The following is a 69,338-nucleotide window of genomic DNA, read 5'->3' as shown; positions in this document are numbered from 1 at the left end:
GGTGGTCCTGAAATCCAAGGGCCAAAGGCCTTGGTGATGAGGAACAGTGGTCCAGAGTTGGGAGGGCCATGCTGCAGAACCCACCAGCTCCAGGACCATCACCACCAGCACGGGATGGGGGCTGCTCTCCATCCTTTGTGCCCCCTCATGCACCAGGTCCCAGCCTCACGCAGGACAACGTGCCTGCTTTTCAAGCCTCTGCGCCTTTGTTCGTGAAGCCCCCGCCTATCAGTGTCACCTCCTCCACGCGGCACCTGCCCCCCGCCCATCGGCATCATCTCCTCCAAACAACGTGTAAACTTAACCTGCTTCCCTGTAGTCACTGGGGTCTCTCTATCCCTCCCGGACAGGAACGCCCGAGACCTGCCTGTGGCGGGGATTCGGTAGCAATTAGTTGAATGAATGAATGAATGAACAAATGAATGAGTGAACAAAGGCGGTGACTGCCACATCCCTCTACACACTGGCGACTCACCGGATGAGGGACCCCATCATGCACCCTGTGACCACAGGACCCAGGCTACAGGAACTCTGACACACACCGCACCAGGCCCTCACCACCCCCTCGAGCCACGTGGAAAGCTGCTCTCTCTCCTCCGTGCCCCCTCCTCATCCATCCTCCCACCCACGCACACTTTCCCTCTTGCCTGGGGCAGCTGGTGGGAGGGTGGGGGCTGGGGCGGGGCAGGGCCAGAGGGGCCTCGGTGGCGGTGGCGGCAGTGGGGGCAGGGGACTGGGGGAGGCTGGGAAAGTCCAGGCTCTCTCCTGGGGGGTGGTGGGCGGCGTGGCGAGGCGCTCGAAGGGATGAGGGAGGAGGGTCTCGGCCCGGTACAGCTGCGGTCCCCTCCCTAGCAGCCTGCACGGGTGCAGAAAGGCCTCTTTGTTCTCCGCCTTTAAAGGGTAAGAGAAACACTTATGCATGGCAAATTAGCCCAAAAATGTATTTCTCTAAAACACCCAATTGTCTCACCAGGCCTGCAGCTGCAGGGAAGTTCCAGGGAGCCGGGGAGGGGGTGTCTTTGGGGTGACCCTGAGGGACAGGGAGAGGTGGTGGGGAGAGGGGCCATCGCTCCTTCCCGCCTCTGCTCTCAGAATCTCACAGTCGCAGAAGGACACAGCTGGGGAGGGCCTGAGGGTCAGGGAACCCTCCCCCCTTCAGTGGTACAGAGACGGACACTGAGGCCCAGGGAGGTGGCTGGTGGCAGAAGAAAGGGCTGATCCAGGACCCTGGACTCTCACATCTGTACCCACTGCTTATCTGTGCTGGAAGAGAAGGGGCTTCAGGGATGGGACCCCAGGTCCCCAAGATCAACCAAGCCAGCTGCCCTAGGAATGAAAGAGAGAGAAAGAAACTGGTGGCTCTGCTAGTAAGCTGCCCACTTGGGGCTTCAGTGCCCAGGAGGATGGCCAAGGGCACCCACCGAGCCCGCCTGTTCCCCATCCTGGTGCATCTGAAGGCAGCATGTGTGGGGCGACGGGAGATTCAGACAGTGGCGCCAGTCGGGAGTCCTCCAGCAAAGCCTTCCCAGGAGCAGGCAGGAGACCTCGCTTCATTTGAACCAAATGCGCATTCAGAGATGGTTTGGGATCCCGCATTGATATCCCACTCAAGGCACATTCTCCAGGAGTCAGCTCTGTGTGGACCCTGGGAGCATCTGGGCTCCCAAAGGTGAATCAGAGACAGCTCTGTCCCCAAGAAGCTCCTGGCCCCCCGGGGGAGACAGATGAGTAAACAACTAGCATGAAAGAGTCCCGTGGGGAGTGAGGTGCAAACAGAACCCTGTGAACACAGAGGACTGGGATCTTCAGGGCAGTCTCTTTTAAAAAATGGCCCAAGGGCTGGGCCCTGAGAGGTGAGTTTGAGCGTGAGATGGGTGAACATTCCAGGCAGCAGAGACAGCCCAAGGGCACAACTGCAACTCCCAACACCACCGCTTGACCTCGGAGTCATTGATTTAAGAGAATTTATTGAGGACTTCCCTGGTGCTCTAGTGGCTAAGAATCCACCTGCCAGTGCAGGGGACATGGGTTCGATCACTGGTCCAGGAAGATCCCACATGAGCCCACGCATCTTGGAGCCTGTGCTCCTCAACAAGAGAAGCCGCCGTAATGAGAAACTGCACACCACAAAGAGTAGCCCCAGCCTGCCGCAACTGGAGGAAGCCCAGCAGCAACGAAGGTCCTGCACAGCCAATAAACAATTTTTAAAAAAGAGAGAGAGAATTTATTGAGCATCTCCAGAGTTCTAGCCCACGTAAGCAGCATAGAGGAGAGAACATGATTCTGACCCTGGGTTTGGGGATCTTACCAACTAGACAAAGTGAGTTTATGACAGAAGAAAAACCCTGAGCTGGCCATGAAAAGCGCATGAGGGTGCAGAGTTAGGGCTCAGCAGCTCCCGTGAGACTGCCAGCTCCCCAGCTGTTTGTGCATCTGTGGGATGCAGGGATGGTAACCACCCAGGACGACCGCCATGAGGACGTGCGGGAAGAGCTGAACCCAGTGACTGACACCCCAGAGTTTCTCAGAAAACGTTAGATCTGCTGCCCCACCCCACGCCACCCCCGAGGAGTCTGGAAATGAGAAAGATGGGAGCAAGTTGGGGAGGGGAGATTGTGTGTGTGAGAGTGTCGTGCTCACATGCGTGCTCATGTATGAATGAGTGCGTTGGTGTGCAAGTGTGCGAGTGTGTGTGTGACTGTGCACGTGTGCATGTAGGAGTGAGGGCATTGTGAGTATGCATGCACGTGAGAGGGTGAGCTGTGCGTGTGGGGGGGTGCTGTGGTTGTATGCAAGTGCACACATGAGTGAGAGCAGGAACAGGAGCGTGTGTGTGTGTGTGTGTGTGTTTGTGTGTGTGTGTGTACAGACACAGGATCATATCTAGGATGCTTCTTGGGGAAGGGGATGGAGCTAAGACTGAAAGGTCAGACGCCGGAAGTGGCCAAGCAGCTGGAAAACATTCTTTCATGGCGGCTGGAGGAACCAGAAAGGAGACCAGGCCCCTTGGATGAGCAAGAGGCCATGAGGCACCAAGAAGGGAGAGAGCAGCTCTGGGCTGAGGCCTCTTCTCCACCAGGCCTCCCTGGTTCAAGAAGGCACCAGCAATCCTGGGTGGAGCCGTCTTACCTAGGCCCCCCACCATGCTTATGCAAGACTCTCCCTGGCTTCCTCTTCCCTCCAGTAGAAACCCAGGCTCTTCGGAGAGTCGACCACACCCTCCATGGTCTGGTCCCCACCCTGCTCTTCCCACTTTTCAGCCAGGTCAATTCACCTTTCCTGTGCCTCCAGCCACCCTCCCGCCACACTCTGAGCTCTGCCCTCCCCTGGCGATCTGACTGGAGAATCCTAGTCACTCAGCAGCCAAGTGCTGGTCCTCCCCCGAGTCATCCTTCTCCCTGCCTTCCTGCATCCCTATAACTCTGTCCTGTGCTCCCACATACATCTGAGACCATCCTCATGGCATGCCGTAGTTTACAAAACTGTGGTCCCTGGACTCAGAACCATGGGAAAACTCATCCAAGAGTCCTCTCTGTAAAAGGCACCGGGAATTGAAAACAGGGATTCAAATAGGTATATGTACCCCTGTGTCCATAGCAGCATTTTTCACTATAGTCAAAAGATGGGAACAACCGAAGTGTCCATTGACAGATGAATGGATAAACAAATGTGGTCTATACATACAGTGGAGTATCATTCAGTCTTAAAAATGAAGGAAATTCTCAAATACTACAACATGGTGAACCTTGAGGATGGGGGGCTAAGTGAAAATGGAAAGCAGTGTTAGAGTCCACTCATATAAGATACATAGAGTAGTTAAACTCATAGAGATAGAAAATGGAACAGCTGTTATCAGGGGCTGAGGGGTGAGTGGAGAATGGGAAGTTATTTTCTAATGGGCAGAGTTTCTGTTTGGAAGATGAAAAAGTTCTGGAGGTGGGTGGTGGTGGTAACTGTACAACAATACAAACATATATAAACAATAGAAACGTCCTTCATGTACTTAAAGTGTACTTAAATATACTTAAAAATGATTAGTATGGTAAATTTTATGCCATGTATAGTTTACCACGGAGGGGGAAAAGCACCAGGCAAAGAGTTTTTCAAGGAAGTTCTTTTTAGATTTTAAGTAATAGTTTTCTTAAAGGGAACACCCCTACGCTGTTGGTGGAAATGTAAATCGCTGCAGCCACTATGAAGAAGAGTATGGAGGTTTCTTTAAAAAGCAGAAAAAAAAATGTAAAAATAGAATACTGCAATCTGACTCCCGGGTTTATATCTGGAGAAAACCATAAGTTAAAAAGATACATGCACCCCGATGTTCATTGCAGCACTATTTACAGTAGCCAAGACATGGAATCAACCTAGATGTCCCTCGACAGATGAATGGGTAAAGAAGATGTGGTGTGTGTAGACAATGGAACATTACTCAGCCATAAAAAAGAAGGAAATATTGCCATTTGCAGCAACATGAATGGACCCGGAGATTATCATCATTACTAAGATTTCATCATTACTAGATGAAATAAGTCAGACAGAGAAAGACAAATATCATATGATACCACTCATATGTGGACTCTAAAAAAAAGATACAAATAAACTTGTTTACAGAATAGGAATAGGCTCACAGACATAGAAAACAAACTTACGGTTACCAAAGGGAAAGGTGGGAAGGAGGGGTAAAAGAGGAATTAGGGAGCAACAGATACACACTCCTATATGCCAAATAGGTAAATAACAAGGACCTACTGTGCAGTACAGGGAGCTATACACAATATTTTGTAATAACATATATGGGAAAAGAATCTGAAAAATAATACGTATATATGCATATATGTATCTGAATCACTTTGCTGACCTAAAACTAATACAACATTGTAAACCAACTATACTTCAATAAAAAAATAAATATATTTTTTTTAAATAGAAGGAAACAGTTTTCTTTTTGTAATCTGATATGAATAATAGAAAAAGATGAACGGACATCACCCACTCCCTCCAGGCAGACGTGTCTCCTTGGCGTCTCCGGCCCAGCACAGGGCGTAGGTGGCTCCGAGGCACAGCAAACAGTGTTGGTGACCAATGGCTTCTCTGGCTAGGTTCCCTCGACCCTCTGGGGGGACCACTCTGGATGCATCCTTCCCTCCCCACACCCCTCATTTCAGCCCAGGAATCTTCTGAGAGGGGTAGGGCACCCCTGGGAAACACAAAATGACCCAGTGGCATGCAGAAAGGTTAGCATTTCTTTCCATTTATATGTTTACTCTTATTCTTTGGAAACTCCTGCTTTGTGTATATTTCTATAGTAGTTGTTGTATAGTCGCTAAGTTCTCTCCGACTCTTTGGAACCCTGTGGACTATAACCTGCCAGATTCCTCTGCCCGTGGGATCTTCCAGGCAAAAATACTGGAGGGGGATGCCATTTTCTTCTTCAGGGGACCTTCCTGACCCAGGGATTGAACCCAGGTCTCCCGCATTGGCAGGCGGATTCTTTACCACTGAGCCACCACGGAAGCCTTTCTACAGTAGTACACGTGTGTAATTTGTAAACAAATAATCAAACAAATGCCTTTAGATCTGACTCAGGAACTGAACACATTCTGAGAAATTCTTTGTGATGTCTTTCACACCCCAAACTCAGGAACCAATATATTTCAATGTATTTCAAATATATATTTGATATATTTGAATATATTCAAGTATATTTGAACCAATATATTTCAGACCAGTGTATTTCTACAATGTCCTCAGTAATCAAACTTGGCCTCTGATTTTTACCATTCAACTCAGGAGCCAAACAGATTCTGATAGTGAGGAATATTTGTACAAATTTGGGACATTGTGCCCCCACATTCTTACTGAAAAGGATACACAATCAAAAGCATCAGGAACATCCCTGGAGGCCCAGTGGCTAAGACTCCACACCCTCAAAGCAGGGGGCTCAGATTTCCACCCCTGGTCAGGGAACTAGATCCTACGTGCTACAACTGGGGGTTCAAATGCCGTAACTAAAAAAGATCCCACGGGCCACGGCTAAGACCTGGAGCAGCCAAACAAATAAATAATATTTTTAAAATATTTATTTATTTATTTTTAAATCAGAGAGAGAGCTGGTTATTTAAAAAAAATCAGAGAGAACTGCTTGGACCATTGAAGGCGTGAAGTCTTATGGCGCCATTTAAAGGATGGAAGAGGTGAGACTATAATTTTCCCAGGAGACATCGAGCCCAGGAGACAGATGCCATGATGCCCTTTTATAGATAATCAAACTGAGGCTCAGAAAGGCACATTCTTCAAGATTACAAGGCTAGAAAACGTCAGAGTCAAGACTTAACCCACCTGGATCTAGTCCTCAGACTATACTATTCCGGTTGCAGAGTCACAACTGAGCAACTGAACAACATACTGTTCCAGAGTGCCTCCCAGTGAACCAGAGGAGGAGCTTGGCAAATGCAGCCCCGAAGCCAAGTTCCCTCTTTATCAGCAAGTTCTGGGCCACTCCCCCGCAACACACACCCACTGCCTGGCCCATGCCTCCTTATCCACACACCTGAACAGGTTCAAGGCTGCCTTTCCCCAGGTGGGCCCTCCCCTAGCCTGGCCTTCCCGTTGCTGGCTGTAGTCCCCCGAGGTGGCAGTGGGCTCCCTGAGGACCCTCCACTGTGCCCTGGATGCTTGGCCGGGGGGCCTGGCATGTCTGGTACATGATGGGGCTCAGTGAATAGTTGAGTGAAGGGGCAGGAGTGACGCACGCAGGCAGCCTTCTTACTCAGCCACACGTGCGGGTGTGGGACTTGGGTCCCTTCGGACAACGACACTCTACAGTGACCCTGACCCCGAGGAAGGTCAATGTGCAGCTGACCTTCGGATCAGAAAGAAACCCCAGAGGAATGGGGGGAAGTAGAGGGAAAGAGCAGCTAAGAAAAGGAGAAAACAAGAATACGAGGGGGTAGAGACGTCCAGGGGCCACCTTCCGCTTATTCTGCCCATGGACGTTGACAGCAAAACAGAACCAAGAAAACAGGAGGGCAGGGGGAGGGGCAAGCAGAAAACCTTCAAAACCACCCAACCTTCTCAAAAGGCACTGAAGGGACTTCCCTGATGGTCCAGTGGCTGAGACTCTGCACTCCCAATGAAGGGGGCCTGGGTTTGATCCCTGGTCAGCTAACTAGATCCCACACGCCACAACCTGACACAGTCAAATAAATAAATAATTGAAAAGAAAAGACCCTGACGGTAGTGGGCCACATCCATATACCACAGGAAGGCCATCCTGGTTCCTGACAATGGCCTGAGCTCAGCAGGTGCTCCCACTCTGTGCCCACCCCTGTCCTCTCATAGCAGCCCCTCTGCCTGCCTTGGACTGGTCTATTTCACTCAGCAGGTTCCTGTAAATGGAGCCAGTTTTAGGCTATTCCTGGGTGACCTGGGAGCTCTGTGGTCCACAGGGTGATAACCATGACCTGAGAGTCTCACTCCTCCACCATCTCCTGAGGATGTTCTTGGCAAGGTCATGACTGTGTCTGAGAGGGCTGCGCCCAGAGTATCTCCTGCTACCAGGCGGTGGTGGGTCACGGGCTCTCAGCTGATGGCTTGTCAAGGGCTCAGATGCCAGTCATGAGGGATGGCCAGGGCCCTCGGGGCATGCAGAAGTTGGGAGCTGAAAAAAGGGCACCAGCAACTTGGGGACAGGGAGGGTGGAGAGGGTGGAGGACAGTGTCAACCTACTCTTCATGGACGCCACCCACAGCCATATGTGTGTGCTAAGGACTGATGCTGAAGCTGAAACTCCAATACTTTGGCCACCTGATGCGAAGAACTGACTCATTGGAAAAGACCCTGATCCTGGGGAAGATTGAAGGTGAGAGGAGAAGGGGACAACAGAGGATGAGATGGTTGGATGGCATCACCGACTCAATGGACATGAGTTTGAGTAAACTCTGGAAGTTGGTGAAGGACAGGGAGGCCTGGCATGCTGCAGTCTATGGGGTCGCAAAGAGTCGGACACAACTGAGTGACTGAACTGAACTGAAGTCACTTCAGTCATGTCCAGCTTTTTGCGACCCCATGGACTGTAGCCCATCAGGCTCCTCTGTCCATGAGGATGCTCCAGGCAAGAATATAATATTGGAGTGGGTTGCTATGCCTGCCTCCAAGGGATCTTCCTGACCCAGGGATTGAACCTGAGTCTCTTACATCTCCTGCATTGGCAGACAGGTTCTTTACCACTAGCACCACTTGGGAAGCCCCCACAGCCATACTTGTGCACCCAAACACACGTGTGTTGTCACCATCCCACTTTCAGACACAGGTACATCCACACACTCAGGCTTACAGGCACAAGTGTTTCCTCATCAAAGCCTTCCCAGCCCACACTCAGACACACAAGCCTACGCACACATTCACGATTCATCAAGCAAGCAAGAAGGGCCAGATGCCCCTGAAATCATTCTTTCTCTCCTGTTCCACCCTCTTTCATTTCCACCCTACCCTGGCCATTCTTCTCCACGTCAGCCAGGTGTCCCAACCACTATATCACCCCCAAGAATCTGTTGGAAATCCTGAGGGTGGTAGCCTGGTTCTCACACCCCTGGTGAGTCAGGACTTCACCTGCCCAGGCCATCTTGACCCTGACCCTGTATCTGACCCCCAGCCTCCTCTGCTCACATGCACCACACCCTGGGCTGCATGGAGAGATGTGTCTCCCTGCTGGGCTCTCGTGGCACACCCTGGTGCCTCCAGCTCTGGTGATGGCTCCTGGAGATTGGAATTTGCCATGAAAACCTTGGTGAGCCTAGCCATTAGGGAGTAAGATGCAAAAAATGTGTGTACAGGTGACTTCCCTGGTGGACTCGTGGTTAAGACTTCACCCTTCTACTGCAGGGAGTGTGGTTAGATCCCTGGTCAGAGAACTAAGATCCCATAAACTGTGCTGTGCAGCCCCCAAAAAATTAAATTTAAAAAAATGCATATTCCGGAGTTCAGACCCGAAGAATGTCACCCAGTAGTCAAAACACAGCCTCCAACCAAGTCCTGACCCATATCACAGCTGAGCCTTGACCGCAAACCAGCCACAGATGAAGCCTTGACTCCAGTTAGAGACTGTCCATCAAACCTGGCTGATACCCTGAACCTTGACCCTGGTCGTCTGTGCCTATGGCCTGACCCTGACCCTGACCACAACCTCAGGCCAGACCCTAAACCAAAAATGAATGCTAAAAAGCCTTGATCTTGGCCACAGTCTGGATCCTGATCCTGACACCCAACACGAACACTTTCCTAGTTCACAGCCTGAGCCCTGATGGCAGACTGAGCCATGACTCTAACTCTAAAATCATCTATTTCACTGTCTATAAACTGAGCACTGTTCCAAAGCACAATGACCCTGATCTTGACCCCAGTGAACCCTTATCTTGGCCCAAGGTTGAGTCCTGATCTTGACCCCAGACAGAGCCCTTAACCTCTCCCAAAATGAACTCTTACCCCAGTGACAGCCTGAGCCTTGACCCTGGCCCCAGACTGAGTGCTAACCCTGACTGTAGCCTAGCCCTGATCCTGACTGAAGCCCGAGGCCTCGTCCTGAGCCAGTCCTCTCAGAAAACTCTGCCTCTGTTCACAGAAGGACTGGCCCCACCTTCCTTTCCCAAGTTCAGGAAACCTTAGCTGAAGCCTAGGAAGACTTGCAGAACTTTCCACAAGAGCCACAGGACAGCCTTTGCCACGTGGCAGGAGGTGGGGTCTATCCTCATTTCACAGGTGAGGAAACCGATTCGCACGGAGGCTTAACTTGTTCCGCGTGGTTCCAATGAATAGAACAGGAAGTGAAAGGCAGACACTATAGGGAGACATTTCAGAAAGCATTTCCCAAACTTCTGGGCTGGGCAAGGACAGAATGAGCCGCGTGCAGAGGCCTGAGTGCCATGTCACTGGAGGCGTGCCAACAGAGGCGGGGGACTTGTCAGCTGGCAAGAGGCCTACAGGAAGTGGAGGGCCCCCCAGCCCCGAGATGTCAAGGAAGCTTCACGCCTCACTCAACAGCTTCCTCCCAACCCTGATGGCCACACCTGGAAGACCTCTAGGCCACCATCTCAGGAGGGAGAGACCCAGCCCCACCAGGTGGGACCAGAGCTCCACCCTTCCCTGCTCAACTCCTCTGACCAGCCCTTTAAGCTGTCTGGACCAGGCATAGACGGGAGACAAGGCCCACCTCGCCAAGCTGGCCATCGGGCACTGTCACTCCGTCCCAGACAGGCTCTCTGTCCCAGTGTGAGTTCCCGCTCTGCCCCAGGCTCAGAAATACATATCCAGGACTGGCAGGACATCTGCCACCGTTTTCAAAATGCCTGAGCGGCCTCGCCCTCCCCTCATCCTCGTTTTGTTGACTCGGGACACAAAGACCAGAGAGGCTGAGCGGCCTGCCTAGGGTGGCACAGCCAGGCAGGGGCACGTCAGGATGCGGACCCCAGACCCTGGCACCTGCCCCACTCACACGGCCCCACAGCTGCCCCAGTGGGGTTGGAGGATGGTGGGGGGACCTGGTGCCAGGCGGCAGAGGCTGGGATGGGGGGCTGGACGGCCCCTTGTGCCGCCACCCCCCCAGGCATCCCGGCCTGGCTCCATCCACCGGCCGCCCAGCTGCCCGCACATCCGCCCAAGCCCAGACATCAATCCACACCAGGGCCCTCGCTCCCTCTTTCTTTTCTGCCCTCCTCTTCCCTCCCCAACTCACGTCTTTTTTTTTTTTTCCCCTCCTCTCTCTCTTCCAACATGTCATTACAGTAGAAACAAAAAGTGTCGGGACAATGCGGGCATTGACGAAGGCCCCCTCGCAGCCCCCTCCCCCCACGGTGCGTGCCAGCACTCTTTCCACCCGCCCAGGGCTGGAACCACTGCCAAAGGAGCCCTGCTAATAAACAAGAGGAACCAGATAAACCAGGAACACAATAGAGGGATTTGTTGCACTTAGAATGGTGGGAACAATGTCAACGTCGCGCGCAGCTGCTTCTAAGCCCCCACCCCACCAAGTCCTGCCAAGCAGCCCCCTTGTCCTCCATCCCCTCTGATTTATGAAAGGTCAGAGGGCATCATGGCTAAAGGGCCCCTTCCTCGCATCCCTCATTAACCCTTCGGACACAATGATCCCTTCTCTGGGAGGTGGTGAGTGGGGGGCGTGTGTCATGCACAACACTTCCTGGAGCTGCCTGGCCATGGTGCAGGGGGAGGAGGAGCAGGCTCCAAGATGCCTTCAGGCCACGGGCTTCATCTGGAGTCACAGCCTCACTGATGGAGGCCTTCTTCTTAGTGACCCCCAGAGGTGTGACCAGAGCCACAACTGGATCTGATGGCGACGCAGGCTGCTTCCTGAGCCGTGCTTTCAGGGCAAAAGATTTGTTCTCCAACGTCCTAGTGGGTGCTGAGTCCCTCCCTAGATGTTGGGGTGTGAGAATAAGCCAGTTCCTAATTTGGGAAAGCACAGGTTGATGGGTGTGGGGGAGCCCAGGGAAGTGGGGGAGCCCAGGGAAGGAAAATCAGGGGAGAGTTCTGGCAGGAGGTAATGTTTGAGCTGAGGAGGCAGCACCAGCAAGACAGTCCCCAAAAGTGGTCAGGAATTACATATCCTGCTCCACCACTTGACCACAACGTCTTCATCAGCAACTTGGAGACAAGAAAAATATCCACCTCAAAGGATACTTGGAAAGATGAACTGCTACAAATAAGATGCTTAGAAAAGAGCCTGGCATGTAGTTAAATTTCAATAGGTGTGACCATTATTATTACAGTTGATGGTGGTGATGGTATGGTGCTCACAGCCACCCTGAGCTTCATAACATGGTCGTATAGATGGGCAGATGAGGCTGGAACTCCCCTTGGATCATAGCTAGTGCTTACAGACCCAGGATTCCAACCCAAGTTTCCATACTCCAAACCCAGGAATCCTGCTTACTCAACTGGTTTGGGATGGACACTCAAATTAGGAATCTGGGATTATGGGACAAAAAAGTGCTTAATGACCTATTTGGGAGTTAATCTCAAAATGAACTTCAGCCTGTCTTCCCTCAATAAAAAAAAAAAAAAAAGTCGCATGGAATCCTCTTAGTCCCTTCACATTTAAGCCCAAACTGGAAGGAGGAAAATGCATAAGAAAGTCTCCTATTCACCCACCTCTCACCTCTGCTAAGCAGGGGTCTCTTGATAACACTCTGATCATTCCTGCCCCCCACAAACCATCCCCACCATCCCCGCTGGGGCCCCAGGCTCCTTATGTGGGCATTGACTATTCCTCCAGCAGAAGAAAGCCATGTTAATAATAATCACTAAACACCAATCCTTTAGGAAATAAGATTAGCTCTACCTTCAAAACATATTCAGAATGCCCAGTCTCACTTCTATTCTACATTGTACTGGAAGAGCTAGCCAGTGCAATAGAGCAAGAAAATGAAATAAAAAGCATATAGGTTGGAAGAAGCAACACTATCTTTATTCATAGGCAACAGAATCATCTCTATAGAAAATCCTAAATAATCTACAGAAAAAGCCTACTATAAAAAGTTAGTGAGTTTAGCAAGGTTGCAAAATACATCAATATACAAAACAAACCAACTATATTTTTATATACTCGTAAAACAGTAGAAGTTTTAAGATTTTCCATGTCATTTAAAATAAAAGTATAAAATGTGAAATAGGGATAAATTCATATTATAAATTCATGATATAATAACGCTTAAGAAGTAGAGAAGACCTGACCTAGGGAACTTCATACAATGGTGTTTTTACTAGACACTGTAAAGCAAGAGACAAAAGCAACTGTTTACAAATACTATATATTAGTTGGTGAATTTATTTTTTACAAGGCATGGGTTAGCAATTCTAAGACTGTTTTATATGTTCACTGTTTGAACAAATAGGTAAATATGCTATAGATAATAAGAGCTCTATTTCTGTGTGTTAGAGAAACAAATTACAAATAAGTAATAGGAAAAGCCTAGAATAAGCCCTGTTGTGCTCGAAAGTGAAAGTGAAAGTCGCTCAGTCGTGTCCGATTCTTTGCAACCCCATAGACTATACAGTCCCTGGAATTCTCCAGGCCAGAATACTGGAGTGGGTAGCCTTTCCCTTCTCCAGAGGAAGAAGGGATCTCCAACCCGGGGATCGACCCCAGGTCTCCTGTCCAGGTCGTGCTGGAAGTAGAGCTTAATTTCCATCTCCTCAGCTGTCAGCCAGACTTGGTGACTCACTTCTAACAGATAGAGTAAGAAAATGGAAAACAGTATCCCTATAATGGAAGAGCCTGGCAAACACAACCTTAACCAAGGAGTCAAAGTTGACATTACCATTAACAAGCCATATCAATATCATGTTATTCCTAATGCAAGGGGCTTTCCAGATGGCGCTAGTGGGAAAGAAACTACCTGCCAGTGCAAGAGATATGAGACAAGGCTTTGATCACTGGCTCAGGAAGATCTTCTGGAGAAGGACATGGAAACCCACTCCAGTGTTCTTGCCTGGAGAATTCCATGGACAGAGGAGTCTGGGGGGCTACAGTCCGTAGGGTCACAAAGAGTCAGACACAACAGAAATGACTTAGCATGCACATACGCCTAATACGATGTGATGAGAAGGGGACCTCCCCATGTAGTGTTTTTCTCCAAAATTCATACTTTCAGATTAATAACGAGAAAATATCAGAAATAGCCAAATTGAGGGACATTCTACAGAATGTCTGACCAGTATTCTTCAAAAATGTTGAGGTCATGAAAGATTCCTGAGAAATTGTCACAGATGGGACAAGACTAAGGAGACACGACAATTAAATGCAATGTGGGATCCTGACTTGGATCTTGAGAAAAAAAACAGGCATTAGAGGAAACTGGATGAAGGATATACAGGGGCTTTTTGTACTGTCTTTACAACTGTTCTGTAAGTTTAAAATTATTTCAAACTAAAAAGTTTTTTAATCATATCATTTAATATAGCATAAAATACAAAATGCTTAGGGATAAATTGGACAAAATGTGAAATCTATAAAACATTGTTGAGAGACATTAGAGAAGACATAAATGGAGAAATATAACACATTCATGGATTAAAAGTCTCAATATTATTATAACATCAGTTCCCCCCCAAAATTGCTCTATAGATTTATTTAAATCCTAACAAAAATCCCAACAAGCTATTTTGGAGAAATTAACAAAATGATTCTAAAATTTATATGGAAATTCAAAAAGAACAAAGTCAGAAGAATTTTACAGCCTAATCTCAAGACTTATTATAAGGCTACAGTAGTCAAGACAGTATGGTATTAGCATAAAGAAAAACATGAACGGGAAAAATAGAAAGCTCAAGAACAGACCCAAACATATGGTCAACTGGTTTTCAACAAAGTGCAAAAGACGAGTCATCAGGGAAGGGAGAGTCTTTTCCACAAATGGTACTCAAACAATTGAATAGCCGTTTGCAGAAGAAAAACAAAAGCCTCAATACCTCCGAACAGATCACTGTAAAACTTCTAGAAGAAAATATAGGAGAAAATCTTGAGGACCCTAGTCAGGCAAAGATTTCCTAGATACAGCGTTAAATACACAACCCATAAGAAAAAAATGGTAAATTGGATTTCTTCAAAATTTAAAAATGTTGCCCTTCTAAAGATACCTTTACAGGCCAAAAACTTGGAGAAAAATATTTGCAAGTTGTATAACTAACAAAGAACTGTAATTAGAATAAATGAAGAGCACTCCAAACTCAATAAAAAGAAAATAAACCCCATTTTTTAAATGGGCAAAAGATTTGAAGAGACACTTCACCAAAGAAGATATACAGATGGCAAATAAGTACAAGAAAAGAAGTTCATGATTCATCACTAGGGAAATGCAAATTAAAGTCACTACACATTTATTAGATGGCTAAAATTATCATTTGAAAAACTGACCAGGGGGACTTCCCTCCTTGGTGGTCTAGTAGCTAAGACTCCCATGCTCCCAGTGCAGGGAGCCCAGGTTCAATTCTTGGTCAAGGAACTAGATCTGAAATGCCTCAACTAAGACCTGGCGTGGCCAATAAATAATTTTTTCAAAAAACTGACCAGGGACTTCCCTGGTGGTCCAGTGGTTAAGAATCTGCCTTCCAAGGCAGGGGACACAGGTTTGATCTAATGCAGAGGACGCAAGTCAGGAAACTAAGATCCCACGTGCCTCAGGGCAACTAAGCTTCATGCCACTGCTATGGAGCCCAGGCACGCTAGAGCCTGTGGTCTGCAACTAGAGAAACCCCACGTGCATTGCAATGAAGACCCAGAGCAGCCAACTTTAAAAATTTTTTTAATTAAAAAAAAAAGACTGACTATACCAAGTCTGCGGAGGAAGTCGAACTCTCATACTCTTGCCAGGGAGAATGTAAAACGGTACAACCACCTTGGAAAATGGTTTGATGGTTTCTTAAAAAGTTAAATATACACCTTGCACACAACCCAGACATTCCACTCCTAGTATTTACCTACTAGAAATGGAAACACATGTACACAAGGACTTTACATGAATGTTCACAGTAGCTTTATTTGTAATAGACAAAATCTGGAAACAGCTCAAACGTCCATCAACAGGTGAACGGATAAACAAACTGTGGTCTATCTATACAATGGAATATTCTTCAGTAATAAAAGGATAAGCTGTCGATACACACAGTGACATGGATAAACTCAAAACAATTAAGTTGAGTGAATGAAGCCAAGCCAAAAAAAAAAAAAAAGAGCATATGACTCCATTTACATACAACTCTAAAAATACAAATTAATCTACAGGGACAGAAGCAGATCATGGTTGCCTGGAGATAGGGTGGAAATGGAGGAAAGGATGACCAAGGGACAGAAAGAAAGTTTTGTGGGTGATGAATATATTATTTTCTTTCTTTAAAGGACCAGGACAAAATTTTATTTTGCTACATCAGGTCTTCACGGCACGAGGGCTCATCCCTGCAGCACTCGGCTTAGTTACCGGGCAGAAGGAGTAGGGCACAGGCCCTAAGGTGGGGACAGCGCCTGAGCACTGGAGGGACAGGAGCAGCGAGTGAGGAGGTCTGAGACCGGCCTGAGGGGCCAGGCAGAAGCAGGGGGCCGGTGAGGAAGCCGCTGACGGAAGCCAGAGGACAGGAGGTGGACCCAGTGAGGCTGACCAGGGACAGGACCTAGGCCCGCTGTGTTGGAAGGCGAGTCCCCAGGTACGCTATTTTCTTGACCGTGGTGATGGTTTCACACGTGTATACGGATGTGTCAAAACTCACCAACGTGCACATTTTAAACACGTGCAGTTTATTGTATGTTAGCGTTAGTCGCTCAGTCGTGTCCAACTCTTTGCAATCCCATAGACTGCAGCCCACCAGGCTCCTCTGACCATGAGATTCTCCAGGCAAGAATACCAGAGTGGGTTGCCATGCCCTCCTCCAGGGGATCTTCCCAACCCAGGGATCAAACCCAGGTCTTTCACATTACAGGTGGATTCTTTACCCTCTGAGCCTGGGAAGCCCATTGTATGTTAGCTACACCTCAATAAAGATGTTAAAACACAGTGATTTTTAAAAAGGGAAAACAAACACAGCCAGGAATCTGCCTGTCCTCTGATTTACCTGTGCCCTGACTGCTCCTTCTGTCTGAAATGTTCTTTCCGGAGACCCCTATGTTCAACTACCCTGGAAACCTCAGGCCTTCACTCAGTGAGGCCCGCCTTAATGGCCCTGCTTAAAGCTATGGGCCACCCTTCCCCCTACTTGTGACACCCCTTTCGCCTTATCAAACTATATAGAAGTCACTTATTTGGGGCTTTGTTTGTTTCCCTCAACTGGAGTTTGTGCTTTTGGTATAGTTCCCTGATTTAATCTGAGGATCCCAAGTAGGTGTTCCATAGATGTTTGTTAAAGGAATGTTTATTACATTCCAGGAGTTCTAAGTGCTTTTCATAGATCATAGTGACCTCCAGAAGTGGTGCTATAATTCTCCCCACTTTATAGATGGGAAAACTGAGGCACAGGGAGGTGAAGCATGCCCAGAGTTACTCCAGAGCTTTGCTATTAAGCCAGTGCTCTGTCATCTCCTCCCCAGTGGCCGGCTCACCAGGTCATAGCTTCTGGTCACACCTGACAGCTACAACCTGATTCCTCCCAACCACGCCAGCGGCCCCGCCCCCACCCCAATTCCAGAGGTTGAACCAGATCTTACAACCACAACAACAACAATCAGAACCCTTCCTGGTTTCCTCTTGGTGTTCTCTCTGCCTTGGTCCAAGAGGAACGTGAGGGAGAGTAGAAGGGTCCAGAAAAATAAATGGCTTGGGACTTCCCTGGTGGTCTAGGAGGTAAGACTGTGCTTCTACTGCAGTGGGCGGGAGTTCGATCCCTGGTCGGGGAACGAAGATCCTGTATGCCTTGTGGTATGGCAAATAAATGAGCAAATAAATAACTGCAAGCTCTTCATAAGATTAAAAAAAAACAAAACAAATGTCTTCATTAGAAAGGGGGCAGGGCCCTGCAGGTAAGTGGAGTGCACACAGGCCACCCTCTGAGTGGGGCTCAATCCTGCCCACAGGTCACGGGGAGCCGACAGGGCTGTAATTCTCAAAGTCCTCAGGACAGAAATTGGCCTCGGCTAGAACTAGTCTCCCTCTGCCCCTCATTCAGGCAGTCGTGAGTTCACTATTCAGCAAGTATTTACAGGCCCTGTGTGCACGGTCTCTGGAAGGCGCAGAGGGCCTTGGGCCCACCTTCTTGGGAACCAGAGGACCCATGGCAGCAGCTCTGCCCTTTGCCCCAGGACCCCCGGGAGGCATCACCCCCACCCTCCTCTTGCGGTTGTGGAAGCAGGGTTGGGAGGCACCGGGGCTGCCCCACAGTTTGAGCTGGGTCTGACCCCGCCTCCCCACTCTGACCACCGGGTTCTCCGGCTTCCTCCTTCTCTGCTACCCTGGCTCCTGCACCTCTCCCACCTCGTCTGAGCCCCGGGCCTTCCTCTTTCCTGCTCATCTTCATGAGTCAGTACTCCAGTCCCTGCAGCTGGGTGCCCCTCCTGCCCGGCAGCCACCCTGCCCACTCTTCAGGGCCTGACCTGTCCCGCGCCTGCTCCCCTCCACCTGCCACCCCCTCAGGAGGTGCCCCCCACCCAGGTGCAGTCCAGCACAGGTGCTGTCAGGGGACCCTGTGAGGAAGGGGTCGGGGGGGGGGCACCTACCGAAGACACAGTCCCTGCTGTGATATTGCTCCAGGTCCCGGGGTGCCTGGTGCTGGGTGCTGGACCTCAAGTCAGGATTCAGGTTCAAGGACCCAAGCTGCTGCTTCCCACTGGTGACCTCAGACGTATCCTTGGCCCTCTCCGAACCGCTCTGTTTAATTCACTGAAAAATGGAGCACTTGTGACTGGTAAAATCCAAGTTCCTTCCAGATTTTTCGAGCCCTCGGTCTTCCCCGAAGACTTTTAGGCTGCCTGTCTCCATCCTCTGCGCTCCAGCAGCCCTTCCCCTGGCCACTCCTGTAGAAACCGGGTGCCCCACCTGGCACTGTGATCAGTTCTGCATGCGAATATGCTCGTGCCCCATGGGCCCTGGAAGTGGCTGCTTAGGAATTCCCGGACTGCCCTCAGCACAAGGCCCTGAGCCTGTGGGTGCCCACTCACAACAATCTTTTATTTTTAATGCCAGACTTTTCTCCTTCAGTCACAACAACCCTGTGTAGTTGTTATGAGTCTCTTTCATAAAAAATGAAGGTTTGGGGACATCCCTGGTGGTCCAGTGGCTAAGGCTGTGCATTCTCAGTGCAGGTGGCCGGGTTCAATCCCTGGTCTGGGATCTAGATCCTGCATGCTGCAACTAAGACCCAGCTCAGCCAGGTAAGTAAATTACTTTAAAAAAAATTTTTTAATGAAGATTTAGGAACTTCCCTGATAGTCCAGTGGTTAAGTATCTGCCTTCCAATGCAGGAGACACAGGTTCGATCCCTGGGCAGGGAGCTAAGATCCTACATGCCGAGGTGCAGCTAAACCTGCCCACCACAACTAGAGAGAAGCCCACGCTCTGCAGCTACTGAGCCCGTGCACTACAGTGAAAGATCTTGAGTGATGCAACTATGAGTCAATGCAGTCAAATAAGTAAATTATTTTTTTTAATTTTAAATGAAGATTTGAAATTTTAAGGGACTCAGTGGTCACACATCCAACAAGTGTCAGAATCAGGATTCCAACTCAGTTCTATTGGCCTCTGGAGTTCAAACGTTTAAATATCTATAGTGTATATTTGTTTGCTGATGGTGAAGGCATACCAAGAAAACACAGATGACCAAGGTTTGCAACCTTATGATCTGACAAAGTTAAATTTAGGTCAAAGACCATTAAAAATGATGAGAAAGTAGACTTTACAAAGCTAACACTAAACACAATAAAGATATAAAAATATAAATATTTATGTACCAAATAACATAGTGTCAACATCTGTAAAATGGAAACTATAGAAGATGCAAAGAGAAATTGAAGTATGCTAAGAATAAGGGGGACTTCCCTGGCAGGTCCAATTAAGACTCCACACTTCCATCACAATGGGCAGAGGTTTGACCCCTGGTAGGACGAAGCAGCCTGGTAGGCTGCTGTCCAGGAGGTCACTAAGAGTCGGGCACAACTGAGCGACTTCACTTTCACTTTTCACTTTCATGCATTGGAGAAGGAAATGGCAACCCACTCCAGTATTCTTGCCTGGAGAATCCCAGGGACAGAGGAGCCTAGTGGGCTGCTGTCTATGGGGTCGCACAGAGTTGGACACGACTGAAGCGACTTAGCAGCAGCAGCAGCAGGGGAATTAAAATCCCAAGTGCCATGCAGCCAAAAAATAATTTATAAATTAAATTTAAAAATAAAGTGAAAGGGTAAATGTATATAAAAAAAAAAAAAAACAAAGTATAGGGAACTTGATCCAGCTTCTCTCAGTCTCTGACAGATGCAGTGAGCAAAAAGTTGTTTTTCTAGAACAGCTTGCTGTCCGTGAAGTTGATGGAAACCCAAACACTCAGAGCCTCGTGGTACAGAGCTTAACCCCAAACATCAACCTTGTCCTCCACCTAGAGACGAGCCCATCTACTGTGCACTGAACTGCTCAGGCAGACAGACACACAGGAACATTCAGATGTACACTTAGTCGCACACATTTATACCAAACTGTTACCACTCTCTGAAGGATGGAATTAAGAGTGAGTTTTACTTTCTTATTTTTGCTTCTCTATATTTTCTAGTTTGTCTGTATATCATTTACATGTGGGCTTTTTTTTTTCCTTTTTGACATTTTTTAAAATTCAGGGCACATAGGACTATGGTTAGTTGAAGGATCACACAATGCAGATTTCCGTTAAGAGAAGCCCGCCTCCTCTCATGGGGATTCAGCCAGGAGATACACCATGAAAATGTCAGACCCACAGAAGTCTGGGAGACTAGCAGGTGCTGGTATAACACCTGTTTCTAGCATCTTTCATTCCAATCACTGCCTGATTACTTCTCAAATCTCTCCTCCTCTTCTCTCCCCATCTTGACCCTGCCCAGCAAAGTCCTCATCTTTCACCAGGATTAACACCTCAGCCTTCCAACTGGCCTTCCTGCCTCTATTCTCTTCTAGCACCTCCATCTCCTCCACACAGCATGCATCTTTCATGATGCTTTGAGAGTGAACTTTAAAAAACACTCTAGGGACTTCTCTGATGGTCCAGTGATTAAGAATCTGCCTGCCAATGTAGGGGACATGGGTTTGATCCCTGGTCCAGGAACTGAGATCCCATATGCTGCAGGGCAACTAAGCCCATGGGCCACAACTATTTAGCCCAAGCACTGCCACTACTGAGCCTGCGTCTGCCAACTACTGAAGCCCATGTGCCCTGGAGCCCGTGCTCTGTAACAGGAGAAGGCACCGCAGTCAGCAGCCCACGCACCATAACTAGAGAAGGCCTGTGCACGGCAACAAAGACCCAACACAGCCAAAAAAAAGAAGTCTGACCACGTCACCACCCCTCCTCCTTCCTAAACACTCTCCTTGGCTCCCATTGTCCTCCAGATAAAGTGTCCTGCCAACCTTCCTAGTGCCACTCTGGACCTCCGCTTGTCCACCGTACCCTAAAACCAAAACATCTCGGTCTTCTCCCAAATTCTTCACATGCTTTCCTTTGCACCTTTGCTCATGCAGCCCCTTCAGTAACCATTAGGCTGCTTTTCCCTCTGTTCAACCCCTCCTCTCTCTTTCAAATATCAATACTCCCACTGAGAAGTCCTCCTTGATTGCCCCAGACAGTCAGACAGCTCCCTTTGCTGAGCACCCTCAAGGGCACATGGGCTTCAGTAGTTGGCATATGCAGGCTCATTAGTGGCAGTGCTTGGGCTAAATAGTCGTGGCCCATGGGCTTAGTTGCCCTGCAGCATATGGGATCTCAGTTCCTGGACCAGGGATCAAACCCATGTCCCCTACATTGGCAGGCAGATTCTTAATCACTGGACCATCAGAGAAGTCCCCAGAGTGTTTTTTAAAGTTCACTCTCAATTCCTGGTGTGTAGAATCATTTCATCAGACCCTCGTCGGTACCAGACTGATCCCACAGCATAATCAAACACATTAAAATGTATTCATGTTACATACTAAATATAATCATTTGGCTTTAAACAAGTTTTTAAAGGATGTTTGTAATTCTTCATTTGAAATTTTGATTAATTTCCCCATTTTTTTTGGTTCTTTACACAATTTGAAGCTGGTGATTTTTTTCTTTAGCTCTCAAACATTTTATGGGTTGATAAAAAGCCTTCCGGGTCCTTCCCTGGCCATCCAGTGGTTAAGACTCCACACTGCCAATGCAGGGGGCGTGGGTTTGAGCCCTGGTCAGGGAACTAGGATGCCAATGCTGCAGAGTGCAGCAAAAAAAAAAAAAAACTAGAAAGAAAAAAAGCCTTTCCTCCCAATAGTTAAGATGATTCCCCGCCCAGTGCTACCCATGTATCGGGTGCAGTGAATTAGGTGTTCATCTACCTATGTCCTTCTCAGGACCATGAAGCTCAGTGTCAACACAGTGCCTAATTTCTCTCTGTAAGGCCAGCAGCCAGAAGTACAGAGCAGGCACTCAGGCACTGTCCACAGAATGGGTAAATTTATGAACTCCCCTAAAAATCTATCTTTCATCTCTATGAATCTAAGACAACGCAACCTGCATTTACTTCTGTACCTGTCAACTATATTTTTATAACATATTTCTGTAATTTATATCCATTCTCTCCAAAGACCTCTGTTCACATCACACCGTGTGAGTGTCCAGCATGCATGCCCTTGAGAGCCTGCACATGTTACCTCTCTGGGTCCTCAGGACGACTCTGTGACATAGATCCTATTATCCCCATTTGACAGATAAAGAAACTGAGGCTCAGAGCAGGGAGCTGGTTTGCAAGTAGGAGCTTGCAGAGTGAGGCCATGAACTCAGGACTGTCTGACTCACTGTCCTCAACATCCCTCCCCACCCCTCGCTCGCTGGCCACAGGGCCCACCATCGCTCCTTACTCACTCCACGTCCATCACTGTGCCTCCAGGCAAGCTGCAGACCTTGCCTCCAGCTATACACTTCATCCCGCCACTGGAGAGGTTGTCTCAACCATCACCCACTTCAATCCCATAGACCTTTCCTGAGTACATGAGCTGAGCACCAGGCTGAGAACTAGAACTAAAATAATGAATGCCATTAGTACTCAGCACCATGCCTAATACTCAGGAAAGGTCTATGGGATTGAATGAGTGATGGTCAAGGAGCTGTGAGCTCCTCACAGAGACTGAGCCCAGAGCAGAGACAGTGGGACGTCATCTGCCTGCCCTTCCCTTTGAGGATGTTGGAGAATGTCACCTTCAAACACCGGGCCCACCTCCCAGGCTGGGCAGGGAACTCCTGGGTTGCCCCACCTGCCCTACCAGTCGAGTCTGTCCCTCTGGGAGGGGCCTCAGTGCAGCAGCCCCTGGACCCTAGACCACTACACAGGGTTTTCAGAAGAGCACAGGGACAGGCCTGGCCACTTGCTGCCCTCCTCCCTGGACCTCTAGGCCAGCGGGGCCCCAAGAGGCCCTCCTGAGAACCTCCCAAATATGGAGCACTTCACAGTTTGCAAAAGGCACCCCCTCCTTTCCTTCAGTTGACCCTCTCTCCATCCCAGCTAGGGGTAAGGAATTTTCCAGGCCCCCTTGGCTCCTCAAGGCAGAGTTGGGGCCAGGACCCAGAAGTCCAGACTCCAGCCCAACGCAGAGGGGCCTGGGAGCTCTGTTCAGCTCTCAGTCCCTCAGAAAGACCTCTTTCCTGAACCTCCATTTCCCACCTCTACCATAAGAGGATCTGACTGGACAACTAAGATCCCTTCAGCTTCAACATGCCCAGAGGCTACCACGGTGAGGAGGCTGGCCCTGTTACAGAGGAGAGACAGAGGCCCAGAGCGTTCCAGAGCTCCCACAGCGGCCGCACACTCTGTCCCCGCACCTGGCTATCAGGCGGAGAGGCACCAAGTTCCAGCAGGACCCACAGGGTGAGTCACCAGGTGTGGAAATGATGCTGGCACCAGGAGCCTCGGGGGCTGGGAACCTCAACCCCACTGAAACCACAGCCCAGGAGCGGCGACCATGGGATTCCTAAGACTCACCCAAGAAGATGCACGCAGCCTGCCTGGAGTGGATTTCAGCCAAGGGCAGTGGATGTCGCCAGACCGCCAAAAATAATGATAATCACAATACAAACAACAACAGCACTCAGCAGCCTCTATTGTGTCAGGCGCTGTACACCTGTTATCTTCTCTCACTTCACAACAGAGCTGTCAGGTGAGTGTTACAGGACCCCATTTACAGACGAGACCCCCCCAGGCTCAAGAGACTAAGGAGCTCTGCCCCCGTCACACAAGGAGGAAGCAGGTCCCCTGCTCTGATGCCCCGAACCTCACAACTGCTGCCTAGTGGCCTGGGAGGCGGAGTGGGGTCAGGGCACTGGACTGAGAGATACGTGACCCAGGGGGCAGGCAGGGGTCTGACCTGGACCTTCCCCAAGGCCCTTCCTCGGGCCATGACACTCAGGACGCCTCGGAGGCCTGCAGGCCCATGGGCCACGGGCTGAGGCTGGCAGAGAGCGGGGAGGCTGCAGCCTTGTGGTGACTTAAGTGCCCCAGTGCCCTCCACAAGCACGCGGCCAAAGGTGCCTGCTGTCACCAGGCAGGAATGTGTCCAAACGGGACCCGGAGCCAGGCCACAGGACCCCGGGACAGAGGGGACCACTCGGGAGCCCAGGCTGGCACTCCACGGCACCGGCCACGGGGCTGTTCCCAGATGGAAGGCCACACCAGGGACCCTCAGGCAGATGCGGGCGTGGACCGGGGCCGCCCGGAGAGCAGGCCCGAAGGCCCGCCCCGACAGGCCCACGGCCCGGGCTGAGCTCCAGGGCTCGAGGGAGACAGTCACGTGGGGGTACAGGGTACAGCCATTCTGGGAGAGGGAAGACAGAAGGAGCAGACGCTTGGCGAGGGAAGGTGGAGCAGGGTGTGTGGGGGAGGTCTCCAGGCTGAGGGGCACATCTGTGACGAAAAGCAGGACTTCATCTTAGGGCGGTGGACCCTCCCGCCAGGGCCGGCTCTGGTTCCCAGCCGGACCTTGCTGCCCTTCCTCTGACATCTCTGCCTCAGGCCTCATCTCCACCCCCCCCACCCACCCCAACTCCTTTACTCTCTCTCTCTCCCTTGCATTCCTCTGGGAGCCGATCAGGGCTTGAATGACACCCCAGATGACTCTTTGCTATTAATTCCCACACACAGAATGGGCCCCTTGTTCTCCTCTCCCGGAGGAATAGCCGTGGCCAAAGCCATCCCAAGAGTCTCTGACTTAACCCTTCTCCTGGCTGCTCCTCTGCATGTCCCCACACCCAGGGCCAGGGGACCGGGAGGGGGTGGGGTGCAGAAAGGGTGTCGAGGAGAAACAAGGGCTCCTACAGCCCACAGCTCCTGGAAAGACATCCCCATGATGGGAGAGCAGGGCCACCTCAACCTTCCCGGGGGAGCTTGACCCCAGCCCCTCCCCTGAGGGCTCTTGCCAGACCCTGGTGGGCAGAAGGCCTTTCCACCGAAGTGTGGGAGGTCCAGGGTCTATGGCCTCCACTCTGGGGCCAGCCTGATGTCTCGGTCCCCAGAGAGGCTCCTTCAAGGGGCAGCTGGAAGGCATGCGCCCTTGGCCCCGCCCTGGCCTCGAGGGGGTTAACAGGACTAGAGGCCAGACGCCACCTGTCCTGGCAGGTCACTGAGGAGAGACAAGAGGTGCCCGTGGCCTCTTTTGATCCTCCAAGCCTGGAGGACAGGGAGGAACTGGTCTGTTGAGTCAAAACTCACCATCTCTTCCTTTTCTGTTCCTACCCTACCCCCACCCTTACCAGTTTAGACAATGAGTGGGAAACACTGCGCCAGCCATCGAGGCCAGCCCTCACTGCCCAGATGGGGAAACTAAGGCCCAGAGGGAGGAGACCATGGTCCCATCCCTCTGGAAGTCCGTGGCACAGCCTTGTCCCCAAGTCTCTGGCTTCTGGACCAAGACACTGTTCCCTTCCCCATTCCCCTCCATTTCCACCTTCCACCATCCCACTGCCGCTGTCCCAATTCCATGGGCCTGCTGCATGACCTTAAGCAAATCAGCTTGACTCTCTGGGCGCTGGAAAACTAACACACAAAGGGATCCAAACACCAGCTCTGCCACCAGTATCTGCAATCTTTGCCTCCTGCCCCAGGATCAGGTACAAATCCTTGGGTCTAACTCAATGAGGATGGCACCAGGAAGGCCCGAACTCATCAACTCATCCTCCAGCCCCATCTCCCACCAGTCCACCTCCCAGACTCGGTGCAGTGGGGGCAAGGGTGAAGGGCCCTAGAGGCAGCGGCGGTGACTCTGGAAACAAGAGGGAGACAGTCTTAGCACAGGCCTGAGGGAGCAGCAGGGGGCCCAGGGCACGGTGGTGGACCCGGCGAGGTGGTGTGGAGCCAGGTGCGGAGGACCCTGAAGGTCGGGACAGGAGGCCCTGCACCCTCAGCCTCAAGAGCTGCTCTGTACAAATCTCAGCCTCTCTAAGTTGCTTGTCCCCATCTTTCTCATTTTCCCAGGACCCTCTGACCCCTGGCAACAACACCCTCCCCACCCTACCCCCACACACACCTCCTGGTACAGGGACAGAGCAGGTGAGGGATGGTGGGGAAAGATGAGAAATAGACAGAGAGAAAGATGAGCGTCTGAGAGCAGGGCCAGGTGCTAGAGAGAGAGAGCCGCCCAGCTGAGGACAGACAAGATGCCAGCGAGGCAGAGAGAGCCAGAAAGGCAAGGACACTGAGACACAACCACACCTTTGGGGTCAAAATGACGGAGCCTCCCAGAGAGGGGTCTGCAGATGGAAAGAGGAAAAACCGGAAGTAATGGAGGAAGAGAAGGTAATCCAGGCAGACTGTGGTGTTGGAGAAGACTCTGGAGAGTCCCTTGGACAGCTAGGAGATCCAACCAGTCCATCCTAAAGGAAATCAGTCCTGAATATTCATTGGAAGGACTGATGCTGAAGCTGAAGCTCCAATACTTTGGCCACCTGATGTGAAGAACTGACTCATTGGAAAAGGCCCCGATGCTGGGAAAGATTGAAGGCAGGAGGAGAAGGGGATGACAGAGGATGAGATGATTGGATGGCATCACCTACTCAATGGACATGAGTTTGAGTAAACTCCAGGAGTTGGTGATGGACAGGGAGGCCTAGTGTGCTGCAGTCCATTGGGTCGCAAGGAGTTGGACACGACTGAGCGACTGAACTGAACTGAAATGAATGGAGGGAGAGAAGGAAATCCAGGCAGACAGAAAAACAGGGCCATGGATGAGGCAGTAGAAGAGAAAAGGGGGAAAAGCGAAGGTCAGGAGGAAACAGAGAGGCTGAGGGGGTGGGGACATGGGCTGCCCTGGCTGCACTGCTCAGGCCCCTCCCAGGCTCCTCTGCGTTTCCCGCAGGCCCACGAAGCCCCCTTGGGCCGCCGTAGCCTGCACACCTCCAGTGCTCCAGCGCCACACAGGAGGACTCGGCCCTTGGCTTCCAAGGGCCCAAGCCATGCCTGATCAGGACACAGCAGGGAGGAGGGCACCATGGAAGTCCAGGGGCCCAGCCTGACCAAGAGGTAGGAGCTTTGAGGCTGAGGATGGGGGCCTCCGAGACCCTCTATTCTAATAGTTCCCCCACCAGCTACAGCATAATCACAGTGGAGCTTTGAAAAAGAAATCCCACCCAAATCTACGGCTCAAATTAGGACCTGGGAATCAGTATTTAGAACAAGCTTGCCGATGAGCTTTGGGCCACACTGACAGATGTGGGTGAGGCTGGTGGTCAGAGCTGGGCTGTGCCCCACCCAAGGTCACACCGCAGTTCCCTGCAGAGCCAGGCCTCACAGTGAGGCCTCTCAGGTCCCAGCCCAGGGGCCGGAGGGTGGTCCACACAGTGCCAGGCACACAGGAAGGGCTTAAAGTGGGCAGGGCCGTCTCCCTTTCCCTCTGTCCCTCTACCCTCAGGGCCCCGGATCCAGCTCTCCAGGGGCAGCCAGGGCAGTCGAAGAGCCAGAAATCAAATGGGGAGGGGGAAGGAAGGCTTTGGGCCAGAATGGGGTTTCTCTCCCCCATTTCCCCACCCCCATCCCCCTAGTGCCAAGGCCTGGGGCTGCCAGCTCCAGCCAGAGATGGGGGTGGAGGGTGGGGCAGGAGAGAGGAGGGGAAGACCCGGGGCTTCCTGTCCCCCCGCACACACACACACCCCTGGTTTTTTCCCTCAGCCTCCTTGGGCTCAGGGCTGGGTCCCCTGGGGCGGTGGTGTCTGAAGCTGACAGAGCTGCCCTGTCCTTCCTGCCTGCTGGGGGAAGGGGTGGAGCTGGCGGGGGAGCTGGCTCAGATGCCCTGTTCCCTCCTCCCCTTCCCTAGGTCCTCAGGGGCTTGGTGTCCGACTATCCCTGATATCCCTGATAGATCTAGCCCTGATAGATAGGTGTCTAGACTATCCAGCCTATCCCTCCAGGTGCCCTGCATTCCGAAAGGAGGGAGAGCACTGGACTGGAATCAAGACACACGCTTGCATCACTCGAGAGACCCTGGGCAGGTCTCCCGCTCTGATCCTCGGCCTCCCTGCTCTCCTCTAATCCTCCCCCATTCCCGTCTTCTCCATGAGGCTGTGTGTGTTCATTCATTCATTCATCAGGCCCCTCTGGCGTGCCTGGCGCTCAGCTGATCCCCAGAGGTTCGTGAAGCTGACATCCTTGTGGGAGGAGAAACAATACCAGGGATTTCCTGGAGATCTGGTGGTTAGGGCTCCTTGCTTTCACTGCAGAGGGTCCAGGTTCGACCCCTGGTCAGGGAACTAAAAATCCCACAAGCCACACAGGGCAGACAAAAAAAAAAAAGAATGACTAATCCCACAATAAATGTATAATCGTAAGTTGTCGTGAATAGTATAAAGGAAAAGGCTGAGGGGTTGTTAGAAAGAGTAGTGGACCCTGGAGGATTGGGGCAGGGACTCTGCAGACTTTAGGTTGAGCCCAAAGAAGAAGCCAGCAAGGTGACAGTGGAAGTGAGTTCAGGGAAGGAAGAGCATTTGTGGGGACTTGGAGGCCTGAGTTGAGGAAAGCAGAGGATGGACACTCTGGCTGGAGTCTCGGGGTGAAAGTGGGGCAAGTCATGCCAGACCAGGCTAAAGATTTGGGATTTTCTCAGAGGCGTAAGAAGAAAATACTCATTTGATCTGTCTGTAATCTAAGATTTTATTTCCCTGCGTGCATGTGTGTCTGTGGCATTTGTGTGTTTTAGAACAAATGAATGAGGAACTTCCCCAGTGGTCTGGTGGCTAAGACTCCACACTCCCAAATCAGGGGGCCCAGGTTCGATCCTTGATTCAGGAACTAGATCCCACATGCTGCAGATAAGGATTCGAATGCTACAACTGAAGATCCCAAGGGCCGAAATAAATACATTAAAATAAATATTTTTTAAACCATTAGTCATAAAAGAAAAATAAGTAAATTGGGATTCCTCAAAAATTAAAAAAAAAAAAAATTAAGAAGAACAAATGAATGAACTGCTGACTGTGGAGAGTGAACCATGGGTCCTGCCCCCTAAGGGCTAACGAGATGCTGTGACTGGACCAGTGGACCGGTTCTCTGGGGAAAGGAGAAGCAGGGCAGGGCTCTCAACGGATTCTCTCCCTGGTCAATGAGATTCAACTAGCACACTCTGAGCACCCGCTGTGTGCTTACATGCCCAGCCCTTAGCAGATGCCTCAGGGAGAAAAAAAAAAAAAACAGATGTGGGCATTTTCCTATACAACCTCCATATCCCCAAATCTGAAAGTCCCCCCAGAGATCTTAGAGGCCAGCTCTCTCATTGGACAGACGAAGTAATGAGAGAGCCCAGAGAGGGCGACTGACCTGCCCCAGGTCACACAGCAAGAGTCGAGACCGGGGCGGAATTGGGAGCAGCTTCTCCCACAGCCCGTGCTAAAGGTGCTGAGCTACTAAGACTTCTGCTCAGGGTTCTAGCCCAGAACAGGAGACTTTCAAAGTCTGACTTCTCAACCTGCCACCTGGATACAAAAATCCCCATGCCTGGCAGCCTTAAGGATATATTATACTTCCTGCTTGAATCAATGCACCCCAGGGCTGTGCCAAGTCCTTTGCTCTTATTGCAGTAAATGCAACTCTTGACCCTAGGAAGGGAAGAGATTTTCCTCGGTGCATTATATCCAAGGCATTATTCCACCCAACATGACTGTGAAACTTCTGGACATCAACTGACACTGGAGATAGGACTAGAGAAGGCCATGCCCACGCCAGCCTTCATTCTCAAGCACCATGCGAAACACCTGCCAGTCCTCGTCTCTCTCATTTTTGCATTCCCATGAGGTAGGCAGTGCTACGCTCATTTGGGGGCTTCCCTGGTGGCTCAGAGGGTAAAGAATCTGCCTGAAATGCAGGAGACCTGGGTTCGATCCCAGAGTTGGGAAGATCCCCTGGTTTACAGAAGTACAGATTGAGGCACAGGAAGATAATGTGACTGGCCTGATCCCACTGCTGGTTAGCAGTGGATTTGAACTCTGGTCTCTTTGGTTCTGAGTCTCAATCTTATTGGGCTTTCCTGGTGGCTCAGCAGTAAAGAATCCACCTGCAATTCAGGAGACACAGGAGACACGGGTTTGATCCCTGGGTCAAGAAGAACCCCTGGTTAGGAAATGACAACCCACTCCAGTATTCTTGCCTGGGAAATCCCATGGACAGAGGAGCCTGGAGGGCTACAGTCCACGTAGTCGCAAAGAGTTGGACGCAACTGAGCGACTAAGCCCACACGCACACTCACGCTCATCATCACTCAGCTCCATTTCTCATTATAAAGTGACATCAACAAAGAAGGCATGATAAGAAGGCAATCTTATCATGGGGAGGCCCCGTAGAGTGCACACACGAACACTAAAATCCCACTGGCTCATCCATTTTCACTTTCAGGGGCGAGAGATAAACTCGCCAGGTGAGAGATACACTCACAGCACAAACCTCCAATGGGCATCTGGCTCCATTCACACCCAGTCCAGTCTCCTGCTCTTTGGCAGCCACAGCCTGGGCCATTTCCTAGATGACAGAGTGAAATGACAGGGACTCCGGAATGGGAAGACCTAGTTATTCCAGTCACCTCCTAAACTGGGAAACCTGGATAAGCCCCTCCCCTCAAGCTGTCCAGAGCATCAACCCCCTCCAGGGACAACACCAAGGGTCCCACGTGATAAGGCCACCCTCCGTACCCCCCACCCATCCTTTCTTTCCTCCATCATCACCACTCTCTTCAGCCTCACGCAAACCTGCACCACATCTTCTAAAAGGTGTGTGAGCAAGTCTGCACGAGGGAAAAACTCCCAGCTTGTTCACAAGCTCCCTGAACACGAGCTGAGCACTCGCCCCACTTTATCACCCTACCGACAGCAGAGGGTGGGTCTTCGGGAAACCTGGGGCCAAAAGTCCTGACCAAGCGGTCAAGCTCCAAGACCAAATAGTTCTGTGATCTAGGCCAACCACTTCCCTTTCTGCTTTTGTCCAATGGGATGACGATCCTGCCGATGGGAGGACATCGGACAACTGCACTTGGGCAGGACAAGAAGCAGTGACTCCTGTCAAACCCAAGGTCAACCGACAGCCACCCTCTGAGGCAGAGCCTGAGATGCTAATAACAATAGCGGCCATTTACTGAGCCCCGTCATGTGCCAGGCACTGTCCTAAGTGTTTACATACATTAACTGGTTTAATCCTTACCCTGACCTGGAAGGAAACAGATTCAGAGACATTAGGTCATTTGCCAAGGACACACTGCTAGTAAGTGGGTGCAGGGAGGGGCAGGATTTGAACTCACAGCTGCCTGACTCAAGAGCACCACACCAGTGCTCCCGTGTCTGTTCATCAAGTCATCACTTGCCTCACTCTGCACCTCTGTGCACCAGGCGTCCTGGAGGAAGGTGAGAAAGCCTCAGCCCACAGGTCTGCACCCCACAGGGATGATGTCCTGCTGGCAAGGTGACCAAGGCAGGACACAGGGGAGGCTCCAGGCCTTGGCCAACAGGCAAGGTGCTCTGTGGGCAGGACTTGGCCTGCTGGGTTCGGGTCACACAGGGGGATGGCGAGGGGGCGGAGAGTAGATACAGCTGCAGCTCAGGTCAAGTGCAGGGGCAGGGAGACAGCGGGTGGTGGAGCTCTGTGGGATTGAGGACTGTGCCCTAAGGTGCGCCCAGGCTCCTCATGGGGGCACCTGCACCTTCTTCTTGACTCTTAAGAGAAAGGAAGGAAGAGAGAAAAGGCCCAGAGTCAGAGGAAAGGACTTAGGGAAATGAATGAACGATTCAATCTCCATCTCATCCGCAAGGAGAAGGGTGAGGAGGAAGAGGAGTTGGGGTATGCATTTTAAACAAAGTTCCATCTCTTCATTATAGCAGTTAGAGCTTTTCACACCCTCAAAGGCCCTGCCTCTCTACAAAGAAAAAGTGGAAAGCAGTGTTTCCCAAACTCAGTTGCCCACAAAACTTGTCTTTTCAAGAGAAGCTGATCAATGCCTGGGGAACACGGAGCGCCCTGAGGCACCACCTTGGAAACGCTGGGTCAGGCATTGGCCTCTAATTTTGAAATATAATTCACGGGCTACTGAATCTGGAAATGGCCTTGGAGATAAGCTAGCTGCCCCCACATTCTATAGGTGGGGAAACTGAGGCCTAGAGAGGGTAGAAAGTGGCCGAGGCAACCCCGTGGCCCACAGCCCTGCTGGGATTTGACTGCCCCAACCCTGCTTGGCCGCGGAGGACCGTGGCCATGCCAGGGTTCCGGGTTTCTATGCAGGTCTCTCATCAAACTCTGAGCTCCTCAAAGCCAGGTCTGGCCTCCACCACCACCTCCCTACCCCAGCTCCTGGCCCAACGCCCTACGCAGAGGGTACGTTCACAAAAGTTCACCACAGCGTGAGCGGTTCGGGGAGACACCAGGAAGGGCTTTCCGGCAGCTGGGCTTGGATGGCAGGAACGAGCAGCTCTGAGGGCTTCTAAGAAAAGGGCAGAGGCCAGCTGCCCCGAGGCAGCCCTGGGCACTGGCCCCAGCTTCCTTGTTCCCGGAGTGGGCGGGCTTGGGAGGGCAAGGAGGACACAGGCCCCAGGAGCTGCCTTCCTGGCCCAGGTCCGCGACCCTCAGCTTGGACCAAAAACAAGGGCCGGCGAGAACCCTTGTCAGGACAGGCCTGGAATGCCGTCCTTCCCTCCGCCACCCCCACCCGTGCTCAGGCTTCCACCTCCAGGTAGCCGCTCCGGTCCACCCCAGCTTTCCCCATCTTTTGCTCCCAACTTGGGTGACACGTCCACTCAGGGAAGATTCCCTGAAGTTATGCTGGGGCCTGGAGGGGCCGAGACCAAGAGGAAGGCATGTCCCTGCCCTCAGGGGGGGCCTCCCAGGAGGAGGTGGAGATCAGCCTGGATGCCAGGCTGTGCAGTGAGGGGGTGAGGCAGCTATGGAGCCATCACCCTCTCCTCCGCGGGAAAGGAATACAGGAAAAGAATTCCAAGCGAGGCGTGTCCCGAAGAGAGGGCCTCTGAGCTGGGCTGCCAACAGCGACGAGGGGGAGGGAAAGCACAGAGCCAGTGCAAAGGCCTCGGGGAGGGGTGGGGGGTGCAGGAGGCAGGAAGCTATGCCTGGGGTCTGGCGGTGGCAGAGCAGAGTGGTCAGAGGCTGGGCTGGAGGGGAAACTGTGGGTACCAGGCCGGGCCTTCCCATCATTAACTGTGTGAGCTTGGGCTGATCACTGAACGTCTTTGAGCCTCAGTTTCCTTCCCAGAAGGAGAATAAGGATGGCACCTGAGTAGGGAGAACTGTTGAGGCTCCCAGGACAGGGGTGTCCATGGTGGGGCCGGTCCAGGGGGCTCTGGAAGTGTGGTCTTCACTGTCAAGGGGCCACCAGCAGGGGAGGCCCACCCATGAAGCACTTGTCACACTGCCCTGGTCTGACTCTGGGATTCAACAGGCAGATTACAAACTCCTGACTCTAATCCACAGTCACTGCTCTGTAAACACCTGTGCACCTGAATTGATGTCAACAGCACCCCCACCTCCCAGTCTCTAAACTATTTTTTCTAATTATCATTTATTGAGCACTTACTCTGCACCTTGGACAGCAAGGAGATCAAACCAGTCCATCCTAAAGGAAATCAACCCTGAATAGTCATCGGGAGGACTGATGCTGAAGCTGATGCGCCAATACTTTGGCCACCTGATGCGAAGAGCTGACTCCTTGGAAAAGACCCTGATGGTGGGAAAGACTGAAAGCAGGAGGAGAAGGGGACGACAGAGGATGAGATACTTGGATGGCCTCACCGACTTGATGGACATGAGTTTGAGCAAGCTCCAGGAGATGGTGATGGACAGGGAAGCCAGGCATTCATGGGGTCGCAAAGAGTCGGACACGACTCAGCAACTCAACAACAACTCTGCACCAAACATTCAGAGTGTGTGTATTCTTTTTGTTTTTTATTTTGGCCGCGCAGCATGTCTTGCAGGATCTTAGTTCCTCAAACAGGGTTCGAACCCAAGACTTCAACAGTGAAATAGCCACGTTCTAACCACTGGCCCGCCAGGGAATTCCTTGCATACTCTTTTTTTTTATAACACTTTTTCTATTTATTTAATTTTGTATCTATAAAAGATGATGAATATTCACAAAGCTTAACTGTAATAATCATTTCTTGATGTATGTAAGTCAAATCATTATGCTATCAACCTTAAACTTACACAGTACTGTATGTCAATTAGATTTCAGTGAAACTGGAAGAAAAACTTAAAAAAAAAATGAACATTTAACCTATTCAAAAAGCTCTGTGCCTGTGTATTCTTATTTAATTCTCCCATCCACTTGGGATATAGTGATATATAAAATGCTCAACATCTTATACAAGCAAAAACCAAGTGTGAGAGGTTAACAGCATAATCTGCCCAAGGCCATATGGATAGGAGTGGCAGGGTTTCGTGACTCCAAGACCAGTGTTCTTTCCACTGTACCTGAACCGCGAAGAACATGTCTGACCAGAGGTAGGGGACCTCCCACCGCCCGCCTCCCTCCCCACCATACACTCTCCCAGGCTAAGCTTCTGTCTGAGTATTGTACCCTTGACCCTGACCTGTGCCCCTCAGCCCTCCCCCTTCCCAATGCACAGCCCCTCCCCCGACACACCCCACAACTCCCCGAACACCTCAGGGTCACTGCACTCTGGCCTCCAGCTCAGGGGTCCAGAGCCCAGCCCCCTCCCTTCTCCGGGGAGATTTTGGGTTCTGCAGGGGGTAACCACAGCCTCAGGGTTCCAGAGACCCCAGTCAGGGAGAGCAAGTCCTCCCAGGGCACTGCAAAAAGCAAACACTTCTGGACCCCCATGCCCAGAAATTCAGAATTAGCCAGTCTGCAGGGGACCCAGGCTTCAGTGTTTCTTTAAGATGCCACAGTGACCCTAAAGTGCAGCAAGATTTAGAAGCAATGCTCGAGGCGATTGCTGGGAGCTGGTCAGAAAGTGGGAGCAGGGCTCAGGCCTGAAGAAGGAGTGAACGGACAAGCTGAACCATGCGGGTCTCATCCTCATGGTGCCTGGAGGTGCTAAAGGGCCTTCCTGCTTGGCCCCAGCTCAGCTGAACAGCAGATTTCCCATCACATCTCACCTGGGGATCTGGGAGGCGGGTGGGGGGACGTAACCAATGCCCCAGAGGACAGATGAGGGACTGGGACCTTCCACAAAGTTGGACCAGTGCCCCCCAGGAGAGGGCTCGGGAGCTAAGGGGTTAAGGGTCACGGCCGACCCAAAGCAGCTCCAACAGGCAGAGTCATCAGTGGGCTTTACATCTGATGGACAGAATTTCATTTGCTCTGTTCCTCTCAGGGGCCCATCTCAGGAGTAAATCTGGCACCAGCTCCACAGAACCCAGGTTGGATCCCAGAAAAACCCTGCCAGTCCCGAAAGGCCTCCGCCCAGGGAAGCCAGCCTGAACCTTACCATTATACCCTCCCTTCTGGGGAGAGAGAACAGGCTCCAGAGTTCCCCAGCACCACACCTCTCCCAGGATGGGTATACGTGGGACTGGGGGGCGAGGTGTGGTGAGGGGTCACCAGCATTCCTGGGGGAGGGTCAGGAATGAGAGGGCAAGGACCCCTCCCATCCCCAGCGGGGAAAAGAGCAGAAGGGGGCGCTGGCCACCAGGCTGGTTCTGCCAAGGACAGAGGCCCCGTGTCCTCATCGTCCTCCTCCAGGAACCCTCCCCCTCTCCAAACCCCCTGCTCTCCAGGGATGAATACGGGGCCTGCACCTTCCCCTGCTGGGGAAAGCTGGGCCCCAGGGGCCTGCAACAGATGGAGGGGATCAAGAGTTGCCAGCATGGTGGGCAGTATGTTCACAGCACAGTGTACGCCCCCAGCCACAGCCCTGAGCATCTGACAGCACTCCCCCCCTGCCCCGCACCCCTGCAGGCCCACCTTCCTCACCCAGCACCTCTCAGCAGAGAGCCCAGTACAGCACTTGGAAACAGGAACAGAGGGAGAGAGACAGAGACAGAAACAGAGGGAGGGGAAGAGAGAAGACTCTTCTGTCCAGCCTGACTTCTCTGCAGACCCAGAGCGCCCACCGCCACCCCCACCCCCATCCTGGCACAGCTGGGCCAAGGGGGTGGGGGTAAGGGAGGAGGCAGGCAGTCGAAAGGGGAGTCGTGGGACCCCACACCTGGCTTCTTACCCTCTGTAACCACCCCTCCCCACCCCAAGGGGGTCTCAGGCCAAGTCACAGATGCCACAGACACCACACCTCCTCAAGAGGAGGAACCAAGGGCTGGAAGGATGAGCAGGGACCCACCGGGATCGAGGGATGCCAGGCAGACGGGCAGCGGGCGGGCCGCAGCAGGTGTCGGAGACTGCTGCGGGCAGCCGGACACAACCGACTGGATGCTCGTCCCTCCGTCCCTCTGTCCATCCAGGGCGGCTCCTCTCTGGGCGGCTCTGAGGCCGGGCGGGCGCTGTTAAAAAGCTTTTTATGTGTGTGTGTGTTAATCACATGATTGCCGTTCACCTGTATTTCGAACAAAGACAGCTCACTGTTTCAAGGCCCCGAACAAGAGTCTGGGCACAGGGAAGAGAAGGGAGGCGGGGGGAGGAGGGTTGGCAGCGCCGGGGGTGGCGTCGAGGAAAACTGGGGGGAGATTGTCCAAGGCCGGCGAGCGAGAGAAAGAGAAAACCCTTATCAAACTCCTAATTCACTGGGCTCCGAGGCCCCAGACACACTGGCCCGATTGTCTGGCTGGTTGTGTGTGCGAGCATGTGTGTGTGTGTGTGTTCCAGTGTCCGCTCCCCCCACCCCCAACATGCCTTCGCCTCGTGTGACTACCTCATTGTGTCCCATTACCCACCCCCTCCAACCCCCTTGGCCTTTCCCAAGCACGAGGCCTTGCCTGGACCCCCTTTCCAGCCCCGCTCCAGACGCGACTCCCTTGGGCTGAGCCCGGGGCCTCGCCCAGCCGCTGAGGAGCTCAGAACCGTCCATGGTCATCATTGCGGCCCCAGCTCCGTCTGTCCTCCTCACACACCCGCACCTCTGCCTCAGCACCCACCTTTTGAGAAGAGAGAGGGGCTGTGGTCTTAGAGGCCTGTGAAAGCCTTAGATGATGGGCAGGGCAAAAAAATGAAGGAGTCACCCCGCTGAGGGGAGTGGGGTTGAGTAGAGAAGTGGGCAGAGAGGAAGAAGACTCCTCACCCTTTCTCCGGGTGGAGGAGTGGGGGGTGGCTTGACAACCAGGACTGGGACTCCCCCTACCAGGGTGGAGGGAGTTGGGTCCCAGGAAATAGGGCCCCAGAAGCTTTTCAGACCTACTTGAAGAGGACCCCAGCCCAGTGCGGGCCCAGCCTCCCGCACACTTTAGCCTTTCTCTCTCGAGCCAGCCCAGGCCTTGCGGTGCTGGGTGTCCGGTGAGAGGAGACTGGGGTTGAAGCCGGGGCATCTGCACTGGGCAGGGGGTATCCAGCTGCACCCCGCTTCACCAGGTATGGACCTGTAATCTTCCTCTCCTGCTGTCTGAGAAAGAGGACAGCTGGGTGGGGGGTAGGAGGCGGGGTGAGACAGGCTGGCACGCAATAAGAGGTCTTAAGTGAAGCAACACCGGCCAGTGTCACCCCCCCACTGACAGAACCGTCACCTGCCTTCTCCTCTGCCAGCTGCCCATTCCGACACCTGAGACAGAGGTTGGGGGTCCCAGGTGGGCCCAGTTTTCGCCCAAGGGACACGTTGTGACCCTCCCCACCTACCTCCACTGGCTTTCCCGGCCTGACCACCCCCACTCCTACACCTTCCCAGGATGGGCCTGGGGGCAGCCAGCAGCGCAGGGAGCTGGGGTGGGGGGGCCTGGCAGAGGAGCCCAGAGTGTTGGGGATGAAGGAAAGCGCTGGAGGCTCCACCTTCTGCCCTTCCCTCCCTCCCCTCCCCCTCCCCCTCTCCCCCCTCCTTCCTTCCCCAGCCCTCGGCAGCAGCTCAGCGCTCAGTCAGTCTCAGGCTGTCCGGCCAGGGTGGTTGGTGGTGAGGATTCAGGCTCCGTCCTGACAAGGCCCGTGGCCTGAGGCTCGGGGGCCCCCAGCCCCTCCCAACCAGCCCACCAGCGTCCCCCACCCCCAGCTCCCGAGCTGGACCGCACACCTTGGGACACGGTTTTCCACTTCCTCAGGACGAGCCCTAGACTGGAGGAGAGGTCCGAGGAGGTGAGTGAGTGCGCAGCCCGCTCCTCCCTTCCCGGGGCCCAGGCCTGGGACCCTGCGGTGGGGCGTGGGGGGGCGTGGGGCTGAGAGAAGCTGACACCCGCGTCTGCCCCCAGCCCAGTTCCTCTTCTAGTCCCCCGTCGGGGGGCAGGCGGGAGGGAAGAAGGAAAGGTGAGCGAAAAGGTGGGAAATTCCAGGAGCCAGGATTAGAGCAGAAGAAAGAGTCCGTTTTTCTTCCTTTCCATCAACAAACCTCCACCCAAGAGGAGGTTTAAAAAAAAAACAAAAAAACCCCGAACCCACCCACAGCAAGAGGCGGTTGGAACCAGGTGGGGGGAGACATGGAGGCGGGAGCTAAGAGGCCGACCGGGTCTGGCATGTGCGCGGGCCCCAGGGCTGCGGTGGGTTTAGGGGCAGCCTGCCGGCCCCACCTTGGGACTGTGCCTGAGTCGCGTGCCGGGCCGCCGTCGGGGCTGCGCGCAGGCCGCCCATCGCGCCCTCCTTCCCGTCGTCCAGGTGAGCGTTGGACTCTTCGCCAGGAACCCGGCGGCGGGCCCCGGGGAGGCGGCCGAGGAGGCGGCCGGGGGCGACATGGCAGAGGAGCAGGACCTGTCCGAGGTGGAGCTGAGCCCCGTGGGCTCCGAGGAGCCGCGCTGCCTGTCCCCGGGGAGCGCGCCCTCGCTGGGGCCCGACGGCGGCGGCGGCGGCGGCGGCGGCTCGGGCCTGCGAGCCAGCCCGGGGCCCGGCGAGCTGGGCAAGGTCAAGAAGGAACAGCAGGACGGCGAGGCAGACGATGATAAGTTCCCCGTGTGCATCCGCGAGGCCGTCAGCCAGGTGCTCAGCGGCTACGACTGGACTCTGGTGCCCATGCCGGTGCGCGTCAACGGCGCCAGCAAGAGCAAGCCGCACGTCAAGCGGCCCATGAACGCCTTCATGGTGTGGGCGCAGGCGGCGCGCAGGAAGCTGGCCGACCAGTACCCGCACCTGCACAACGCCGAGCTCAGCAAGACGCTGGGCAAGCTCTGGAGGTGAGCGCCCCCGACCCGCCTTCGGAGAGCTCCCGCAGGGCCCTCTACCCGGGCCCTCTACCTGCGGGTGGAATGGGGCGAGGCGCTCACGGCCTGGGCCCTTCTCCTGGGGCAGCCGCCTCCTCGATGGGACTGGACGGCCAGCTGAGGGCATCGGGCCCACCCTTCCCCCGTACCCCTTTGGGGTTGCGCTCGCGCCGGTCTCCAGCGGCCTAGGCCCCGCTCCCCAGCCCGGGCAGTGGGCTGGAAGGCGCCCCCTCGCGGTTGGAATTCTGCCGGTGACAGGAGCTGGGGCCTGGGCTTCTGGGCGGGGTGGGCGAGAGTGAAGGTGGAAGGGAGGGAAGGCTGGTGGAGGTATCCACACCATAGTCGTCCACTAACCCCATTTCCGCAGGTGCCACTCAAGGGTGCCGCTGCCCCAGGGTCAAGGGGGATGCGAGGGAAACGTCTGTGAAAGAACTGAAGGCCTGGCTGGAGAGGCAGGGAAACTGAGGCAGCCAGGTGGAGAACTGCAAGGCTGAGATGGGGGCAGACAAGGAATTCAGGTCCGGGTCTTTGAAAGGGTGAGGGATGGAGGCCAAGCCGACCGCTGCAGGTCCCTGTCCTACCCCAGCCTCCTCCTCTGCACCCTTCTGAGCACCCCTCCTTCAGACCCAGGGCTTCTTCATCCCCCCCAGGGAAGGGGACGCGTGGAGAGGAGACTCCCCCTCCCACCGGGTCCCAGAGCTGCCAGGCTGGTCCCTTCCCCTCCCTCCCTCTCCCAGTCCAGGCGCCATCTTCCTTTCCAGGGCCCCACCCAGGATTGAGTAACCTCCTACCCCTCCAGCCCTGGAGCTGAGAGCCCTGGCCAGGAGGAAAGGCTGGCCCCTTTCCTACCCAGGGTCCCTCAGAGTCCCATGTTCTCTGGAAGCAGCTCAAACTTTGGGGGAAAAACATGCCCCTGAGAAGGAAGTCGGCCTCACCTCTGGTCTGGGGTTTAGGCTGCTCCCTTTTGAATGTGTTGTTGACCAGGGCAACGGCACCCCCCACCCCCCAAGAAGTCCTGGGCAGCTCAGAAAGAGAACAGGGGCTCCAGAAGGTGAGAGTCTGCAGAGGTTACCTGATTCCCCACTAGATTGTCCATGAGATAGGCCCAGGAAGGCAGAGGGACCGCCCAGGCCATGTAACAGCTGGTGGCGGAGCCAGGGCCAGAACCAGGTCTCCTGACGCTTCGGCCAGTAGTCTTCCCACACACTATCCTTGGTGACAGAAGTGGGTCACCCCTCCCCTCTAAGACACGATCAGGAGGTTGTGGGATGAGGGCAGAGGAGAGCAGGAACGAGGAGCATCCAAGCTGCAGAAAGTGTCAGGGGAGCCTGCCACCCCTCCCCTTGCCAGCCCCAACACAGTGGAGCTTGGCCTAGAAGGCCAAAGGCTTAAGGTGGTGGAAGGGGCAGGAAAGCCCCCAAGAGACCGAGAGGAATTCGCACCCAGTCCCCTGGGCCTGCTAAAGGCCTGGTGCTTCTTCCCCTCCCCCCTCAGCACTCAGCTCACCCCAGCAGGCCCTGGGCTCAGTGGTCAAACTGCTGCATGGACTCAGAGGGGCTAGCCTTGCCCAGGATCAGAGGTTGAAGCCAGCTCCTCTGCCCAAGGTCCATCCACATCGTGGCAGGGTTTAGCCCAAGCCAGGACCCTTGGTGCCATGGGACAGAGACGAGCTAGTGAGAGACAGAGAACCAGGAGGGAGGCAGACAGGCAGACGGAACAGGCTTTAGGGACCATGAGCAGACCACAGTGTAAGCCCAGTAAGAGCATCAAAGCGAGGATGGACCCCCCCCCCCGACCTTTCCCCCACGCTGTTGCCAAGGATTTAAGGTTGGAGCCTCTGTTGTCCCTGTCTGTCCCTGTTCCCCCAGCCCAGAACCCCACGTTGGGCTCCCTCAAAGGGACTTGTTCCTGACCACCCCTCACCTCAGGCTGTGTGCACAGGGGCCCGAGGTGATCCCCAGGGGCCAACCTGAAGGGGGGGGCACAACCAGGAAAGCAGGCACTGCTTACTCAGGACCCAACCCAGCAGTGGGAGGGTGACCAGACAGTGACAAGGATCAAAGGCTGTGCCAACAGGGAGTGGGCTACATGGATCCTGGGTGGGGACCCTGGAGACCTCTGGACTGGGTTAAGCTAGCCCACCTCTCCAGGGGCTTCTCCTGAAATCTGTGCGCCCCGCCCCTCCACTGTCTCATGAATCTCAGGCTATCAAGAAGGGGGATGGCTAGCTGGGCAGAACTGGCGATCAGAGGCCCTATACCTGAAAAGAGAAAGACATGCAGATTGTGTGGGACACTGGAAGGGGGTCAGTCAGACACACCAGCGTCCAGGCCCTGGCTCGCAAGTGGCTAGGGGAGTGTGCCAACTGCTAACCTTCAACTGCTGACCTTCAGTGCCTGGCCAGGAAAGGCCTGTTAGATGTTGATCTCATGGTGCTGGGGGGGTGGTGTATTGATTGACCTGCCTGGGGAGAATAATTAGAGCCAAGAGACAGGAAAGGTGGGGTCACAGGCTGGAACCTCCCCAGACCCTTAGGTGAGCCCCCACGGGAGCAGGTGGAATGGAGCCAGTGTGCCCTACTGTGGAAGCCCCCCCCCCAAATGGGGATTCCAGTTTGGGTGGGGAGCCAGCCCACCCCTTGCCCCTCCCTGTTCCAGACCTTGGAGACCCAGAGGTGAAGACCAAACAAGGTTTATAGTTAGAGCTGTGGTGACCGAGGGCTAGCGCTGGAGTCAAGATGAAATTTGGGATTGGGTTTCTGTGGTGGGAGAGGACGGGTTTGGGGTCAGGAAAGAGCCTGAACAGAGCTGAAGCTGAAGGTCTGGGTGCGGCTAGGGTTGGGTTTGGGGGTGAGGTTGGCGTTGGGCTTAAGTTAGGACTGGGGTTGGGGCTGGCAGACCCCACCCCCACCCCCCAGGTAGGTTTCTCTCCAAGTTAGGGTGCTGCTGGGAACTAGCGCTGGGAGGTGCCGACGGGTACAAGTTGGAGTCTTCCCTCTCGTCTAGCCTGTGCCCCGGCTCGCACTCCGTGCCCCCTGCCATTTTCTTTCGGATTCACATCCGCTTGCCAGTGGGCAGAGGGCACAGGGAAGGTTTGGGGTGGGAGAGGGAGTGCAGGGTCCCCTGCCATCCTAGGAGCCTCTGTGCCAGGGCCATGGCTGGTTGAGGCACCCCCACGTGCCACCTCCCCTCCTCACCAGGCACCCACCTTTGGGCCTGCCCCACCTATGCTGGGCTGGCTAGGGGCGGGAGAGAGGGCGCAGCTTGGGTAAGAAGGGCTGCATCCCACTCCCAGCCCCTGGTGGTCTGGGGTCCCCATCCCATCACTCAGCTAGAGGGGCCCTTGGAGAGAGCTGGGCTGGGCTGGGCTGGGCTGTGGCCCGGGGGGAGGGCAGCCGAGCAGGCTAAGCTGGAGAGGAATGCCGCTGCCCGCTAGGAGGTGCCTGGTATGACCACCCCCTCCCATCCTGGGCAGGGAGGGCCCCGCCTTCTCCTGACTGGGTGAAGAGGGCGCCCACGGGAGAGGGGGGTGTAGGGGGCAGCTGGAGAGAGAGGCCCTTTGGGCTAAAGGACAGAGCTGCTTCTGGAGAGGCCCTTATGTCTGGGGATCTGGGAATCTGTTTCTTCCCCCTGAGGCCCTCTTCGAGGCATCCTTCCTGCCTTCCTCACCAGGGGCAGCCCAGCCCTGAACTTCCCTGCGGCCCCAGCCCTGGCTGGAGTCGGGTGGGTGGGCGTATGGTCTGCAGGGGCTGCGTTCCACTGGCTGGGCTCAGACTGGAAGAGGGTCTGAAAGCCCCCATCTAGGGTCTCGGAAGACAGGAGCTTCCTTTACCTTCTTTCACTCCCTCAACAAGGAGATACGATCTCCCCTTGAGGTGGGGGTCCGTACGTAGTGAGGGGCACACGCATCCTGCCCCCCCTCAGCCCCACCATGCTGGAATTCACAAAAATGACTCCAGAGTTGAAGGGTTCCACCGCAGGTCCTCTTGCCCAACACCTCACAGGCAGCGTTAGAATTGTACCTGTTTCTCGAGGTGCTGCCCCCCACCTCCCCCAATCCCCAGGTCCCATGCACAGGGCTTCACAGCCATTATCCTGGCCACTCCCACACCTGGAAGTAGGTATTATCCTCGTTCTATAGGTGAAGAAACTAAAGCTCAGAGAAGTGACTTGCCCACGGTCACACAGCTAGGAAGTAACAGACACTGGGCTCTTCCCCCTCACCTTGCCGCTTCTGTTTGCCCATCTTCAGTCCCAGGGAGCTCACCCGCTAACGAGGCATCCAGCTCCACTTGCAGACAGCTTTGAAGAAAGAGTTTTTGGTGGCTCAGACAGTAAAGTGTCTGCCTACAATGCGGGAGACCCAGGTTCAATCCCTGGTTCAATCCCTGGGTCGGGAAGATCTCCTGGAGAAGGCAATGGCAACCCACTCCAGTACTCTTGCCTGGAAAATCCCGTGGACGGAGGAACCTCGTAGGCTACAGCCCATGGGGTCTCAAAGAGTCGGACACGACTGAGCGACTTCACTTTCACTTTTCAAACTGAAGGAAGCTCTATTGTAAGCTCTATTCTAACCCCATCCTCAGGGACTGCCCGGAGCGGCAGGCTGGTTCTTCTCTCACACCCCAGCCCCTGAGAGGTTTGGGGGCAGAGATGGCTGCCCTCGGAGGCTGTGGTGCTTTAAGCTCACATCCTCCAGTCCCTAGACCAGGCAGCACAACTCCCACCCGGGACCCTGCCCGCCAGGCTCCCCCAGCCCCGAGGCCTCGTTTCTTCCAGGGCAGGCGCTCACAGTGGCCCCTCTGCTGTCTCCCTCACCCCAACCACCCCACCCCAGGCTGCTGAACGAGAGCGACAAGCGCCCCTTCATTGAGGAGGCCGAGCGGCTGCGGATGCAGCACAAGAAGGACCACCCAGATTACAAGTACCAGCCGCGGAGACGGAAGAACGGGAAGGCGGCCCAGGGAGAGTCGGAGTGCCCAGGCGGGGAGGCTGAGCAGGGCGGCGCGGCCGCCATTCAGGCCCACTACAAGAGCGCCCACCTGGACCACCGGCACCCAGGCGAGGGCTCCCCGATGTCAGACGGAAACCCTGAGCACCCCTCAGGTGAGCCTGGGGCTGGGAGCTCGGGTGGGAGGAGGCTGTGGGCAGCGGGGAGAGGCAAAGGGTGGGAGGACCTGAGACCCGAGGCTAAGGGAAGGGCTGGCCGGGCTGAGTCGTGGCCCAGCTGGGCTGCAGGGGCCCAGTGGCAGTTCAGAGGGGGTTCAGGGGTCAGGGGAGGCGGCTGGGCAAGAGGGCTGTGGCCAGGACTGCTTGGAGGGGCACTGGTTCGGGGTGAAGAGACCCGTGAAGGAGGCCAGTGGGTCAGTTACACCAGAGAAAGGTGGGACAGGACGATTCTGAGAAACAGGAGGGCAGACGGAGGACAGCGCCTTGCCTCTCCCCCAGTCTGACGGGGGAGACACGGCATGTGACATTGAGCACATGGCCTGGAGGAGCCAGACGCAGGGCATCCTGTTTTGTTCTTATTGGTGATGAGCGCTGCTGCTGCTGCTAAGTCACTTCAGTTGTGTCCGACTCTGTGTGACCCCATAGACGTCAGCCCACCTGGCTCCCCAGTCCCTGGGATTCTCCAGGCAAGAACACTGGAGTGGGCTGCCATTTCCTTCTCCAATGCATGAAAGTGAAAAAGTGAAAGTGAAGTCGCTCAGTCGTGTCCGACTCTTAGCAACCCCGTGGACTGCAGCCCACCAGGCTCCTCCATCCATGGGATTTTCCAGGCAAGAGTACTGGAGTGGGGTGCCATTGCCTTCTCCGGGTGATGAGTGCAGCTACCGTTAATTGAGCACTTACCGTGTGCCGGGCTCTGGGCTACTTGCTTGGTGTGCGTTAGTGCATTCAATCTGTCTCAACTGTGATGCGGCAGCCGCACTGCCTGCACTCAGACCTCAGCTGTGTGGCAGATCACCCTCATGCTACAGAGCAGACTCTACAGAAAACTGAGGGTAACTTGCCACGTAGCTGAGGGCTCCAGGGCCTCCGCTGGCGCCATAGCTACATCCCTTGTGCTTTAGCGTACAGGACACCGTGCCTGGGGCCAGGCACATGGCCCGTGTCAGTGAGCAGAGCTCTGCCTTCAGAAGACACACTCCAAGTCCTTAGTGCCAGACCTGGAAGCAGACACCAGGCGTCCAAACGAGACGCCACGGTCCCTGGAGCCTCCTGTCGCCTCCCATGGTCCCTGGTCCCTCAGGAGCCCACATTCTATAGAGGGATGAGCAGTGATGAAAACATGTGAATTAAGTACAGGAAGAATCAAGGGCATGACCTCTGGGGAGGAGTCACCCCCCTGTCCCCCCAGTCAGTCTCCAAAAATATCCAGCTGCCCACCAGACTCTGGTCAAGGAAAGCTTCCAGAAGGAGGCCATGTCCTCAACTGCTTGATATCATCTCTATTTTACTGATAAGGAAACTGATGAGGGAAGATAGGGGGTCTGCCCAGGGTCACACAGTGACAGAGCGAGAATTACTCAAAGTCCAGACGCCTTGGCCAGCATAGGACTCAGCACTGCCTCTGGTCTGATGGAGGCGGCACAGGCCTGCCCTCAAGGAGCACCTGGCTTGCTAGACCATGAACACGTTCTCTGTCCGACGGGATCCCCCGTCCAGCCATCCCTCCCTCACACTGCTTCGGAGACTCGGGGGTATACACACACAAGACCCTGGACAGTGCACAGAACCAGCTCACTCTATTACTGTGGGCCTGGCTTTCTCTTCCCCATAAACAGCCCCGCTACTCCTCCTCCCCAAGCCCTTCCCCACGTCCCCAGGGCAGGGCGAGCGCTTCCTCCGCTGGTCTCCTGAGCCCTTCACCCATCCCTCACCACAGCACCTGTGATACTGCCCCCAGTCCTGGGTGGATCCCTGGACCCCCCACCCCAAGACCAGGAGCTTGTGCAGACAGGAACCATGTGACTTGTTTGTATTCCCCTATGCCTGGCAACCGTGTCTGGCACTTAGTGGTGCCCCCTAAGTGTTTGCTGAATGGACCTGGGAAAGGGCAAACGGGCAGACGAAGGAACGGGGTAGCACAGGTCACTCGTGTCTGTACTTTCCTGGAAGGGCAGGGAGAAGGCAACTGGAGGAGAGTGGGCCGCGCCGTGCGTGATGGGAGCTGAGAGCGTGGTCGGGGGCGCCGGGTGGGAGGGAAGGTTTCCTTGAATAAAGGGCACTTGAGGTGGCCTTGGGCGGAGGGATGGGGTGGGAGGTGACACATCGCCATTCGGGGCCCGGGGTGGCGGAGGTGTTCAGATGAGCCAGCCAAAGTGATAAGGGCTTGAGAGGTGAGCAAGGCGGGCAACCAGCAGAGGCCGAGTGTGCTTAAGAGAGAGCGGGCAAGCCGGGGCCTATGGGCCAGACCCCATCGGGCTGCACAGCTAAGGAGCGCAGGAGGGCAGCCGACTTCAGCTGGTATGAGGAAGAACCTTCCAATGGGGACAATGGAAACTCTGGGAGGGGGCGGGGGTGAGAGAGGGGAGTCCTATCCTGGTAGGAGAAAAGACTCATTCCTAGGACTGAGGAATTTTGTAAATGACTGGACATCAACCCAAGATCATTACATAGCCAAACACCACCGCAGGCCTCCCCGAACACATTAAAACATACAAGGCCATGCCGTGATGGATCCTCAGCCTCCCAGAGGCATTGCATCTGAAAAGTGAACCATCAGCCGCTGACCTCGGTTCCTGCTTCCTCTCTCTCTCTCTCTGTGTCTCCCTTCGCCCTCTAGGCCAGAGCCATGGCCCACCCACCCCTCCGACCACCCCAAAGACAGAGCTGCAGTCGGGCAAGGCAGACCCCAAACGGGATGGGCGCTCCCTGGGGGAGGGCGGGAAGCCTCACATCGACTTCGGCAACGTGGACATCGGCGAGATCAGCCATGAGGTAATGTCCAACATGGAGACCTTCGACGTGGCCGAGTTGGACCAGTACCTGCCGCCCAACGGGCACCCGGGCCACGTGGGCGGCTACTCGGCAGCCGGCTACGGGCTGGGCAGCGCCCTGGCTGTGGCCAGCGGACACTCTGCCTGGATCTCCAAGCCTCCAGGCGTGGCTCTGCCCACGGTCTCGCCGCCTGGCGTGGACGCCAAAGCCCAGGTGAAGACGGAGACGGCGGGGCCCCAGGGGCCCCCGCACTACACCGACCAGCCGTCCACCTCGCAGATCGCCTACACCTCCCTCAGTCTGCCCCACTACGGCTCCGCCTTCCCCTCCATCTCCCGCCCCCAGTTTGACTACTCTGACCATCAGCCCTCAGGACCCTATTACGGCCACTCGGGCCAGACCTCCGGCCTCTACTCGGCCTTCTCCTACATGGGGCCCTCGCAGCGGCCCCTCTACACGGCCATCTCTGACCCCAGCCCCTCAGGGCCCCAGTCCCATAGCCCCACACACTGGGAGCAGCCGGTATATACGACGCTGTCCCGGCCATAGAGGGGGGCCCCCCACCCCCGTCACCACCCATCTTGCCCTGCCCCTTCCCCCAGCCCTCGCGCCCTGTTCCTCGCCCATCTCAGGCCCGGTGGCGGCAGAGGAGGAGGCTGCAGAGGCTGACAGCTGAGGGGAAGGCCTTCTGTCTGGCTCACTGCCTTTGATGACCCCACCCCGTCCTACCCAGGCTCCGGCCCAGGCACAGCCCTGGGCTACTCGGCTGGGCAGAGGAGAAGGAGGTAGCTTGTTGCCCCTAAACCGAAAAATGAGGGGCTGTACCTTCCCCCCCAGGAATGACCCTCGATCCCAGGATCTGAGCAGGCCCCGCCTACCCTCCTCTGGGAGGGTGAAGCACCCAGGGTCGGTGGGATGGGAATCGGAGGCCTGGCCACCCCTGTGCCTGTGTTTCCTCTTCCGCGAGGAATAGGGGGTCTGACCTAACCTGTGCACCCAGGCCACGTGTCTTAAGAGCGCGGCAACCAGAAACCTGCGTCAGGGACTACTGGGGCTCCATCTGCCCCTGGGTGCGGGGCGCTGAGGACAGCTTTGAACCTCCTCAAGGGAGTGAGGGTGGGATGGGAGCTCAGAGGGAGGTCTCCTCAACCCTTCAGTGCCCCCTGCCCTCCTGAACACAGGAAGGAATTGGCACAGAGGTCCTCAGATCCATTTCGGTGCCAATAACCTCGTTCTTTGTCTAATGGAGCAAAAGGGCCCAGGTCCCACTCCAGGACAACCTCCCTACTTTGAGGCACACCCAGGACGTGAGGAGGCCGGGACCCCAGGAAAGGATTCGGAGACAATTCACAGAGCCTTCCTCCCGGCTCCCACCAGCCCCTGCCCCCCAACCTCCCCAGGCTCTGTGGTCCTTGCGCTCTCAGCCCCAGCTCCTTGGGCTTCCCAGGGAGTTAGAGCTGCTCAGGCCCAAACCCTCGGCTCCAGGGGGGACCCAGGGCCCAGCACCCTGGTTGCTGGCAGCAGGCTGAAGACACTAAACTCCTGACATGTACATGCTGCCCTGGCCTTTCGCCCTTTGCCTCCCAGTGGTATTTGAATAAAGTATGTAGCTCTCTTCTGCCCCCATTTTCCTATTCTGCAGCCCTCCGCCCCCAAGTCCACATGTAACTCATTACTGCCCCCCTCTTATTTATCTCAGTAGCTCCCTCTGCCCCCCCTCCCCTCTGCTAGGTACTCCAGCCCCTATTAACTCTGCATTAAGCATTCCACATAATAAAATTAAAGGTTCCGGTTACCTGCTTGGTGGGCCTGACCTGGTCTCTTATCCCTGCACCTCTGCTTCCTCAAATGCTTTCTGGAAGTAGCTAGAGGGTAGAATGCAAAGGACAGATAATCCACGGTCCCCTCTCTCACCCAGTGCAGTAGCTCAGGACAGCTGGCATCACAGTGGGGTCAGCGGGTGCTCAGAACTGAGGCCTCAGGCCGGAGCTGTGCCCCCAGCCCAGCTGTGTCCACACTGCAGGTGGGCCACTTGCTGACTCAGGTGGGACTCCGCCTGAGTGCCTTCCAAGCAGCCCATTCTCGCCCAGCAGAGAAGGGGCCTTGCAAAGACTTCAAGGAGCAAGTATGTGAAAGGTAGATCAGGTCTGTCTTGCTGTCTGCAGTCAGTAGGCCTGGTCCTTTAGGACGGGTGAGTGGGCCTTCTCTCTTGCCACCTCCCCCAGCAACACACACACAACACAGGTCCACACCAGGATCTAGCAGCTGCCCATGTCGAAGTATAAACTAGGATGGCAGACATAGCCACCTAATCCTTTGGGGCTTCCTCCCCAAAAGCTCTTTGCTCAGCAGAATTCCAACCTGCACTCTGGGACCTGGGGCTCCTCCACCTCAGGGACAGGGGAAACTTCTTCTCCACGCTCCATCGATGGACAGCTCTGATGGCTGAAGTCTCCCTTTCCACCCAGTTCATAGTGACATTAATAGCTCCCATGTACTGAGTGCTCCCTGGGTGAGTGCTTTACATCCTTCTGGCCAATGAGGGAGTGAGTCCAATTGTTATCCCCATTTCCCAGATGGAGACTTGACGCTTTGAGAGGTGGGTGCTAAGAAGTGCTGGTACAGAATCTGAAACCAGCCAACTCCAAACCTTGCACCCTTAACCATCGTCTCTTCCACCTGCCCGATTTCCAATTGTAATCTGAGGCTGTGCTTCCGTCATGGCTCCAGACCGGCATCCCTAGATCCAGTATCCATTTCTTCTATCTGTGGGCCCCAGCCCCTCACCTCCTAGTCAGGACCTCGGGTAGGGGAGGGGGCACCAAGAACTAGCCCAGTCCTCCAGGGTGGCCAGACTGCCACCCGGAAGCTGTGTCATGCAAGCTCCTCAGGCCACTTCGCCAAAACTGCTGGCTCCCATGAAGCGTAGCGGTAACTACAAATCCTTCCTCTTGTAGATTAAAACCTGCAGCCAAGTTGGGCCACCCTGAACTACATACAAGCGGTTTTCTGCTGCTTGGCTGATGTCGTTGTGTTGTAGATAAATGCAGGATTTTTTTACTGGTCTTGAACAGATTTCATCTTTTTGCACTTGACCACTTCCCCACCTATATTAGATCCTTTGGAATTCTGAATCCAATCTATAGCTCTCCTGAGCTTCATGTTTGAAACTTGAATATCCTCATTCAGGTTACTAATGAAAAAAGATTGGAATGAGAGAGACAGACCCTGTGTCCACCACCAAAAACCTCTCCATCCATTCTATCGTCTATACTCGTAAAGCTGTCAATTCTGAACCTAATTGTCACCTTGCAGTACCTGCTTCTCCATCACAGCCACACAGACTGCCTAATGCCTTGTTCAAATCAAGGTTCCCTGTATCTGTGGCATTCCTCCAACCTACCAGGCCGGTAACCATTGGAAAAAAGAAAATTCGGTTCACTTGGTGATATTCTTAGAAACCCTATGCAAGCTTCAGAGTCTTATTATCCAAGTGCTCTCAAATATGCAATAGCCTATTCTAGAATTTCGTCAGGGGGTCAATCAGTTCTGCACTCCTACTTCTTACAACCTCCCTTTTCCTCTATTGAGAAGCAGGACATCAGTCCATTTCTAGCCTGTCCAGTGTTTCCTATGTGCTCCGTGGTCACTGGGATTGTGGTCGTGGAGCGGGCAGGGCAGGTGGGACGGGCTACATCAAGATGAAATCACCACCTGCATGACCTCAACGAGACTGGAGAGTCACTGGGGATACAGGAGGAGAGGGAATGGCCCACAGAAGTCAGAAGACCGGGCTTGTGCTCATGCCTTAAACCTGAGATTCCCGAGGAGCTCGGGCCTCAGTCAAGTAGTGGCTCCACAGTAAACAGAGAAGGGACAGGTGTATCTGGAGAGGGTCAAGGAGATGGTGCCCTGGCCGGGCCAGCTGAGTAGCGAGGGCCTGACTCCGTGAAAGCGGAGCAGAATGGAGGGGGCAGGTGGGAGGGTAAACACCCCTTTCTCCATCTCCTCTGCACCCTATCCCCTAAGGGTTAACCCCCTCCCTCCCCCAGTCCCTCTCTCCTCTGCCACCCCAGCCCCATCTCCCTTTAATCACATCTGATACTGAGCGGCCCAGCAGGAACAAAGAGACCATTTAGAGAAACGGGGCCGAGAAAGTGACCCCCGCACTCTGGGGCGGCCGCCTGGATGCCAGCACAAAGGCGGCATTTCAGAGCTGAAATTTCAGCACCCAACTTGATTAAAGGATTCCACAGGCTTGGAGGAGGGTGGAAGGGGGTGCGAAGTCCACTGCTCCCTGAATTAACCCTTCTCCAGAGCAGCGAACACCCCTCCCACTCCTGGGGATGCTCGTCACTTCCACCCTGTCCAGGGTGCACCCACCCCGGGGGCCTCGCTTCTTGTAGAGGTCAGGCAGGCCTGGCTCTTCCTCTTCCTGGGAGCAAGGGCTGGCAGCAGACTGAAGGTCAAGGCTGAAATATTCAGGGAGATGGGTTTCCTTCCCATCCCTATTGGTGCCAGCATACACCCTCTCCTTGTCGTCTGACCCTGCACCCCAAGGGAGGGAAGAACCAGTGTGATCGACTGGATTTAATTTCACGCCTTGAACCCAGAAGCCCTGCTGCCCTGCTCACCATCACCCCAGCACCCATCCTAGTGGCCTTAGAGGGATCAGGGGCTCCACACAGAAGGGAAAGGACACCGTCCAGAGCCTGGGGAAGGAGAGGGTATGGGTGTGGCAGACCAGACGGGTGGGTCGTGGAGAACAGACTGGCGTATGGGGAGTGGTCTGACAGGTGGGGAATGGGAGGGGTTGTGCGGCTGGGATGGGCAGGTGTTCGGCCCTTGCTCCAGCTGCAGACTTGCCCAGCAGGGCTCTCTCGGGGAGGGCAGGAGATCACTGCGTCCCCAAGCTTCCTGCTGGGGGCACTGGCTCCTGAAAGGGGATCCCAGCCCACGATAAGAGGCTCGAGGCAGGTCCTTAGGAAAACAATGGATGGCTTGATGAGACCTGCTCTGTGATACTCCTGAGAAGGGAGAAGCCCCTGCAGCCAGTCCCCACTGGAAAGGAAATTGGGGGTTTCCGTGGCAACCAGCTCCCTGGGCACAAAGGCTGGTCTGTCTGCTGGGAAGGCAGCCGAGGTGTCTCCTACAGCAGCCTCTGCTCTGGTGGACTGTGAGATGGGCGGGGGGGGGCACGCGGGGGAGCCCAGGGGGTCAGGGCCCTGGTGCTTCTTAAAGAGCTGACGGTCCCAGGGCCACTGGGATGCGCACAGCCTCCAGGCAGCAGGACGGTAACAGTGAAGACACAGGTGGGCCTCACAAGCAGCAGGAGGCAGAGGGAGTTGAAAGGTTGAAGGATTTACTATTTACACGTATCAAGACTATAAAAAGACTAGGAGACGAGCCAGGGCAGAGGCCCAGTCCACAGGCTGACTCCCCCAGTCCACAGGCTGACTCCGGCTCAGTCGGTGATGATGAGCTCGTCGACGCCCCAGTCTTCGTAGCTCCCGTCGGGCAGGTAGCGGCGAATGATGATGGGGATCTTCCGGGCCCTGTGACCGGGGAGAGATCGAGGTACATGAGGGTGGTGACCCTGGCTCTGCAGCAGAGGGATAGCAGGTGCAGAAGGCAAGGGAGGAGAAGCCTTAGGAGCATCCTAAGACCACGGATGTACTTTGTAGGTAAGGAATTTCAGCCAAAAAAAAAAAGTCCCTGCTTCTCTGAGTGTGGAACCAAAATCTACAAATGGCCTGCCATCCCACGGCGAAGGGCAAGGCGGAAAGCAGAGGGATGTTGGTAAGGCCAACTGCAGCAGAAAAAGGGACGTTGGGACTGGGACAGTCCATGTCTCGTCAGTGTCCTCCCCTCCCCCTTTGCCTGTCCCCTCCTCCCCCGTGAAGGGCTGACTCCCAAACTAAGGATCTACAGGAACAAGACCACCCGTCCCCAGCAGGGAAGTGCGGGAAGGCTCGCAGCAGAGCACCCAAGGGATGCCCCCAGGGCTCTGGAGCCGCAAACCAGGACCTGGATGACTTACTTGAGCTCCTTCATGGCGATCAGTAAGGGATCTGTCTCCCCCTCCAGCTCCACCATCACGGGGGCACACATCCTGCAGGTGTAAGGACAGGTGTGGGGAGAGATGACACACACAGGGAGAGGGCCCAGCATGAAGCTGGGCAGAGTTTCACAAACAGGATGAGATCAGCACCCCAGAGCTCACCTAGAAAGGGCCCCGAGAAAGGACACCTCCCCAAAGTGGCAGGTGCAGAGTAGCGGTCCCGGGGCGCTGACAGTGAGGGTGCTCGAGTGGCAGCCAGTAGACTAGGCTTAAACTGGGCCTGGAGGACCCTCAATTCTCCCCAGATCTCAGCATCCTCACTGGAAAATGAAGACAAAAAGCCCTGCCACGCCTACACAGCAATAACGCTAAAGTACTACTGCTACAGGCAAAGGCTCACTAGGTGCCACAGCCGCTCTCCACCCCACGTAGCTTGTTTCATTTGTAGGAAGTACTACTGCTACTTCCGTTTCACTGCGGAGGAAACTGAGGCAAGGGGAAGTCAGGAATTTCCCCAAGGTCACATAGCCAGTGAGTAGTAGAACCAAGATTTGAACCCTGAAGACTCCTCTACTATGCTGTAACACCTCCCATTAGAAAGCTGGTGATCCACAAACTGAAACCAGGTTCTGTGAAAGGGACAAGCGTGAGCTTTCATTACTGGGTCGTGTGACATTCATCACATCCACTCCCCCGGCCAAGGACCTTCCCAGGGCCCGTCACAGACTCCTGAGCCCACGGCCACAGCAGAATATTCCCACACAAAGGACCCACAAGTGCAAGAGCTCACCCTCTGACCACTCTACTCAACCCCAAGCCCTGCCTCAGGGCCTAGCTCGCCTCGTTTTCCTCCTCTGTCTTGGCAACACCCCCTGCAGGGGTCCTGCTCCTCTAGCCCCTACACAAGGCCTGTGGTCAGGCTCTCCCCTGCTTACCTCTCTTCCTCGATACCCCATGGCCATCAGGCAGGCAGAACCTCCTCTGGCCCCACTTACCTCTGCAGTACTTTCTCATGCTACCTGCCTCTATTCACCCCACATCCCAGCCACACCAAACCCCTGCAGCTTCCTATGCGGGCCCTGTTGTTTCCCTTCTGCATCCTCACACGAGCTCTTCCTCTTCTTACAGGCCTGTGAGAGGCTCAGAAATCTCCACCCTGGAAAGCACGTGCTGAAGCCTCAGGGCCCTGACTCATTTCACACACACTTCTCTCAACACCACCGTCACTCAACTGTGACTTCCCGTTTGAAGGTTTCCAAACAAGACCTGGTGGTCCAGGACCCCAAGTTCTATTCTAGTGCAACACCTGGCCCACAGCAGAGGGTCTAAAAACAGACAGACCAGTTCCAGGCCCATCTCTTCTAGGAAGTCACCCTTATTGATTCCAACTCAAGTTCACACTAATGGACCCCAAACCTGATGATGATCCAGGAGAGCATGCTAAAAATACGGGTTCCCAGGTCCTTCCCCAGGCCCGCTGAACAGATTCTCTAGTGAAGGAGCCTGAGAACCTACATTAGCAAAGCTCCCCTGCTGGTTCGGATAACCAGCCAGTCTGAGAAACACCAGTTTACACTAAATGATCTACTAATTTTATTGCTAAATATTCTGATGTCTGTTACTCCCCAAAGCGTGAAAATTCCCCAGGGGCAGAAACCAAGTATTTAACTTTCTCTACATCTTCTCTCAATAATTATTTAAGCTCCCCCTAATATTTAATGTTTTAAAGAATGTGGCAAACTGCTTTCCCTGATATGCATATGCCTTATTTCTTTCAAGACATGAATAATTCAAGAGCAGTCATTCATCCAGCCCTGCTACATGCACAGGAAATGTGAGAGTGTGCCCTCAATGTCTCCACCAGGGGTTCCAAGGGGCAACCTTCCTTGGGAAGCAGCCATGGGGTCGCAGTCAGCCACGACTCAGAGGCTGAGCAAAGCACAGCACAGCTGCAACCATTCAGCCACCAGATGGGGCTAATGAGCTGGAGTGAGACTTCATCCACAAATACCCAAGAAAACACTGTTCAGCTTCTACTACCAAGTGCAGATCACAGGCCCATAACTCAAGACAAGCTCCAGCCCTGACTGTCCAAGGGCTTACAGCAGCTGGAAAACCACCAGACAGCCTCTGAGCTCTTAATCTGAAGGAGTGCTACAGCCAAAAAAGGTTGGACAAGAGTCTTATCTCCAAAGGAAAGCAGGACCCTGGGCCTTGTTTGGAATGCCTGCTCCAGACTGTCCACCAAATGCATGCCCATCTTCTAAACTTGTCACTCAAGGGACCAGTGACACCTTTTCCAGTCTTGTGCCCCAGGCTGCTTGCCATTCCCCCACCACAATCCACCCACGTCTGCCTTCGCTTTCCCAGTGCTATTTCTGGCACCTAGGAGACCTTCAAAACCACGTCCCTTCATTCCCTTCTCTTATAAAGCATCAATCTCGTCTGCCTTGGGTTCTGAGTATTTAGAACAGGTTCCCTTTCTCTACTAGACAGTAAACATCTAGATGACTAGCGAACTGTGTCTTTAATCCTCTTTACACCTCCAAAAGGCACAAGCACAATATCTTATTTGATGCTGAAAGACTTGAACTTGCATACAGTTTATTTGTTTAAAAAACAGTTTACGAATTACTCTTCCTGCTGGGTCGTGTTCGGCAGATGTGAATACCACCCATCTAGCACTCTACAAGGATGGAAATGTCCTCTATCTGTGCTACCTATCACGGCAGCCACAGAGGCTACTGGGCACGTGAAATGTGACTAAGGAGATAGAAACACTGAACTCCTATCTAGTTTTACTTAGTTTAAATGGCCAAATGTAGGCAGCAGTGACCTGTGGTACAGGCCTAGAGGATCCTGACCCCAGCAACCCTGAAATCATCATACGGGGTGCGGCTCTCAACTCACCCAGACCAGCAAGGGGTGCAACCAGGCTGGCAGGGGGCCTCCTGCTGCCAAGAGAGTGAAGAACAGTTTCCCGCCCCAATAAGACCCTCCACCGAGTGGTCGCCGTCACTCCACAGATAAAGTCCAACACAGACTGAGCATCACCGCTCCCCTAGCATATTTGCCACCCACAACTCTGGCCCCAGCTTTTCTTTCGAGCCTGTTTCCCACTCCTCTCTTCTGAAGCACCCCTCCTCCAGGTGTCCACCATTTTCCCGGCAGCTGGTAAGAAGTCTGAGACAGGGCTCCTTTCCGCAGCCTCCTGTTTCCCTGGGGAGGACCTGCCATGAGAGCAACAGTAACACGTCTGCCCTGTGTCCTCCCAGTTAACTCTGGCCAGAACAGAAGAGGAGCTCATCTGACAGGGGAGCCTGGCAGGGAAAGCCAGCACCTGTGGCCCAGCCTCTTCAAGGGCCCCTGCTTCCTCAAAGCCACCTGCCCTCAGCGGGGCTGCTTTTGGGTCTGTTCTGCACGAAATCGCATATTTTGACCTGACCTGAGTTGGCTACTGGCTGGCTCCTGAATTATGTTGTTCTTCAACAAGTTCCCAACTTGGGAGAGAAAGGAAGGGTTGCTAATTTCAAACCCCACACCCCCGACCACTGCTCTGTGCTTCCACATTCCTAGTGCGGCCTCAACGTGGAAGGCTCTCTCACTCCCCTGGGCTGGCCCCAGTCTACTCAAGAACCACCTTAAGCCCAGCGGGAGCTGCTGCGGCACCCCCAACAACCCAGCCCACAAGGGTCTAGGTCTGGTCTTATTGCATTTATTTTCGCTTCCCCACCTGAGGCGGTCCTCACGCTCTGTACTCTCACTGTTACTCTCTACTGTTTATGTCCTTTTCCCCCAACAGTCTCCCCGAGGACAGGGGTCTAGCACAGCGCCTGGCACATGGGGACGGCGCTGCCTTTGTTTAGCCTGTGAGAAAGGGAAGGGTCTGCTGCCAGGCCGGGCCATGATCAACAGCTCGGAGGCTCCTTGTGGCCTGATCAAAGGACACGATGGTGAGGGGGCTCATACTCACGCAATCTGAAGAGCTCGGGTGCCCAGCACGCGGGCTCGCTCATACTTGGTCATATATGGTGTGGTGATTCGTTTCTGGTTGGCCTGCGGTCGCTCTCCAGAAGGGAGAATCTCAACGTTCTCCTGGCCCTCCTGGACACAAAGGCAGAAAAGAGGGAAAAATCTCAGGCTGCGTTATTGGGGGTGAGGGGCAGGACGACGACAACAGTGACTGTAAGCGCCTCCACACTACTGCTTGTTACGTGCCCGTGACCACGCAACTGCCTCATTAACACCTCACTTAATCCTCAAAAAAACCTTATGAAGCGGGGACTGCAATGCTCCTTTTAAAGGGCTGGACAGTTAGCTAACTTGGCCAAAGTCTCAGAGCTAGTGAAAGAGGACTTGTGATCAGGGGTCCAAAGCCAGCCGCCTCATCCAGGAGAGCTGGCCCCATACAAAGAAGACCTTGAGCACAGACAACCTCACCCGAAGCAGGAAGAGGAAGAAGCACCCCATCTTTACATATGCATATATTTAATAATCACTTATTAAGCATCTGTCACGTGCCAGACATGTTAAAGGTGCTGAGACGGAAAGAGTCTCTGCTCTCAAAGAATTCACAGTCCAGGGAAAAGACAAGAGTAAACAAAACATCAAGTGCTACGAAAGTGTGCCAGTGTGCCACAAACTCCACACAAGGGAGTGAGGGGCGCCTACCTCATCCTGAGGGTTAGGGATACAGTCCAGAGATGAGACTTGGGCTAGTCTACAAGGGTGAGTGAGAGCTGCCAAGCTAACAAGGAAAGAAAGAAAGGGCATTCCAGGCAGGCTGAACTGCATGTGTGCAAAGACACAGGAGGGAGGACAGCGTACTCAGCCTGGAAGCCTAACTGTGGGGTATGATAAGCACAAAAGGTGCAAACTGCAAACGGGGTTACAGACAGGAGAATAAATTCTGTAATATGAAATTAAGTCAACAAATATTTACTGAGTGCTTACTCTATGTCAGATAACATTCTAAGAGCTTGACACAGAGCAGTAAGACAGATAAAAGTTCTTTCTCCCATAGAGCTTTACATTATAATACAGTGAAAGTGAAAGTCACTCAGTCCTGTACGACTCCTTGTGACCCCATGGACTATACAGTCCGTGGAATTCTCCAGACCAGAATACTGGAGTGGGCAGCCATTCCGTTCTCCAGGGGATCTTCCCAACCCAGGGATCGAACCCAGGCAGGTCTCCTGCATCGCAGGTGGATTCTTTACCAGCTGAGCCACCAGGGAAGCCCAAGAATACTGGAGTGGGTAGCCTATCCCTTCTCCAGGGGATCTTCCCAACCCAGGAATACAGTGAGACGAACAATAAATTAAATTAGTAGTAAAGCGTGCAGTATAAAAACAGAGAGAAAAGACAGGGAGTGCCCGAGTGGTGATGTTGGAGGAAGGAGCAAATGCAGTGATTTGAAACAGAATGGTCAGGGAAGGCCTCATTGAGGTGACATGTGACACAGACCTGAAGGAGGCTGAGGAGCAGGTTGTGTGCATATCTAAGGGAAAAGGAAGACGGAACAGCACAAGTCAAAGGTCCTGAGCTGGAACTTCCCTGGCATGACAGGGATACCAAGAAGAGATAAGGTCACAGAGGGAGCAGTTGGTCAGATCATGGGGGACCTTGTGCATGTTCTTGGCTTTTATTCGGAATGAGATGAAAAGTAACCAGACGCAGGTTCTGAGCAGAGGAGAGAGAGAGTGACTGAAGATTTAAAAGGATCACTCTGGATACTCTGCTGAGAATATTCTGTAGAGGGTAAGGGCCGAAGCAGAGAGAACACTGAGCAAGACCAATAGTAACCAATCATGTGGGTAGGAGAAAAAGTCGACTCTGGCAGCAGAAAGACAAACAGCACACTCAAGGCAGGAAAACCCGTAACAAGTTTCTGCAGTAATGCGGATGAAAACCAATAAAGATCTAAACCAGGTTGAGGCACTAGGAATAGAGAAACGGGAACAGGACTGAACTACATGGAGGCAGAATCAAGAGGAGAGAGATGGAAAGGCATCAGAAGAACAGAGAAGAAGGCTTCTGACTCAGTGAACAGATAACCTCAGAGTGTCAGGCAGACAGGACAACCCACACAAAAGAGGGCCTTCACCTTACCAACCTAAAAAAAAAATCAAGGGATCCCTCTCTCCAGAAGACATAAAGCACTTCTTCCTCCACCAGTCACACAGCACAGAAAACCCTATTTTATCTATGACGCCAGTAACTCATCCACCAAGCTGCTCAAGCCAGAGACATGGGAGTCATTCCTGTTATCTCCCACTTTCTCAGCCCCACATCCAATCCACCAAAAATCTCTCATCTGTTTTCTCATCACAAACACTACCAGCACCCAAGTGCAAGCTACAGATGTCACCTGGATTGCACCCTAATTGGGCTCTCTTTGACTCTTGGTCCACCCAACTCATTCCTCACTGGATCATGCCACTCCCCAGCTCCCCAAAACTTATCAGCAGCTTCCCACTACCCCTAGGCTACAACATCTTGCCTGATCTTGGCCCTCACCTCTCCAGCCTTATCCCAGGTCACTCTCCCCCTTGCTCTTTATTTAGCCCCACCCTGCTGAGCTCCTGGTACATAATAAACATTCAGCACATGTCTGCACAACGAATGAAGGGGCTATTTCAACTCTGAGTAAACTAACTGCCCCAGAAGCCATGCTCTGGTCCAAGAGGACAAAAGCCTTTGGGCCAAGCCTGTAGGACTCCTCCACTACGCAGGGCTAGATCTCCCCTCATTGTAACTGGCAGTACCGGGACCACAAACGGGAGGCAGAGGCATGCAGTCGGCCATCACTGGCCGGGCTATCTGGCAGCTTGGGCTGCAGAGAGGGGAGCACAAGGCTCAGTACTGACCTCCTCGGCATTCTCCAAGTCATCGAGCCCTTCATCCTCCTCCACGTCATCAAAGTCGTCTCCATCAAAACTGCACAAGTGTAAGAAGCCCGTTAGTTAGAGCATCACTTACTAGAATCAAAGTGGGCAAAAATCTGAGTCTCATGTGATACGTAGGAGGCTCTCAATAAATATCCACCTAACCAGTGAATCATTCAATAAATCAGTCATCTGACGTCCTCATCTTAACTATGGGCCTCTTCTAGAAAGAGACCCCAGCTGAATCAACATTTGGTACTGACACAGAGCCCGACTCAGTGGAAGTTTGCTGAAAGATACTTTTTCACTGATCCTCTCTGGACCCTCGAGCCGGAGCCTTTTCCGCGCCCAGCCTCTGGCCGGGTCTATGCTCCCAGTTCCCAGCCTTTCCCTTCTCCGGCTCTGCGGACCCCCTCAGCACTCCCAGTCCTCTAAACCCCTGGCTCAACTTCCTTCGATCCTGGCTCCCGCTTCATCCGCCCTTTCTGAGTCTTCGGAAAAGTCACTTCGCTCCCTCACTCACTTGTCCTCGTTGTCTGACATGACGCCCGCACAGCAGCCACCGGGTTCCGCGACCCAGACCCGCGCGGAGACCGGCTAAGAGCGTACCTCCGCCTTGCGCGATGCCAAGCGTACTCTGCGCCTGCGCCGTGACCTAGCGGTAATCACTTCCGGAAGGCAGGCGGAGCGATAAATACGCACATGCGCGGAGCAGTTTATCTGCGTTACCATGGTAGCTGGAGCCGCTAGCTGCAGGCTCTAGTGGCTGAGATCTCAAAAGTATTTCTGCGAGGGACCAGGCGCGGCTGCTGCTTCAGAGCCTTGGTTACGATCTCCGGAGCCCAGCCGCCGCTGTCTGTGGAGAGAGAGGCCACCCAGCCGGGATCTTACTTTAGGGTGAGGTTTCCCGTTTGGGCGTATCACACAACGGGCACGGCTGCCCTCACGCCCCTTTCCTCCCGAGGGGGCTTCCCTGCCACAGGCACAGGTCAGGATGAGGTCTCTGTTCGCATGTGTTTATCTGCCAGTGGATCTGTTCGAGGTGGGAGGATCGGGCACTGTCGCGATGTTGACAGGCGGCATCACGATTCTCTTGCGACCCGACACCCGCTCCCAAACTTTGGGTGGTGTTGAGGGTGTGAGAAGAGATTGGATCTGGGAATGTTTCGTTGGGTTTTTCCCTCTTCAGAGCCCTCCCATGGCTTCCCAGGAGAGGGTGGAGACGGTGACCAAAGGAACAGGGTTCTGGCGCTGTCCCAAGCCGACCACTTACACCCCAGGGACCTGCGAGCTGCTCAGAGGTCAGTGCATTAAGGGCAGAAGAAGAGCGGTGGTCAGTTACCCTCTGTTTCTCAGTTCTCCCCTACATGACTTATGGCTTAGTAATCGTATTTTCAGTTTACAGATAAGAAGCCTGGAGTTCAGAAAGGTTCAGGGGTCTGGGTCCTACAACTTGGAAGTGACCCAAAGTCAAAGAACTAAGAATTTCAGAGTGGTTAACTCCCATGAACCCCTTAGATCACACTTTCAGTTTCCCCAGGGAAGACTTATTTCCTCTCCACTCATCATCACCACAGTGGAACCAACTGTTACGTGTCTGCTGCTGCTGCTCTGCTGCTAAGTCGCTTCAGTCGTGTCCGACTCTGTGCGACCCTAGATGGCAGCCCACCAGGCTCCGCCGCCCCTGGGATTCTCCAGGCAAGAACACTGGAGCCGGTTGCCATTTCCTTCTCCAGTGCATGAAAGTGAAGAGTGAAAGTGAAGTTGCTCAGTCGTGTCCGACTCTTAGGGACACTACCAAATACCTTTTCCTTCACTGTGCTTAGTGCAACCTGTAATCAGATACCTAGCGTGTTCCACTGAATTAATGTTGAATTAACATTCAGTTCATGAACTCCATCAGGGCATGATGCCTGTTTTGGCTCACATTTGTAGCTCCAGCCCCTGGCACATGCTTAATGAATACTTGTTCATTCACTCATTCATTCACTCAACAAAAAAGTTTTAAAGCCCACTGTGTGCTTTAGACATTATCCCAGGTGCTGAAAAAACAGCGGTAAAGAAAAGAAATAAGCAAAAATGATTGTTCCCTTGGAGCTAATATTCTAGTAGGAAAGTAACAAATAATAAGTAAGTATATAGAACTTAGATGGTGATGAGTGGTGTAGGGAAAAAAAAAATGTAGAAAAGGAAGGGAATTCCCTTGTGGTCCAGTGGTTAGGACTCAGTATTTTCACTGCAGGGAGGCCCAGATTCAATCCCTGTTCAAGGAACTCAAATCCCGCAAGCCAAGTACTCAGGTGCCCAGAATGGGAGCAGGAGGCGATACAGTATTAAATTTCAGTGGGTTGAGATGAGGCATCTGCTTGCAGCCCAGGAAGCTTCACTGAAGTGCTTTGTCTTGCAGTGATGATGAAGGAATCCAAACTGACGAACTTCCAACAGCGCCACATCACGGACACCATGAAACGTAAGAGGCTGCCCACCCAGGCTTCCGGGGGAGAGGAGTTCTGGGTCACATCTTAATGCTTTCTCCATGTTGAGGAGTAGGGGACCTCATTTTAAACACACATACACAAACAAAATTTGAATAGTATTTCTGACCCTTGCTCTTGGGGAATTGACCTTGCAGGGTCTTGATCTTTGCTTCTTCACAAGACATGGGTCCCAGCCCATGAGCCTCTTCTGCAGTCCAGCTCTAGCCAGCTTTCTCAACAGGGCACCAACCCATTTGAGACTTCCTGCCAGTCAGACAGTCTGAACGCTGTCAAGTCTGAAATCTCTCCCACCCTCTTACACACATAACATATGAGCTCTCCAGACTAGAGGCCTGTGTGTGTCTTATGCATAGTTTTATTCATTCATAGCTTAGCTGGCAGAAACATGATTACTGGAAGGCTTCCAACTTAGGAAAACTATGCAAAACCTTTCCACATTTTACCTCTGACCACACACTGTATTATTTATTTTTAATGAAAAAAAGAAAAAAAACTGAATGTTCATGGGCACGGTAACAAGGTGCCCTCTAAGATCTTGAAAACAGCCTTGCTTTCTGAGATTTAACTGAATCAGCTTTTAGGGGATCAGAACAGAGATCTGTAAAGTTACCTTTAAGAGGATACCAGAAGGTTCAAGCCTGCCAGGTTTCACTCAAATCTAACAATAGCTATTGCCTTCTTTCGAGAAAGAAGGTGCCTATCAGGAGGCATCTGGTCAACCACAGAAACTGGGATGGAAGAGTCAGAGAGACAAATACTGACTGCCCAGCACTGGCTGGGGGAGTGAGGCTCCATCAGGTCAGTTCAGAAGTCAGATCTCCTTCCTTTTTGTGGACAAGGACAATTCAGGCTGCCAGAGCCTAACACCACAACACAGCTGAGTCACATAACTCAATCTCCAAACTCAAGTCATCTACTAATCATTTGATGTCCCTTACAGATCCTCTGGAGAAGGGAATGGCAACCCACTCCAGTATTCTTGCCTGGAGAATCCCATGAACAGAGGATCCTGGCAGGCTATAGTCCATGAGTCGCATAGAGTCAGACATGACAGAGCAACCAACCCCTTCCTTCCTTCCTTCCAACATGACCATAAAGAGAATGTGCTAGAAATTCCATTAAAAGTAAACACCAGGAGACCAAGGATTGAGCCTGCCTTGTTCACCATTGTACCTTGACTCCTAGTGAAAGTGAAGTTGCTCAGTCATGTCTGACTCTTTGCGACCCCATGGACTGTAGCCTATCAGGCTCCTCCATCCATGGGATTTTCCCGGCAAGAAAATCTTGCCTTGCTACTTCCTTCTTCAGGAGATCTTCCCGACCCAGGTATTGAACCCGGGTCTCCCGCCTTGTAGGCAGACGTTTTATCATCTGAGCCAGCAGGGAAGTCCTTGACTCCGAGGTGCTCAATATTTATTGAAAAACTAATTTGATTAGTGGTTAGGTCAACACAAGTCACCAGTTTGCCAGTTTTTTTCTCCTTAGATGTTTTCTCTTTAAAATATTGCCTCCAAGCATTGGTGTTGAGTCTACTTTCTTCTCCCAGATTCCCCTCTCTACTCTCTTCTTAACCAAGTCCTACTTCTTTGAGGCTTAAATTCTTTTGCAAGCCACAAATTCCTCTCCTTCACCTGAACTCCCAGGATTGCTTGGGCTCTAACTATTTGCTGAGACTGAGCCAAAAGAAAAGGTGGCATTTGGCATTGGACAAGTAGAAATAGCAGACAGAGTAAGAGGAACGTTCTAGGAAGCATAGCATCTCTTCAGAGAAAAGAGAGAAAAACCATGGCTGGCCCTACATAGAGGGCACGAGGAAGGAAAGGCAGCGGGAAACAGTGGCAGCTCCATCCTTCTGGTTCTTCTGGGCAGACACATCAGAGTCATCCTGTCCCCTCTTTCCCTTTCTCCTAGACCTCACATCCAACCCACCAGCACTCCTGTCTGCTTGACCTTCAAACCATTTCCTGACTGTGACTACCTCTGCCCTTGACCCCCGTGCGTGCGTGCTCAGTCACTTCAATCGTGTCTGACTTTTTGTGACACCATGGACTGTAGCCTGCCAGGCTCCTCTGTCCATGGGATTCTCCAGGCAAGAATACTGGAGTGGGTAGCTGTGCTCTCCTCCCTGGGATCGAACCTGCGTCATTTATGTCTCCTGAACTGGCAGGCAGGTTCTTTACCAGTAGCGCCGCCTGGGAAGCCCTGACCCCCAACTCTATATTTTCTATTTTTATCTTTTTTTTTTTTTTTTTTGCTTGCACATCTTGAGGGATCTTAGTTCCCAGTCCAGGGATCGAACCTGTGGTCCCTGCAGTGGAAGCAGGGACCACCAGGAAATTCGCAACACTGTATTTTCAATGGCAGCTAAAGGGGTGACTCCTCTGCTCAGAAACCTCAATGGCTTCCCATCTCACACACAGTAAAAGCCAGTCTTTCCAGAGGCCTATGAGGCCCAGTGTGTCTCTTGCCCTCCCTGACCTCTGACCTCTACTCCCACTCCACCCCACCCCTGGCTCAGTCCATTCCTGGCATCCTAATCTGCTGTCTGTTCTCAGATGCTCTGGGCACATTCCCACCTCAGGACCTTCACTTGAGCCATCCTCTGTCTAGAATGCTCTTCCCTAAAATATCACCTTGGCTGGCCTCTTACCACTTATGGGTCTTTTCTCAAATGTCACCGTGTCCATGAGGCCTTCGCTGGCTACCCTATTTGTAACGGTAAATCCTGCTCTGATACACCCCGTGGCCCTTCCTGTACTGTCAACATCAGCGCTGTTATCATCATCTAAACCCCAGATGTAAGTACCGTGAGGGCAGGGCTTTGTTGACCACTTTACCCACCGAGTCCCGGGCCTGGCCCATAGGGTACATGCTCAATACTACCTGCTGGGTGATGACAGAGACGGCTGGAAAGGTACGGGAGGTAGACAGGAGCCAACTCAAAACAGTGGTTGGGGGGCATTCCCTGGCGGTCCAGTGGTTAGGACTCTGAGCTTTCACTGCCAAGGGCGCAGTTTCAATCCCTGGTCAGGGAGCTAAGATCCACGTGGCACGGCCAAAAAAATAAAGATGTTACAGATAAATGGAGTGATCTGGAAAGACGTTCATGGTAGATTGTTAGTTCAGTTCAGTTCAGTCGCTCAGTTGTGTCTGACTCTGCGACCCCATGGAAGATTGTTAGTCTGTTACTGAATAGAATGCAGTGTGATCCAGGCTTTGAAAAAGGAATCTTACACATGCCCATATATCTTTGAACATGTTTAGGTAAGCATCGAAAAGAAGGGGCCGAGACCACCAAATTGTTACCACGGCTCACTGTAGAGGGGAGGGTGTGGAGGGGAGAAGGGAAGACTCTTCCGTACTGTTTGACTTGTTTTAACAGGTAGGGACCACTTAGGTGGGCCCCCTGACCCTGACCCTTCCCTCCCCAGGAGGAGACACTCTCCCTCTGCAGTGCAACCCAACTTCCAGCCAGAGAGTCTTGCCTTCCAAGCAGCCAAGCTCAGCCATCTACCTGCCTCCCATCCTGGCAGCCCGGTCCCACCTCCGGCCTGCCTGGAGATGCCAAGCCAACGGGGCCTACAGCCGGGAGCAGTTCAAGCCTCAAGCCACCCGTGAGTAAGGAGCCTCAACCGCAGCCCCTCTTTTACTCTCTGAGGGGGGTTAAGGCGGGCAGGGAGACAAACAGCCCACAGGGTGCTGAGTAGGCGGCTAATCAAATTCTCAGGCCATTTATACCAGTGCTCTCGAACTTCGGCACGTGTTAGCTTGGAGGCATGCAGGGTGTGTGGGAAAACAGTTAGCTGGTTCCTTTTTATACATTTTCCCAGAATTTTCTTTAACAGTTAACTGGTTTCCCCCCCACCTCTGATGAATGTTTGGAGGTCAGGTATCACAGCTGTTGCTCTAACTCATATGGTGCCTGGAACCCCGGGTTCCTCTGTGCCCCAGCCTGTTTCAGAGAGCCATTACATCCCCTGCTTTCCACTTGGCACCTGACGTGACTCTTGGCCCCTCCACACAGCCTCCCCATCTAGGCTATACTGCACAGTCATTGAGTTTCCTTAGCCTTACTCTGCACCCAGGCAGTCTGTGCATTTTTTTTTTTTTTTTGGATAATTTTATTTATTTATTTTTGGCTGTACTGGGCCTTTGTGCTGGCTTTTCTCTAGCTGAGCAAGCAGCGGCTAATCTCCAGTAGCAGCAGGCAGGCTTCTCAATGTGGTGGCTTTTCTTGAGGAGCACCTGGGCTTCAGGAGTTGCGGCTCCCAGGCTCTGAAGCACAGGCTCAGTTGTTGTGGTGCATGGGCTTAACTGCTCCGTGGCATGTGGGAGCTTCCCAGATCAGGAATCGAACCCCATGGCTCCTGCATTTAAGAATCTGCCTGCAATGCAGGAGACCTGGGTTCGATTCCTGGGTTGGGAAGATCCCCTGGAGAAGGAAATGGCAATCCACTCCAGTACTATTGCCTGGAAAATCCCATGGACAGAGGAGCCTGGCGGGCTATAGTCCATGGGGTCTCGAGTCGGACAGGACTTAGTGACTAAACCACCACATTTACCACTGAGCACTGGGGAAGCCCAGTGTGTGGATTTTGATGACACTCTCTTCTGGGTTCTTTCAACACCTTCTGGCCTACTGTGACTTGACCAGTGCAGAAGCGGCCCAGGGTAGGAGGTGCTGGGTTTGCAGAAGCCCTACCATGTTCCCAGGCCCCCTGCAGCAAGCATGCTCCAGGAATTGAGGGTGCCCTGCCCACCTTAACTAGGCCACGTCTGGGCCCGACAGGGGATCTGGAGATGGAGAAGCGAAGACTCCAGAATATCTTTGCCACCGGGAAGGAGCCGGAGGAACGGAAAAGAAAGCCCCATCCCCTGCGACAGGAGGACCCAGCCCCTAAGCTGGACCGCTTTGAAGAATGTGAGCCCCTGAGGGGCCAGTTATGCTGGGGAGGGGAAGGCAGAGTGTGTGTGGAAGGGCCCCGGGGAGCAGGGGAAGGGGGGAATCCCTGAGGGCCATCGAGTGAGAAACGGACCACAGAACTGCTTCCCGTTCCCAAGAGAGGCAACCTGCTGCCCCACCAGCCCTCCCAGGAGCGCGGGGGCCCCTGCTGTCCTGTACACGGATGGCCCTCTCCCTGTCCAGTGGTGAAGGAAATTCAGGAGAGGAAAGAATTCCTGGCTGACATGGAGGCCCTGGGGCAGGGCAGACAGTACCGCGGGATCATCCTTACTGAAATCTCCCAGGTAGGAGAAGCTGCAGGGAAGGCGGACGGGACGTGAGTGCGGGGGACAAGACGCGAGCTGAAGTGAGGGTTCACTGGGGCCGTTGCGGGGGTCCCACTCTAGCCTCACATCCGCCCTGACACCCAGCTTTCCCCAATGCCATTTGCAGAAACTGCAGGAAATGGAAGACATTGACCACAAGAGGAGTGAGGAACTTAGGAAGGCTCTTGCCACCACTTAATCTACCACCCGCCCCCCACCCCCCAGAGGGCGGGGGAGCCCACCCCCTTGCCGAGCAGGGTCACCCCCAGGTCAGCCCACCCACCCTGCCCTTCAGCCATGGAAATGGTTGTATAGCATTGCCCCCACCTACGGTACCCTGGACACAGCACCCTAGAAAATGGACCACATCTCAGAAAGAGCTGATTCTCCTCCAGGCTCTGCCCAGGGATCTGGGGTCAGCTGAGCCTCTGAGACCAGTCACAGATCCAGACACCCACACACACACTTTCCCAGTCTTTTCTCGGGGAAAGTCACTCACACACACACACACACACACACACACACACACAGTGAAAGCAAGTCCAGACACACACACAGAGAGACATGCACACACAGTGAAACCAAGTCCAGGTCTTAACCATCTTGGGTGTGTGTCTAAGGGTGTCCACCAGGGCCTCTTCCCAACACCTCGCCCACTGTGTGTCCCTGTGTCCCACACATTAGGTTTTCTGAACTTATTAATGAATATGATTCCTTTCTTCCTACCCGTCTTAGGACCTACTTTTTTGACTTCTTACAGCCTTGGACAAATATTTAACCACTATGATTAACTGGCTAATAAAACACATTTACCGTAGGTCATTACACACACCATTTTGTTTTCAGAGGGATAAGGCTTATTTGTTCAAGGAGTTAGAATTTTTCAAGCCCAGTTGGTTTTTAGCTGTTTTTTTCCAGTAAAAATGGAACCAAGGCTCCCGGAGCAGCCCATGGGCGGGTGCTGTGCTAGGTAGCCGTGTCACTCCTGGCTGACTCCCTCAGTAAACACCCACAATGGTTCATCATCCCTGGTGAAAACCAGGGCTCACCCAGAGACTCCGACCAGAGGCATTTAACCAGCAAGTGGCCTCCCCGGGATTCAGAGTTAGCTTTCAGTCTTTCCACCACCAAACCCACAACCCACAGAAAGAAACCCAAAGGGGTGGGAGGGATCCAGACCGAAGGAGCCCTGCTTCAGAGATCCACCCCCAGCCCGTGCGTCTGAGCCCGCCCACCTCATCTCCAGCAGCTTGCCTGTGAGGCCTGGGTGGCTGAGATGTCCACCCACAGGAGTTGCAT

General features: G+C 53.5%; 3 protein-coding genes and 1 long non-coding RNA gene across 7 annotated transcripts; 2 read left to right on the top strand and 2 right to left on the bottom strand.

Annotated features, from left to right (window-relative positions):
• Positions 1-15,522: 15,522 nt before the first annotated feature.
• On the bottom strand, positions 15,523-36,690 carry LOC133248377 (uncharacterized). The gene is made up of 3 exons (XR_009736695.1): positions 36,442-36,690; positions 18,209-18,371; positions 15,523-17,452 (listed from the first exon to the last, which is right to left on the bottom strand). It is a non-coding gene; the product is annotated as an uncharacterized LOC133248377 (long non-coding RNA).
• A 1,412-nt stretch (positions 36,691-38,102) lies between these two features.
• SOX10 (SRY-box transcription factor 10) lies at positions 38,103-49,120 on the top strand. Its single transcript, XM_061418484.1, has 4 exons — positions 38,103-38,330; positions 38,844-39,355; positions 44,219-44,487; positions 47,171-49,120. The coding sequence occupies exons 2-4, from the start codon at positions 38,919-38,921 to the stop codon at positions 47,872-47,874; spliced, it is 1,410 nt and encodes a 469-aa protein (XP_061274468.1). The 5' UTR covers positions 38,103-38,330; positions 38,844-38,918; the 3' UTR covers positions 47,875-49,120.
• Positions 49,121-52,777: 3,657 nt separating this feature from the next.
• On the bottom strand, positions 52,778-60,913 carry POLR2F (RNA polymerase II, I and III subunit F). Its single transcript, XM_061418489.1, has 5 exons — positions 60,797-60,913; positions 60,256-60,325; positions 57,360-57,490; positions 53,366-53,437; positions 52,778-52,880 (listed from the first exon to the last, which is right to left on the bottom strand). Exons 1-5 carry the CDS (start codon positions 60,814-60,816, stop codon positions 52,790-52,792), a joined length of 384 nt encoding a protein of 127 aa, XP_061274473.1. The 5' UTR covers positions 60,817-60,913; the 3' UTR covers positions 52,778-52,789.
• Positions 60,914-60,977: 64 nt separating this feature from the next.
• C5H22orf23 (chromosome 5 C22orf23 homolog) lies at positions 60,978-68,856 on the top strand. 4 transcript variants are annotated; one of them, XM_061418485.1, is made up of 7 exons: positions 60,978-61,170; positions 61,463-61,574; positions 62,681-62,743; positions 66,203-66,385; positions 67,561-67,692; positions 67,918-68,018; positions 68,167-68,856. In XM_061418485.1, exons 2-7 carry the CDS (start codon positions 61,472-61,474, stop codon positions 68,236-68,238), a joined length of 654 nt encoding a protein of 217 aa, XP_061274469.1. In that variant the 5' UTR covers positions 60,978-61,170; positions 61,463-61,471; the 3' UTR covers positions 68,239-68,856. The 4 variants fall into 4 exon arrangements, 3 of the variants coding, with proteins under 3 accessions (XP_061274469.1, XP_061274471.1, XP_061274470.1); XR_009736694.1 differs by having other exon boundaries at positions 60,992-61,170; positions 67,857-68,018; positions 68,167-68,253; XM_061418487.1 differs by lacking the exon at positions 61,463-61,574 and having other exon boundaries at positions 60,992-61,170.
• Positions 68,857-69,338: the final 482 nt, after the last annotated feature.

This window comes from Bos javanicus, chromosome 5, assembly GCF_032452875.1.
Source record: "Bos javanicus breed banteng chromosome 5, ARS-OSU_banteng_1.0, whole genome shotgun sequence".
NCBI classification, from domain to species: Eukaryota; Metazoa; Chordata; class Mammalia; order Artiodactyla; family Bovidae; genus Bos; species Bos javanicus.
This window is presented reverse-complemented; position numbering and strand designations above follow the sequence as displayed.

Coding starts and splice junctions, on each gene's coding strand:
- C5H22orf23 (XM_061418485.1), top strand. CDS start 61,472: ATGGCTTCCCAGGAGAGGGTGGAGACGGTGACCAAAGGAACAGGGTTC. Junction 67,693..67,917: donor GCTGGACCGCTTTGAAGAAT/GTGAGCCCCTGA, acceptor CTCCCTGTCCAG/TGGTGAAGGAAATTCAGGAG. Junction 68,019..68,166: donor TCCTTACTGAAATCTCCCAG/GTAGGAGAAGCT, acceptor TGCCATTTGCAG/AAACTGCAGGAAATGGAAGA.
- SOX10 (XM_061418484.1), top strand. CDS start 38,919: ATGGCAGAGGAGCAGGACCTGTCCGAGGTGGAGCTGAGCCCCGTGGGC. Junction 39,356..44,218: donor ACGCTGGGCAAGCTCTGGAG/GTGAGCGCCCCC, acceptor ACCCCACCCCAG/GCTGCTGAACGAGAGCGACA. Junction 44,488..47,170: donor AAACCCTGAGCACCCCTCAG/GTGAGCCTGGGG, acceptor TTCGCCCTCTAG/GCCAGAGCCATGGCCCACCC.
- POLR2F (XM_061418489.1), bottom strand. CDS start 60,816: ATGTCAGACAACGAGGACAA. Junction 60,326..60,796: donor ATGTCAGACAACGAGGACAA/GTGAGTGAGGGA, acceptor ACACTTGTGCAG/TTTTGATGGAGACGACTTTG. Junction 53,438..57,359: donor ACCCGAGCTCTTCAGATTGC/GTGAGTATGAGC, acceptor TTACACCTGCAG/GATGTGTGCCCCCGTGATGG.